Source organism: Triplophysa dalaica, chromosome 4, assembly GCF_015846415.1.
Source record: "Triplophysa dalaica isolate WHDGS20190420 chromosome 4, ASM1584641v1, whole genome shotgun sequence".
Lineage (NCBI taxonomy): Eukaryota > Metazoa > Chordata > Actinopteri > Cypriniformes > Nemacheilidae > Triplophysa > Triplophysa dalaica.
In genome coordinates, this window is record NC_079545.1 from 21,758,329 (window position 1) to 21,830,417 (window position 72,089).

Sequence of the window (72,089 nt, forward strand, 5' to 3'; positions counted from 1 at the left end):
AACATCTAGTTACCTTTGAATAGACAGAAATGCTATATATATATGTCTCTTTTAAAAAGTTTCACAAATGTGTGTCTACATTTGTCAAAATTGTCAGATAAAATGTGGCAAATCAAAGACAGTCTTGATCGAGGTCCTGTTCGATATTTTACCTGATGCAGTGTGCAAGTGACAGGCTGAGGTGAGTTTTGTAGTTTTTTTAATATTATTTAAAAATATATAGACCACTTCAGAAAACGTAAACAACGCTGGTCCAAAATAACTTTAAACGTCGCAAAAAAAATAAGATTTAATTAAATACTGTTTATAAGATTACTAAAATGAAAACTTGAGGTGATTCTTGACTTGTGTTCACATGCTTTGAAGAGGTCTAAATCTATATATCTAGTATATATAGCTACTTTAAATTGACTGTTTCTTTGGATAAAGGAGTTTGCTTATGTTATACTTATTGTGGTAAATACACAGCATGTCTCTCACACAAAAAATGTCCAGAATTTGTTTGGGGTTTACAGATTTCCCTCATTTCTGAGGGTCTTGTTTGCAGTTAGCAGCACCACGAAAAATGGCTCCTGACTGACTGGTGAATTGAGTGGCAAAGAGATGAAGTATTTTTGCAAGCAAACCTCGGAAGTGAGTTAGCATTTTAAGACTTCCGGTTCCAAAGTCTATGGGTTTTTGAATGGGTTTTTGGTATATCGCCCGAAATTAGGTCTGTAGCACACAAAATAATCTAAATATATTAATATTTTCACATTTTAATCTATGACATGAAACACACCAGTTATAACCCGCTTTACATTTTTTAAACCTTTATTGTTTTCTTTGCTAAAAGCCACTACTTCCTTTGGAGGGGACATTAGACGTCATCGCGCATATAAATCTCACAAATAATGCAACAGGGGCACAAATGTTTAAAATCATTGAAGGGGATTCATTCACTGAGTAATTGAGCACATTTTTAATAAAGTTTCAAAGAGTTGTCAGAGGCTTGATGGTGGTGATGTTGATATCGAGCTACCTTCAGTCTGTTTATAGTATTAAGTTACTTCTGCCGATTGTATTTACGGTTAAAAAATAGCAAATACTGTGCTAATCGGTAAGATTATCTTGATAGACAAAACGTGTAAACATCATGAACATTTAATAATCACAGATCTTATTTTTTGTGATCTATGAGAAAAATGCATGGCTTTTGGTCGAGGGAACAGTGCACGCTTACTTCCGGGTTAGCCTACAAAAATATGTCATCTCTGAGCATCTCCATTCAAAAAAAATTTAGAAACCATTCCCCCAATTCTTTCATTTACAAAAATGTCATATTTATTGATGTCTGTAATTATTACATTTTTGTAGCAAAGTTTGTGAAATCTTTGGAGATTAGCTGTAATGTCTGTCAAATTAAAGGCATTTTAGTTAAAGCAGGGTTTAAGATTACGGTTATCGTTTCTGTGCTGTTTTGTATTTTTGTGGTTAATTTAATGTTGATTTATTAAAGCAACAACTTGGGAGAATCCCTTTCCTAAGCTGTCAGAGAAAGACAGTAATTCAGAAACACTTCAAAGTGCCTGTACACACCCTTCAACACTAAAGACTTAAAAGCTTTTATCTGACAGGTAGGCCTAAACGGTCCCATTTCTCTCTCTCTCTCCTGCTCTCTCGCTCTTTTTGACATTCACTGGTATTTTCTTGACTGACATTTCCTCAGAATTAAATAAACACATGGATGCGTTTTAAAGAAAAGTGCATTCAGCTTTGCGTATGTGTCTGCGCATTTGCGGTGACAGGTGAAAAATGGTGGCTTATCTCCGACTGAAAGGTGTGTATACTCGAGGACCGTTTCAGTTTTGACAAATACAGTCCTTTAAACTGATGAATACGTGTCTTGTTGATTCAGGGGCTTTGGTATTCGGAGGATTAACGTAAGTAACACTATTTAAGATACCTACTTCAGCATGCCCTCCGGACAAAGATCGGATTGTGTGCGTACATGTGTTTCGCTGGCCCGTGTTAAAATCCGATCCCTAAACACAGTTTTCCTTTATCGCTGCAAAAGATGCCTCTTGGAAGCTGCGATGACAAAAATCTCACAAGAATGATTATGACTTTAGCAGCAGAATCAATGAGACTTCAAAACATTGCTTGAGCCATCGCCATCAATGGACAAAAGTGACCATCCCTCAGTCAAACCTCAATCCTCCAATCACCTGAGCTCATGAGGTGTAATGCCTGACATATGTGCTCGTGTGTGTGTGCGTATTTGGGAGGTCTTATAGAGGGACAAATTGGGACGTCCACGTCTCAGGTGATGAAAAACAGTTGAGACGCCCTTGAGGAAGGGAGAACTGAGGAATGGGGGGATTAGTAAGAAATGAAAGAGCAAATGAGTGCTAAACACATGATTGCGTGGTTTTGCCGCGAGGCTCTGCCCTCCATCAAAGCTCAGGATTGTGTGCATGTTATTACTGTGTGTTTAGTAAACAGATACGCACCTTTGTAGCTGTAGATAGAGGTGCGTGTGTGTGCATCTGTGTGTGATGAGACACGAATGAATCCGTAGCTTTGATTCATATGCAAGTTGGTGTTAAGGGTTCTTGAAAAAATATGTCAAAAAAATATTGAAACAGATTCTCAAATCCTTTCTTTATAAACCCAACACAAATATTTGGTGAGAAAACCAAATGTATTTTAAAGTATGTACAGTACGGTACAGTATAATGCCCATAAAACTAGTAGTTAGTTGAGTGAATCTTAACTAATTCAAATTTATACCATATTCTAATATTTATTGATTTATTGAAGAACAAATGTTGTCAGAATTTGATCCCTTGAATGCTTAGTCACAACCATACCACTAGAGTAATATCCCACAAGCTTTTAAAGAAATGTTTTTAGAGAAAATGTTGTTTTCTTTGGTAATGAACCAAATCAGAGTTGCAAAAAAGCATCCCACAGTGTTTATGTTGTCCTCTGTCTAATAACATTTCCTTCTGCCTCATATTTAAACCCCAATAAAAGACAGAACTTGGGCCACCTAGCTATTTTTCACATTCATTATGTTTGTCCCTCCTGCAGCACAGAGGAGATGAAGTACCACACCCGTCACACTAATATGTAGAATATGCAGAGGAAAAGAGTTTGTTTCGTAAAAGTGCCATAGGTGGGATGCTGGTTAATGACTGTTATTTATTTGCGGGGGTGACAGGTTTACACTGGAACTCCCTCTAAAGTCATTATTGTGCCACTGGGAGGCGTTTAGCACGGGTGACTACTATCCTCGTCCAGAGACGCATTACTCAGCAGCGGTAAATATCGACTTGTCAGTCCCTAGCTGTGTGCATATAACCTTTAGAAGTCTCGGAATAATGAGAGAGAGAGAGATGCTTCAGAGATTCTGAAAGTGTTTCGCTGCTGTGAAAACTATGTGCTTTAAACTTAATTTTCAACAGTTAAATGTCAATTTACACTGCACATCACAGTTGAAAACTTTACTTTTCAAAAGAAATTCATTTGTCATTTGTGTAACATTTTGTCTTCCAGTATGGGTGTCATTACTTTGAAGAATGTGTTCTGACTTTGACAGACTGTTGTAAGACTCCTGTGGATTATAAAGCTGACAGTTGGTTCTAGAGCTGCTGTTTGGAAATATGATCAGTCCCTTCACCATTATTTATCTTCTCTAAGATAAATACCCATTACTGCTACGAAATATAACACAATTTAAGTTTGTGATATACAGAGGACTTTCTTAACTCTTTATCAGTGGGGTTGCACTCTCAGAATTATTCTCATGAGAATCTTTGTTTGCTATTCCATTTTTCCTGACTCCTTCAATTCTTTAACCCGTTTTCTGGCTGTCATATGCGTCACTCGTCCTTTATATTCCTGCAGTTTTATAAACAATATTACACAAACGCAATACAGTAATGAAGTTTCTCGGCAGAGTAACTAAAACTAGTTATTTAACATATTATTATTTTAAAGGAAAAATCTCCCAATAACCTTTTGCCATTATGTTAAAACGACACATCTGTAAATTCAGCCGTTAACCAACTTTTAATTTTTTCAACCACCTGTCATACACAGACCACGTTTCTAAAGCTTATGTACTGAAAAAAGTACTGCCTTACAGTGCATATTTTTCTTATTGAATATCATTAAACAATACAGAAGTAAAATGGGTTTCAGATATTCTTTAATTTGTCCCAAGCAATTCTCTTTCATCGACAGCAAACTATGTTCTATCATCAGATATCATGGTGCTTATAAAATAAACATTTCACCCTTTATGTTTTTCTCTGGGTTTTGCAAATATCTAACCATTAAAAAGTATTAAAAAGTGCTTGTCAACTTTGACAACATAGTATTTTAATCACGTAAAATCTCCATTTCATGAAGGTTTCTGAAGGACACCGACGATATGAAGAAACAAGAAAAAGCTTTAAATGAACGCAAGAACATATTTACTACATTTAACCTTTGATACAACAGTCAAACTACATACAACAATTATACAAAACATGCTCTATGTACAAAAAACTTGTTCTTTAAAGTATCAGCAATAAATAAAATCTATGCTTTGGAAGAAACAACACAAAATATAGCAAGTTTTCATGCGCAGTGAAAAAGCTGTATATTTTCAGTACAATTATATCATTTAAAAAAACAAAATAGACATATAATTCTTATTCGTTTTATTCAAGTGCATGTTAAACCCCAGTACTTGTCTGTGATAATAGTTTTCTTATGACACTCACGGCTTGAATTAAATAGGGCCTTTGAAGTGCGAGTTAAATTTATGCTTTGCAAGATATATCCATAACCAAAAATAATGACAGTCTTGATCCACATAAAACAATGAAACGGCACCTGTGTGTAACTGACACTTGCAAAATGCAAAAAAGCCTTAAGGCCAATATGGCAATATATTCAGAGATCAGTTTAGATGTGGTTAGAGACGTATTTAGAGAATGCTTCTGTGCTGAGGAGACCTTCCAGAATATGACTGCATATGCAAATATGAATATAGATTACTACTGTATATCTCTGACAAACAGGGAATGAGTTCTACACCTGCATGATAATCACTGAACTTCTATTCTAGAGGAATACGGCAGAACACATATGACATATTCTTCATATAAACGTGTTAGACCAGTTTCCAAATGTGTGTGACATTGAATTGGAAAGAGGTGACAGTGTGATTCCATGTGCTACCATGCATGCATAATAACCTACACTTGAATGCTTTAGGGCAGTTGTTGTTTATCTGCTGAAAGAAAGAGTCAGTCATTTATTGTCCAGTTACTGTTAACAGACAAGGAACAAAAATTACATTGCACAGTTAGCTGGGTGGGATTGTTTTTTTTCAGCACTAAGACTGTGCTGAAAGTGCCTGACCTCATTGTAGCATCCAGGCTATAAAGCAAACTACAGCCACTCAGACCGTGAGTATCCTATGTCTCGACAGTGAGTAACCTATGTCTCACACAGACATAAGTGCTATAAAGTCCAGAGAATGTCACAGAAGTTCTGGTTCAAATCTTAAAATGCAAATTCAAGTCCTTGTTTCGAAACCAACTCAAGCTTGTTCATTTCAGAGATACACAATATTCTCCTCTCCATCAGCATCTTTGTTCTCTGTCTCCAGGGTATCAAAGGGCTGGTTCACGAGGAGATCGTCATCTTGATAAAGCCCTGTCCCTGAGACTCCCGCACACCAAGATTCAATGCCGTGACTGAGCTGACCCAGATCTGTAATGATAATATTGAAGGCAGTTATATATTTATTATATTATACAGCCACAGTTTAAACCTTAGTAAATGTTTTTGCTCAACTCAGATACTGGATGATTAAACTGGAGTTGGGAAAGATTTAACAATTTCTGAATAACCAAGACTGAGTATAAAAATGTAAAATTTACAATTACACAGATGTGTTTTCTTCTACGGTGGTTTTCTATGCTGGTTTCCAACACCTGAATCTAACCTTTGAAATGTAACAGAATTTACGAATGTTGTTTAATTTTAGAATCTGTCTTCCTAAAAAAACTGCAAACTAATTATTGTAATAGCTTTCCGTTAAAAAAACATAAAACCACACAAGCATTCATTCAACAAAAGTAACACCGAAGTTAAAAATAGATCTGCTGTCACACATGTGTGTTGTAGAGGGTGTGAGCTATCACATGTTTTTGTCTTTCATATGATGCTGTGAATTCATTTCATCAATTACCCACACAATGAATGATTATTCTCAATGGAGGCCAACACCATCCCCCAATTTCACAACTTTCATTCATGCTGCAGTATTACTGTATGTTTGAGCTAATGAGCTAACACAGTTAGCCTATATGGCCGGCAGCCATATCACCCTGAAGCCCAAGACTGGTTGCCCACTGGAGCTAGCAGGGTTGAGCCTGGTCAGTACCTGGATGGGAGACCTCCTGGGAAAAACTAGGTTGCTGCTGGAAGAGTTGTTAGTGAGGGCAGAAGGGGGTGCTCATCCTGGGGTTTTTGGGGTTCCTCATGCCCAAAAACCAAAAAATGTAAAGTATGGAAGACCTGGACACTTCACACACTCAACGGTCACAGATTTGCTGTACATATAGCGGAAGAGAGGCACTGTGAGTAAAGTTCACCCGCAGAGGCCATTGCGCTTCAGTCTGATGGTCACTGAAGGTTAAATGTTGGTTAAAATAGGTTCCAATTACATCAAAAGTACAATTTAGTTGAAACTGATTTTATTTATGTAGGTTGCATTTGCCCCGTCTGGGAAGGCGCTTCCAGTTAGTTGTGTTGCATTTGAGACGACACTCCATTTCAAAATTCGTACACTTAATGGTGAATTCCTTAAGCGCATAATATATAGCATGTCCTATAGCTTTCCTGTAGCGTTAACAACGCAAGGTTGTGGGTTCGATCCCAGGGGATTGCAAATACCTATGTAAAATGTATAGGATAAAACAATGTAAGTCGCTTTGGATAAAAGCATCTGCCAAATGCCTAAATAAAATAAATAAAATAAAAAATGTCATTTGGGACACAACGAAAGCCTTTATCATCAGTGGCTATCATCAATTGTTTAGCAAAGAACACATCTGCTAGCAACTTCTTGTTAAACATTCCATTAATAGTTTCAAATGTGCATTGAGGGTATCAGGTTTAATAATTCCCCACCAATGATAAAAGGGAAATGGGGCTATAACCTTAACATAACCAGTCCTGCACAAAGGTCTGTTAGTAACAAGAAAGGATAATAGAGACGATCAACGCGCAGAGCGGATGCAACCTTTACCGCCAAAAGACTTCGCTGCAGTGCAAAACATCTCTCCATTCAATATGTATTCACCATTAAATATTATAGAGATGAAGTATTTGAAAGGGAGCAACAATTCATAATGTTAAACGGACAACTTTATGGCTCATGTGGAAAAATCTGATTAATAAATTTCTGTCTCTCTCTTTTGTTAGATGACAGGTCACTCTGTAATGACTTTGGTAAAGATTTTTGAGATCGATGTTCCAATCAGTCTCCCGCAGCTGCCGGCCCTCGATGCACATGCCACTGTCATCTCGGCAGCAAATAGACAGAGGTGCAATTGATTATGGAGGAAGATCTGCATCTGTGCCCGAGTGTGTCTGCGTCTGCGTTATTAAACACAGATTAACAACACAAAGAGAGAATATCGACCCTCGCTGACGAGATTTTAGTGATGATTTGCTAGAGAAGAGAAGTCGATCCGATGAAATGAAATCATGTTTTTTTGCAATCGGGTACAAGGTGCACTCAATAATTTTTCCCATATTAAAAAGGTTTCACTCTTGAAGCAAACAAATAGCACTTTACATAAATCCAGTCATATCAGTAGCCTAATAAAAAATGGAGATCACGTTTTATCTTGTAAACATCCCCTATAATCAGACTCTCAACCTGATGGGAAACCTCAATCTTGGGTGACCGCTAATAACATTTTTATAATGGCATTAGCAAGTTAAAACTATGGCTTTTGTATGATGCATCATACACAAAATCATTATTAGGTGATCAGCACCATATCAGCAACTTATTAAGGAAGCAAATGTAGGAAAAAAAGAACGGCCATGATGTCAACACAACTCCTCTAAGCACATTGTAACAGGGATAAAATTATTACCATTGCTTGGACTCTCTGTTCCTTGACTTCTGAGCGGGCCAGAGTTCAATATGCCTCCCACCCAGCTCTCTTCTGACACTCCAACAGAGCTGCGTCTGTGATTCGATCGGGCCAGCAGTGAATTGAGACTGTTCTGAGCACTGGGAGAGTCTGATAATCCTAAGGTTCCTGAATGCGGATGGGTCCTATGATCATGATGGTGTGAATGATGAAGGTGGATGTGTCTGTTGTTTAAAGAGGGAGACATAAACGCTGCCTCGTTCACAAAAATGGAACCATGCTCGTCCTCGCCACCCAGGTGCCCAGCGTCCTGTAAGATGGAAAAGAGACCTGTATCACTCACATATCAAACCCTATGATATCTACAGTACACAATGCAACTTATTTAGACCATTTATTGAGCGGATTGAGATTTGAATAACATGTCAGTCGCGCTATTTCATCTCAAGCTTACCATTAGCGACAGTAATATTCTTTTATCACCTCCATATGACATCATCTGGTGCTGTCACTCAATGGCTTTTCTATTCCATGACTTCATTTGTATTTTTTGACTAGAGTTTATAACTACATTAAATGGTTTTGTCATCCAAAATATGAAACAGATTTTTAATAATGTATAACTTTATAGAACAGAATAGAAAAATTTAGTGTGTTTTTTGGCATCAGTCATCAACTCCACACTTCTCTTTTCCTAAGAATCTGCGAGTTCGATCAGTTTGTTTCATATGTACTTTAGTAAAGGCCAGACTGAATCACGGTGACCCCTTTCAAACAAGCTCAAAACTAGTGTTCTGTACTAATCAGCACCCGCACACAATACAGATCATGTCTTTATTGTGTGGTCTTCTTCGGACATACAAGTCCAAGCTTAAAGCTAAGAGGGTGAATACAGACGGCTATTTTAGACATCATTTGTATGTTATATTTCGAGGAATAAGCAAAATAATAATAAGGGAAAGGGCGTTTGAAATAAATGGTTGGAAGAAACGTAACACATGTAACAGCTGGAGTGTTGATATTATAATCTGTACAGCAAGCATATAAGCAGTTTGCTAAGTGAACAGAGAATTTAACCTGATACTTCTGCTGTATCGGCTAAGCAGCTATTACACGATGGCTTGTAATTAACTACAAACAGCGGCTAACAACACCCTGATATTGAATGAGATGTGTTATTAAATATATGACTGTAATAGTATTCAGACAGAGCAGTAAAACTAGAAGTAATGGTAACACTTTACATTAAAGGTGTCATGAACTGGCCTTTTTTATTGTTTTATACTGTTGTATGAGGTGTACTTATGCCGTTCGCATGGTTTTACATTCAAAATCAATAAGTAGTGGGCTCGACAAAGTAGTGGGCTCGGTTTTAATGGGCGTGCCGCGTTGAAGACTTTTTAACGGCATGTTTAATGCATGCTCGCTCTATATGGTTCCGAGCAATTTCTGTCACCAGTGGGCGGGGCTAAAGAAGTAGTCGTTGATTTTCTTCAGTGGAAGCGGTGTTCAACCTAAAGGTGCATTCCAGGACCTGCCGTTTGCTGGGCCTGGTGTCAATAAAAGTTGTAATTTTAGTAACAAGGGCATTTTCAGTTCTGACACTTACATCTTAGCTTGAATAAAATTACGCCTTATATAACAAAAGCTTGGGTAAAAATGTATGTCTTAATTCATGACACCTTTAAGGTTGTATCTGTTAAAACTGAGTTAATGCATTAGCTAACATGAACTATAAATGAACATTAAGTTTCTTTTTATACAAATTTTAGAAATTTTGTGCTAATAAATGGTGCACAACCAATGTTGAACTTTAATGAGAGAGATCAGACATTTGAGTGTTTGATTATTTTTGTTCACTTTGCTGTAAGCTGTGCAAGCGATTCAATATTACTGAAAACATTAATGATAAACAGCCTGTGCGCTGTAATGTGCTCTATAAATCAAACTATAAACGTTTTTTTAACACAATACCCTGCTGCTACTTTTTCCAAGTTTCTATGCTGTTTTAGAAACGTTGAGACACAGTCATACTCAAATGTTAAAGCGGCAATCTGCTACTTTTTTGGTAAAGAATAAACAACAAAAACTCAGGGTTAAAAACTGTCTCCTTACCACAGTACACAAATGTAAGCTTCTTAAAATATTAGATTTGGGTGCACATGTTGGATTTAGCAGGTACGTTTTAAATTCATGTAAAGATAAGAATGTGAAGGAATCAGTGTCAGACGGAGTTAAAGACTTTCAATACTTCAACTGACATTGCATTTCAATGTAGTGAAGAATGGTACAGAGAAAGTACCGACAGAGGGACACCCTCAACCTCCATTTCGCCTTTCTGGCTATTTTCAAACAGTCCTTTTGAAAGCAAATGAAATATCACTACCCTGCCCTGCAGGACGAAGCACACAGAGTTGTGTTAAATTATTTTGCCTTTTCAATTATCATTAATCATTATCTTGTTTATTAGTACGCAGTCAAGTGGCAGAGGCTAAGACCGTGTGACATGGCTCAAGACCGATGAGCCATGCCTTGCTCTCATTATCCCAGGTAATGAATCAGAGACTTGGCTTTGTTTTTGTGTGTGGAAGAAACAGACATTTGACCGCAGCTGAATCCTCTCTGTGTACAAGAAGCCAAAGAAAGAAATGTTTTCTTCCTCAGTGGCTTGCCACACCTGATTTGACTGAGCTTGAAACATTAGCTTCGGACCTGAAAAAACACAAAAACTGTTGTGTTTGGGGTTCTGCCGTATTAGTATTTATTTGTAAGGGCGTGTTGAGAGAACTGGCCATGGGACATAATCCAACTATCCTACAAAAATGTTAACCGAATGACAGTGAAAGAGAGCACATACACAGAAAGAAGAACATGTGGGAAGAGAGAGAACATGGAAAGAAGAAACAAGAATACATCTGAGAAACTTATTGAAGAATATACAACAGCAAGTTCTGGTTCATTGATTTGAATAAACAAGAGGAGTGCTTCTAATATTAAAATGGTTCTTTATTTTGTATCTCTCCAGATTTTTATTTTAGCTAGGTTTCAGATAAGATGTCAATCTGCACACTACTTTGTGAGACTATGTTTCATTGGACGTAAGAGAGTGGCCAGAAGTGAACTTTTGGTCTGTGTTTGGCTATGATATAACAATTAATTTCATTTTTTATAAGAATTAACTTATATGAGTATTTCATTTTATTACATTAAAATGGTTATTGATTCTTTCCACTGAAAGTTTGGGCCACATCATTTTTGTTTGTTGTTGCCGCTGAAACCGTCTATGTTCTGCTTTTTCTTCTTTTAGGCCTATTTTCATTGTTGGACACAAAACTAAAATATATATTACACTCTTTTGCTCATATGTTATTGTTTAAATAAGAAACCAGAAAAAGAAAGAAGGAAAAAATGACAGTAGAAAATAAAAAAATGAGATCAGCGTTTAGAAGAAAGCTGTGTCCCCAGCCACATACTGTGCTTTTATGATCTGCCTGCAGCCAAAGCTTTGAGGAAAATTTTAAACATACACAAACAGATGAGATACACATACAAACATATGCACAAACATCAAAAGCAAGAAAGGCAGCCACAACCCCTCACAGGTAATGCCCAAACTCAGAATACACACACATAGTGTGGATTTAAACGTGGCGGTCTGTTAAAGGTGATATGGGATATATTATTTAATAAAAAATAAAAAAATCCATATTTTTTTAAGATTGCTATAGGACATGTGACCCCAGTTTTAACCGCATCATCCTCGCCAGGAAATAACCTCACAGACCATACTCCCACCCCCACACAATATACAAACCTGTGACTGCTGTCCATCGAGCGGTATGACCAGATTCTGCTGTGATTCGTGCTTTAAACTGTCGAGCAGCCTGCGTTTAGTGTCCAGTTTTTCTTTCTCCTTCTCCACGCTCCTCTGTCCTTCTCTCAGCCTCTCCAGGCTCTGCTGGTACTCCTGCAGCTGCTCCTGGAGTTCCTGTCGCTCGCTCTGTAGCCTCCGCTCCTCTAGGTGGCACAAAAGTTCTCTTCCTTCCAATGCCAACTCCGTCTCTCTCTGTTGAACCTGTCGCACCTGGCACTCCCGCTCCCACTGCTGGCGTTCCCGCACCATGGCGCTCCGGAGACGGACCGCGTCTGCCAGCTCTTCCCGCCGACGCTCTGCCTCCCTCTGCCGCTCCTGCTCCTGCAGGGCCTGGTTGCTGCGAGTGATGGGGAACGGCCGGGAATGGGGGTGAGGGGACGGGCTTGATAACAGAAGGAGGAGGAGCCTTTGGACTTCATAGCTACTGTCTTGGATAGTGACCGCAGCCTGTTAACAGTAAAGGAGATCAAATGTGAATTTTTATTACTATAAACAATGGCTCAGTTAGTACTGTGGAATGTGGTTAACGTTTTGCCTATAATTTAGTAGTGGTGTAACAATTCACACAGGTCGTGATTCAATACACTAGACAAAGCTAACAGATTGATACACTCGACTCACCGTTCGATGCGATTACACTAGGCCCGGATTCGATACACTCGACTGGCAATTAAATACGATACACTCGGCTCATGATTCGATACGATACACTTGAAACTCAATTCGATACACAAGACAAAGCTGACAAATAGATACCATACACTAGACTCATGATTTGATACGCTAGACAAAACTGACAAATTGTAACGATACACTCGACTCACAGTTCGATATGCTACACTTGGCTCGATTCAATACAATATGCTCGCCCTTGTTTCAATACTATACACTTATTTGAAAGTCAATAGCATAGCATAAAATAATTTAAAATAATTAAGAGACCATTTCAGATGTTTTTCTGATTCTAAAATTGAAAATTTATAGGGTTGTGTTTAGCTAAAATTATAATTTTTGTTTAATTCTGTGAACTACTAACAATATTTCTACCAAATTTCGAATACAAATATTTTTTTTGCATTTATTTGCCTAAAATGAACACTGGAGAAACAGGTAAAAAGTTCATATTAACTTTTAAACAATGCAAAAGTTATATTTCTAAAATGTATATGACCTGGTTTCATATCACTGTTTTCTTTCACGTTGTTGGATGACTGTATCATTTCTGAGTTTTGATTTTGTTGAACTTTAATAAACACAGGACTGGAAAGACAACATTACATCTAGAAATGCTGATTGTAAATGAAAATTTGCATTGGCCTCTTAATGTTTTCTGCAGCTGTACAGATCACAACTCAACCAAAAAGATTAAACATATCAACAATATATTGTAAAAAATAAACTTGCCATAGCTCTATGGTAAATATGATACATTTTTTGTTTATTTTTGGCTCTTTACATGTATAAATACCCCAATTTACACTTCTCATTCTGTATTATTAAATCTAAAGTGTCATAATAAATTATGTCTGCCTCTCAAAAAAATAATTAGCACCTAAAAACAACCCCTCTGTCAATACTCTCGGTAATAGCTTGCATTTAAAAAAAAGAGGCAAAGAGCCTTTTGGAGGTGTGACATTGTGTCTACATTCTAACACCGGCATTATAATACCTCCGATCATACAGCAAACCCACAGCGCATTATATAAGACAGAAGACCGCATACTTGATAGACACATTTAGGCAATGTGACACTTAAGGCTTGGACAGAGCTATTAGGAGTGAGTCATGTTGCGTGCCTGCACTGTGTGTGCGTGTCTGGCGTAAGCAGACAGAGGTCTGTCCACTGTAATTATTCTTTCAGATAGTGTTCGAGTGTGTGACAGGAGTGAGCTCACCTGTAGACTGTACAGCAGCTGAGTCAAACTCTGGACACTCTGACTCACCTGTATTGAGCAGACGAACACATCATAAACAACACAATGACAAAACAACTCTGAGCAAAACGAAAGCATCAAAATTCGATAGGATGTTGACTCTAACACAGTATGTTCTCCATTATCAAACTGTTCAATATATTTAATATACATTCTTGGCTGGCATCTGCTTCCTCTTGCACTTTATAAGTGCATACGTGGTGTTAACAGCACATTAAGGCATGCTTATTGATTATCTCACAACATATGATGCAACCACCATAAAAACTCCTATACGCTAGTTATAATGATATGCTATATCCCTGCGTTCTCTGTATTATATATGTTGGTCAGTTTCCTGGGTCCGTCAAACATTGGCCTGAACTGAAAAGAGATAGAATACAGAATCGATATACTTGGTGCAGTTTGGGATGTTAGTGGTCTTTAAGAATTGTTGAAGCGTCAATGGGAAGAGACAATCTTTTGTTTCAAAATCCGCACAAACAAGTCTGCCCTCTAAAGATAAGATTTATATTAAGTCTATGTTATTACAGCGCCATCTGGTGGACACATGAATGCCTTATGTACCTTATGAATAACTTTTTAGTTCTGAGTAATCGGCTATGAGCAACAGGTTACATTTGCCAAAATTAGCATGTTGAGGCAAAATTAAACACAAATACTATAATAACTATAAATGTACATATTATAAAGCTAAATCCGAAATGTTTGAAATTCAGCAGGAAGGTAGTTTTAAATAAAATAAGAAAACAAAAACAAGAGATCGTTACTGTTAAATATTGATCATCTCTTTTCATGAGCTTGTGCCCATGTCAGTAGCACACAAACCCTTTATTAGCAAGACGTACTGTACAGCACGCCACGAGACGCCAGCGACAGCAGAAAAGACATTCAAGAAAATGAAGGCCTAATACTTTGCTTTTATTTTTAATGAAACGGGACCCCCGAGATGGTGAAATGGACTCCTCATATTTCAAGCTCATTAATACTTACTAACATAAAGGATGAGATGTGATAGTGGAAAAAGACTGTGAATTATTCATGTGGTGATAGGAGACTGTATTACTCACGCTGAACGTGGGCCTTTGGTACTAAGGCTGCAATTTAAAACACTGATACCAAAAACATTCAATGTTTCTTACCCATACAACTATATGTTTATTCATAATCTTGCTTTTAAATTACCGCAATGATTGTCATGTTAAAGCGCAAGTAGTGCTTAAATAATTGATGTTTCAGTGATTTTCAGCTTGTAAAAACCAGGATTCAGTACTCAATTACCTGTAATTGAGCGGCTGTACTGAGATTAAGCGCTTGCGCTTCCACACCTTCCTCTCCTCTGAACTCCTCCTCCTCCTCACACTGTGAGGTGTCAGTCAGAGGGCTCTGCACCTCAAGAGATGAGGAGGAGGTGCAGGGTTCATGTTGGATCTGCTCCTCTGTATCAGACAGACTAGGAAGAGAAGCGCAGTGGAAGGAGAGAGCTGCTTTCAAGTTCTCGGCTAATATATATAGAGAGAGAGAGAAATAGCAAAGATGATGGCAAAGATTACTATACATGCCGCTGTGTGCAACATAATTTAAAAACCATGATACAACATCAATTATTCAAATACTATTCTTGATTCATCTAAATTTTTATGCAGAAATGCAAGCACATGTAATGTATTTTTAGCTGTCTGTCAAAGCCTGCACAGCTGATTCTCACCCTCTTTAAGAGCAGCGTTGAGCAGCACTGCAGCCTGAGGAATATCTTCAGTACTGGGTCGTACCAGCAGCCTGGGGTCTGGTCCTGCTTCACGTTGGCCAACCATGACCGACAGCTTGGCGTAGATGTGCAGTTTCTCCTCCAGATTGGCGCAGATCAACTGATCGTGGCCACACAGAGACTCTGAAAAATGAAGGTTACGTTTAAAGAGAAGAGTCTTCTTAGCTCTCGTAAATTGAAATCCTTGTTGAAGGACACATTGGAAAAATACAGTAGAAGAGGTTCTGACTTTAATGTCAGCAGCAACATCTGCTGGTCTTCACATTGAATGTGCATGTTTTTAACAGATTTAAAACATGTGATGTATATGTTTAAAAAATTAAATAAAAAATACAATTAGACTACTCCTTGCTGTTTCACCTTGCAGCCTGTGGATTTTTTGGACTTTTGCTTCAGCAACTCTTCTTTCCTCTTCGGACTCGCTTGTGGTTTCATCCTCCTCTTCAGGGCAGCTTAGAAAGACAAACACAAGGCAAATTAATACAATCACACACTAAAAGTGAAATCAATTAAGAATATTCAAAATGGCTATAGTATATGCATCACAGCATGTGGTTTAAACAGGCATTTCATTTAGAAACCAGCAAGGCCCTACAGTACTTTTATAAATACATGCATAAATACATGTACACTCAGTACATACTTCTCCACAGCTTCTCTGATGTGTCTCATCCAGGTGTTGCGCTCATCTTTAGAGGCAGCGTGCACCTCATACATCTCAGGCCCAGCCGAAGAGGCGCTGATCAGAAACATGCCTCTCTCTTCATTGGCCACCTCTCGCACGATCAGCTTCTGCAGGGAGATCACTGGAGGCTTCTGGTCCTGAGAAGCAATCGTAGGAAGATCAGTTTCAGGATTATAACACTTAAACACACTTACATAAAATTTGTAAAGTTGAAATAGTGTGGTAATTATTATAGTGTAGTAATTATTGAAACCAACCACTGCAGCAAAGATGTACTTCTGATCTTTTTCTTGAAGGAACACCAATGAATCGGACAGCAAAAGTGCCAGCACATCTGTGGACAAGTGGAAGCAATGAATTAAGGAATTAAATCCATAAATTAAATATCTCAATGAGAGCCTATAGTCCCACTATGTCTTAAGATCTTCTCTGCTTGGCCATTTTAAAGTGATATACAGTATTGTGCGGTACACCAAAAAAAGGGAAAAATGTTTATTTAACATGGATTTTTCTGAAACTGGGATCTTCAGTCATCAAACTCCAAATGCCACTTTTGCTTGATAAGTTTTCTGTAATTCTGTCATTTTTGTGTTATAAAAATTACTCGCCTTTCATGTGATAACATATATAGATGTTATAATATAACATTTAAAGACCCATTGACATATTTGCAGTGTCTGTAATCAACTATATTGCAGTTTTAAATAAAAACTATAAAAACTATGATTAACTGAATTAATCAGTGTAAATGTACAGTATTGTTTATTCAAAGGGATAGTTCAGTTCTGTCATCATTTACTCACCCTCGGGTTGTTCCAAACTTATATAAATTACTTAAAAAAAAAAAACTTCGTATCAGCACCTTTTGTATTATTGCTCCTGTATGACATAACGCTTATTGCTCCCTGAACTCTCTGTAAGTCACTTTAGATAAAAGCATCTGAAAAATGTATAAATAAATGACTTTGTTCTTGTGAAAACAAAGGAAGATATTTGGAAGAATGTTAGCAATTTTCACTTCTGGGACATCATTGACAACCATAGTGGGAAAAATTACAATGGTAGTCAAAGGTGACCCAGAACTGTTTGCTTTCCTAAATTCTTGTAAATTCTTATTTCCTAAATATCTTTTTTTGTGTTCATAAGGAACATCACAAAGAAAAAATTCTACCATGATAAAAATGATGTCCTAGAACTGAAAAATGCTAACATTCTTCTAAATATCTTTCTTTGAGTTCAATAGAACAAATACATATAACAACTTGTAGGTAAGTAAATGGTGACAGAAATTTCATTTTTGGGTGAACTATCCCTTTAACCCGTTCATGCAAGTCACTACAGTGGAGAGCTATTCAAAAAGCAATTTCTTATTCTTATTTATGGCATAGCTGCACATCAACCACTGAACTGTCCCTCAAGAAGAAATAAAAAAATCTTGTTTTCTAACAAAAAAGGAAAACATTATGGCTGACGTATTTACATACATAAAAAGGTTTAATTTATTTCAAATGAATTATGTATTTCCAGTAGACAACCTATGGTTGATTTGAACAGTTTTTAAGTAGAGCAAAAACTGTCATGCTGTGTGAGAGTGTTCACACTGTGTTATACTGAATCCTTCAGCGTGCTGACCTTTTAACCTTCCTGTGGCCGTCTTCCAGAGCAGAGGGCCCTGTTGCAGCAGAGCCCTACCGCTGGTGATGTCCTGCTTGCGGAAGGTGTTGCCGCTCTTCAGCTTGGCCGAGCATTTATTCTCCATACGACCTAACACTTCGCTCAGTCTCTGGTTTTGCTCAAAATGACTCACACTCTGATCCACAGCTGATATCAGCTCTCGGATCAGGACTAGTGCACGAGACAGGTCAGCATGTTCTTCTTCCTCTGACCGAGAGAAAGAGAGAGAGATTCATGTGTACTGTATTTATGCAACATGATATATGTTTGTGTATTTGGGTTAGTGTGGGTAGTGAAAGGAAAATACCCTCTGTGTACTGCAGTATTCTCTCCAGGAGGACAGGGTACTTTGTGATTCGCTGCGTCACTAGCAAAATGCATCCGGGGATCTCTCGTCTCCTTACTAAGGAGTTGCTACTCTGTTGCTAAAGAAAGCAAAAAGATCACATTGATTAACCTCTGAAATCCAGTGCCGAGGATTCATTGTTTGATCAGACTCTTACTTTGATGAACAGCTGGAATCTCTTGTTCTGTTGCTGAAGCTCTTTAAAGAAACTGACCGCTTCTGTGTGGTGACTGCAAAACTCGCCATACACCCGTTTCATCTTTTCTGCATTCTCCTGGGAGAACTGTGATGGTCACAAAATACAAAGCACATTATTCAGTTTGGATATAATTTGATGCCAATATAGTTGATTGTTTTTATTTTGGGCTTTGATCACAAATACTTCAGACTGCAATATGTCATATACAATACCTGTTGCAGAAAAATGTCCCCCACACGGTGAATGAGGTAGTTCTTGTTGCAGTTGGGCTGGACACAGCCCTGCCGCCGTTCCCTCATCGCCGACAGGAAGTCACGGTGCAGCAGGAGTAACTCATCCAAACACGGAAAAATCCGATTAATAGTGTCCGCATCCAGTCCGACTTCTTCCCGCATTCCCTGCCTGAAGACCTCCGCCATTATCATTAGGGTCTGAACGTGATGGAGTTCAGTCTGCATGAACTCTGAAAAACAATAAGAATACTTTAAAATACTGAAGGATGAACTGGCAGCTTGCAGAAACGTTTTCGTGCAACATTTTTATTCATAGTAAAACCGTTTTAATCTGACCGTAAATGACATCCTGTCTCTTGATGATGCGTTTTTCTTGCATCCTACAGAACTGAGGCTCCACCGAAAGGCTCCATGACTCCGCCTCCAAATCCACAGCGTTCATCATTAGCTCTGTCTGCAGCGGAGAGTCAACAGAGTCTGTATGGAGAGGAAGGACACACATCAGGGTTACTTCAGAGTTCCTTGTTATATAAAGTACTGTAGGGTAGGACTATCACATGTTTAGGACAGAGCAGATTATACCTTCAATGAGAGATGAATCTGTAGATGTTGAAGACTCCAACGTTTGAAGGAGATCCTCCGTTTGGATGTGGTTTCGCCAGGGAGAGGAGTCACTATCCGCATCTGGGCTCTCACTAAGCCTGGTGATAAAATATCGGAAAATGTTTGTTAAAAAACCAAGATCTAACGTATTTTAAGAAAAACTATGGAAGCTCTTTCGGTCTATTTGTTTACTTAGCCTTCTTAATACTTGTTAAGTCTACATCCAATTCTATATTTTTACTATCAAACTTTATAGGAAAACTATAGTATGTTTAAAGTATATTGAGATCATTTTGAGTAAATGCCATTTACAATGACAGCATATTGTTATGTATAATGTTTATAGCAAGTTGTTGGCATAAATACTCAAAAAGAGTGTTGCACCTTTCGATGACTGCAGGCACGCTTCTGGACAGAGGACAGGGAAGAGGGGTGGAGTCTCGGGATGTCATCACAGGAAGAGAGGCAGATGAGGACACCTGAGAGGTTGAGGAGGAATTTTCACGCACTGTGAAATCTACATGTGACAGAGAGGGAATATAAAGATGAGATCAAATATAAAGTGCAGAGCAATCTACATAGGAGGCAACATTATTGACACTGTACTGTATGATTCAAGATTCCTATAGCTTTAGTCTTGGGCTAAAAATAATCTTTAAATTGCAAAAGCATTGGAACACTAAATATATACATTTACACACAACAGATTATTTTTTAATACTAATTGTGGATTGTTTTGTATTTACTACTTTAATCATTTGAGTCTCTTATCACTTGTGACATCATTACCGTTGGCAGTAACGATGTAATAAAATGACACCACAACGATTGACAATCATGTCACAATAAGCAATAATGTTAGAATATGTGATGACATAATGCTTCCCAATGATTATGTCATAATGGGATGTGTGTATGTTATAATGAGTAATGATGTCATAATGTGAATCCAGCATAACAGGATGATTTTGTAATAACCGCCAGTGACATCATAATGTGATGATGTCATAATGATTGGTAGAAATGTCATAATGAGTGGTAACCTTGGGCTCACAGCCAGGTTTAGCTTATTGAGGTTCCTTCTAGTATTTATGTACTAACGTTTAATAAATCAGGTACAACTCACTTTGAGGAAGAGAGGCTGTCCTACTCTTCACTGCCATCACTGAATATTTGTCATGTGGTTTCTGTAAAAGGAATTCTTATTATTGATAAACAGTGATGAACACTTTTGTTGGTAGTTCACCCAAAATTACAAACTCTGTCATAATTTACTCACCTTTGAGTTGTTCCAGATCTTTATACATTTCTTTGTTCTAATGAACACAGTAAAAGATTTGGACAAACGCTTGTAACCAAATAGTTATTGGACTGCATTGACTACCATAGTAGGAAAAATTACTTTATAATGTTTTCGTTCTGTTGAACCCAAAAGAAGATATTTTGAAGAATGTAGGACAGCAAACAGTTCTGGGGCACTTTGACTACGGTTGTATTTTTCCTACTATGGTAGTCCAAGAACTTTCTCCGTGTTCAACCAAACAAATAAATGTATACAGGTTTGGAACAACTAGAGAGTGAGTAAATGATGACAGAATTTTCATTTTTGAGTGAACTATCCATTAAATAATGACTATGACTGACTAAACAGGAATACGTGTCTATGAGTTTAATTATTAAAGTTAGGTGATATGTAAGTGTTGTGCAAACACAAGCACAGTCCACCTTCTGGCATGGGGTAGTCGAGTCTTTACAGCCCTTATGGACACTCACTGCACAGTCTAGAGGAAAGAGAAAAAGTAATCAAAACAAATTCAACAAAACAATACGGGTCCAAATAAACAGACAAAATGACTCACCACAAACACTACAATAAAATAATTAAGTTGAACTTAAATGATGCAAACATTCTTAACTCAAACTGACTCACATGTGCAGTGGAGGAAGTCTTTCCCAGAAGCTGGCTTTCCGCATATCTCACAAAGCATCGACCCCAGGACAGATCCTGCTGAGAACTGGTGTCCATTTACCAACTTGTCTTTGGTTTCTCTCTCCTTACCTTTCCCCTTAAAAAACCAAGGGAAAGCCACGAGATCACTGACAGTCCACGTCACAAGGGTTTCAATTACCATGACTTCTCAAGAAACTCAATATTATTAGTTTTATGCTTATTTAGTTATTCTAATTCTGACACACGTAACAAAAGCCACTGTAGAATTTGCTGCTGGTAAAACATTTACAGCCAAAAGCAGGTTTAATGATTAAAAGGGGAGTCCCCTGGTTGTTTTTGGGACGAAGGTAAGGATTTCAACCCTCACTTTATTCTTGCTGTTATTTATTAAGAGAGATGTGTGTGAGCGATAGACAGGTTAAAACTTTAAAAACTTGATTTCTATAACACCAGTATAACACTACCTTTCTAAAGTAAAGAGTCACTTTCTAATTCATTTATAATGTTTATGTTAATGTTTTTCCACATGTTTGAATAATAGTAAACTAATCAAAACTTTAGGATAAAACATGTACCTTAATAAAAATAATTACATTTTTAGTTTTCTAATTAGATAAATTAGTATGTTGGCGTAAATATATATTTTGCATTCAGTATAAAAATCATTTCATTTCATAAACTCAATATGTGTTTACCTTGTTCTTGTTTCGAGTGCTGTACATCCGGCTCTTGATGAAGCTGAACGTGCGGCTGACTTTGTATTTTTCCGATTCTGTTTTGGAAGGGATGATATATTTGTCCCATTCCTCTTCCTCGATCCTGTAACACACAAGCCCACTCCGTTGGTCACATGATACAGGTTATAATCACAAACACATGCCAGTACAGTTAGTGCTTTGTGAGATGTTTAAGGTTCCATTAAGGTAATTTGTTACAGGGTAAGTCTTGGGTTCTTTTCCTGACTGGAGGAAAATTAATCATTAGTCTGCACCCAGTTTCCTAACTAGGGCACATCAGCTGAACAGTGGGAACATTCTTTGCATTTTAAACATACCTGATTACAAACATTTGCACGGTGGGGGGTAAGTTGTAAGACGAGCACAGTTAGGTCAAATACACAGAAACTCTAGGTGGGTTATGACATATTATAGTGTTGACACAGTGAAGCGACAGCAAGATTTGGAGACATTTTATCACAAAAGTTAAAAAGCAGATTTCATGCCAGCGTGTGCATTCTGGCAGTCAGATGCCATCAGATGGAATACATTTAGGTTAGGTTATTAAAAGGGTCATGCCAAGTGTGCGGTTGATGTTTTATGGTAAGGGACGCTGTATTGACATACTCTTTGAGGAATTCGGAGAGCGTGAGGTGTTGTAGGGAGTCAGCCAGCTCTGTGCTGGTCTCATCATCAGCCGACTGAGCACGTCTACGAAACCTTAACTCCCTATAGAAGTACAATACAACACTCTGAGTGTTCCTAGAGTCCTCACACACACATTTATTACATTCACATTTATGCTTTTATCCAGTGTGACTGCATTCAGGGTAAACATTTAATCAGTTTTATCGGAAGTTGAACCCCTGTTCTTTGCACTGATAATGCAATGATTCACCAGGTAAATACTAGTCATTCTGTACTTTCATTTGAATGTCTCCTAACAAAAACTGTCCCTTGATGGCGCTATTGTGCTTTGCTATAAAAAATGTTCATCATTTGTTCATCATGACATCATTTACAGATGGAGCAAACATGATGATAAAAAGTGCTTTCCTCACAGATTGCGTATCTGTTTTACAAGCAACATTAATGCACATATCTGTTGTGTCCATTTACAGTTATGATCGTTTTTCAATCTAAATTCTCCCATTAAAGCCATTTTCCTAAAAAAACTTTACATTTTGACCTTCGGACTCAACAGGAAGCGACCTGTTGCCTGGCAACCCTGCTATCACAGATAGCAGAGAATTCTGCTCAACATTTGTTTTATTCTCTGGTTCATGCCTGATGGAGGAATCATTACAGGTTTTTTGGGGGGTCTGCATTACCTTTTCTCTTGAGCTTGCCCTGATGTGCTGCTGGCGCGATGTTCTGTGGACAAGAGAAAAATGATGTTGATAGAAAGAATATACACTAAAATGTCTTTGCGCTATTATCATTTACATTCCTTAACGTGGAGTCCATTTATCGGTGGCTTTTTCAACAAACATGTCTGACCTCTGGGATTTAAGAACATGTACAGTTGCCTCATTGAATCTATAAATGAGTCATCTACATACTGATCACATCACCTTTACTTTCCAACAACATCTTATGAAGTAACGTTGAAAAACTTTAGGCTTCCACAACCAGCGAGCAAAGCAAAGCCATGGAGATGAGGAACCATAGCACACACATATGGTATATACATTCACACACATCAACATGATGTTACACAAAAAACACACTTGTCATTTTGTCAACTGTACACATACTCTCACATATACACACAGAGGCAGCGATGCCATGTTAATAGCGCGCAGTGGAATGGAGGGCGAGCGGCAGAGCAGGTGGGCGAGCAAGAGCAGCAGGCGTGCTGTAGTGGCTATACTTACTAACAGGGTTGAGCAGAGAGAGTGATTTAGACAGAGACAGTGCCTGTAGGAGAGACCTGCTGCCACTGCTGGAGAGGGCGCCATCTACAGGACACAGCGGACATGACACTCACTACAGCCCAGCGCTACTCTACAGTACATACTCACAAGCAGAAAAGGGGAGTGTGTGCTGCATTTGAAAATGCAGTTGAACGGAATAACAATCAGTAATACTGTAAGAAGCAATAATACCCAATAAGTCTATTGATCTTTTATTAATAAACTTTCAATATAGAAACACCAGCACACTTTGACTGTGTCTCATAACCAAACATGCCCATTACATCTACAAATTTGTTTCAGAAAGAGAATGTAAAAAGGTTTTGAGTCACAGCCGTCCACTCTTCATATATCTGTTAGGAGCTATTGTTTGTCTTTTGACTACAGTTTTGTTCGTGACTACCAAACATGCTTCTTATGACGACCAAAGACAACTATTTCACTGCCTTGAGGAACAAAGAGAAAAAAATCTATAATTCCTGTAACTGCCACAGAAACGCGTTCTTACGAGAACACTACATGTTAATCATCTGACGGTCAAAAAACGTGCCATGTAGATAGAATTAATAACTATGGTGACACAACAGATCCGAAGAGAACGCAAGCTAAAGGAACACTTTGGCAGAAATTATATAATATGTTCAATGACAAAGTAGTATATTGGTTTGCAAATCAATTTATTATATCATCCCTTAAAAGACTTAAAAGGTAAATGCAAAACTGTAATGACCTCTCTGCTTAGTCATCTACAGCAGTGAATCCCAAACTTGGGGGCCTCAAGATGGATCCAGTGGGGGGCAGTTTTGTGGCATTTTATTAAATATAGAAACGTATAATACATTTTGAGCAATCAAACGTCAGCAAAATAAGACCAGCAACCAAAATAATTGATGTTCCAGCATTGTATAATTAAATATGTTTTTAAATAAAGTTCTAGATTATGTTCAAGTTCTTTCTTTGGGGGACCACAAAACGATACACCCTACAAAAAGGGGGCCTTACAACGAAAAAGTTTAAGAATCATTGATCTGCACAGAAGTGAGAAGACAAAGAAGATACCTCCAGAAAAATCATGTGACACTTTCTTTAGGGTATTCGACTACCAGGTAAAATACTTTTATTGATGTAAAAAGTTTTAGGATCTGACCCTGGTTGAGGTCGGTGGGTGGAGGCTGGGCATCCCTACTGAATCGTGGAGGCAGGAGGCTGATTTTGGGAGAGGTGTAGGAATATGAACGAAGACGGATACCTTGCGCAACGTCCTAAGGAGAGAAAAAATGAACAGTTTTACGTCTAGATGCTAAGAAACGAATTATGGTTGTTATGATATCAATAAAAACTTTCTTCAGGTACAGTCATCTGTATTTGTGTATACCATGTTTTACTGTAGTACAGTTTATAAAGTAAGGTTGCAAACTCTGTGTACAACTGCAGGTTCCATTTTATTTCAATGTGGGTGTGGTACCTTTCCAGGGACGAGGTTAGATGCAGAGGAGGCGGAGTGAGATCGAGTGCAGGTAAGATCAGGGTTGGGGTTGCATTTAATAGGTTCGTCTCCGTTGTTTTTGAGCTCGAGGGCTGGCTGGGGAAGTGGCTTCTTCATTAAAATGTCGTCATCATCATCCTCTTCACTGTCCATTTCCAGGGCCACCAAACTCGGGCTTAGAAAGAGGATTGGACTTCTAAAAATTCTCAACAACCACTGCTAGTAAGACGACCATCACTTAAGCATTGGAAATAATCAATTATTTTTGGTGGAAACAGCCTACTCCACATACCCCATATATCTCACAGCAAAACTTTGGAGGCATTTTAAACTAACCCAAAATTCCTTTTGGTTTATGCATTACAACCGGGAAGAAGAGAACAGTAAAGTGTCTCGCTTTATGGGGCATCTGCTTGGAGCAAATAGGTCCCAGGTAACTCGTCATTTTACCCATTGTTTATCGTTTGCGTGTCCGGTTTTACAAGCAGAATGTTTACAGAATGTTCTGTTTTTCACATCTCCAACAAAATGGTAGAACATCCAAACATCAAGATCTCATTTTATCTTCACAGAAATAATAACAGCCTATGGATCATAAGGGTGAGTACATAAAGATAAACTGTGAGGGTTAAACTATTTGCATCAAAATCATGCATATAAAAAACAAAAGTAACTTAAGAGCATTACATGCACGTCAACATTGGCAGGCTTACCTCAGGTCACATGACTCTGTAGGTGAGTTTGAGCTACAGGACAGTTCAGCAGGTCTGGTGGTCCGCATGAGTCTATCAAGCATCAATCCTGCTGGAGAGGTTGGGGAGAAGGAACGAGTGGCAGGAGACCTTCCCTTTCGCCATTCTTCATCTTTAATAAGTGGAGGCATATCTGTTGCCCCTAGTGGCAGGACCCCTGACATTTGCCACACCCCACTATCTGTCCCGGAGCTGTCCTCTGTGACACCTGGAACACTGTACTTCAGATTGAAGTCATCATCCTAAGTTAAAACATAACCAAACATGCGTTGTCCGGTTATACATTGATGACACAAATCGTTTTTAGGTTGCTATGTCAAAATTTTAAGAAATTCTGTTGGCAGAATCATAGTAGCACATTTTCAATAATGTCAAACTTAAGAGCTTTGTTTTGACGTTCAGCAAGAGTTGTGGCTTGAGCTTTAGGATATAATGTGCAAGAGCCCAGAACAAACAGACGTTCCCTGAGAAAATCAATCACACAATAAATACACTAAACGAAAAGAGGTGAAAGGGAGGAGTAGGGATCTTGATGAAAAAGGGTGACTGTAGATCTGAAATACAGAGATGATCTGCATGAGCAACGTTCACTAAGGCTGTCTGACCTTAGTGGAGCTTCGAAGCATGGCTGAGAGTCTGACGGAGGCAGCATCTGAGGAATGAAGTTTAAACGGAGTGCAGGAGCCAGGAGAGGAACACATCTCTGTAAAAAAAAAAAAACACACTATCAAGTCATTGTGTGTGTGTGTGTGTGTGTGTGTCAATAAGCACTCAACTACTGAAATGAAGATTTTTTTACAAAGTTTTGTTTGAATCAAAGCGTGTCATTAATGAACAACTAAAATAAAAATAGAACCTCTGAACTTGAGTATGATATAAAGAACAGCTGTCACCCTATATGTGGTTGCCTGCTTTGTTTTTCTGTTCTCTGGAATGAATGATCGCCAGCATGCGTGTGTTTGGGCCATCTTTGAATGCCAAGAAGGCAGAGGAAAGCAGTTAAAAAGAAAACACCACTACAGCATGGTCTCTTTACGGCCATTAACTTTTGTTTTTAAATGCCTTCCTTTTCGCAAAGTTACTAGAATGCTTAACCCAGAAATGCACATTCTGTCATAATTGACTCATCCTGAAGTTGTTTGAAAACTGCATGCTATATGCTAGGGTTTTTTTTAGATACACAAACTAGTAACTGAGGAATTATTAGTACTGTATGTACATTGTAAAAAACAACTAGAAGGAAGTACTTAAAGGGATGGTTACCCAAAAATGAACATTCTTTCATCATTTACTTACCATCAGGTTGTTACAAACCTGTATGATTTTTTTGGACAAACACAAAGTCAGTTTGCAAACCCATTGACTACAATGAAAAATATGATTATGTTCCTGTTTTTAACAAAAAAAATGCAGTAAAAATATGTTGTGAATAAAATATACTAATGTTGGATTATTATCAATTATTTTGTTAGAGTAATTTTATATGAACAAATTATGAAGTAAATCCAACAAAATTTTATACGTTAAACCCATTTAAATTGGTCAAATTAAATACACTTATTTATTTTGTGTAGAGACTACATTGTTGATAACTACCTCGGAGGTTGATCTTTAGTTCCCAGTATACTTTGTAGGAGATTATCGAGACTAACTTTTATTATTAGATTATATTTCGAGATTATCTCTCATTTTAAGTGTTTTTCGTGTTTTGTTTCGATTTCTCGTTGAGATTTAGCAGAGTATGTAATTAAGTTTGGGTTTTTTAAGTTGTTACCGTTGTTCAGAAGAGCGGTGCTTGTGGCTAGGCTGATGGAGGCACGATATTAGTCATGAAGTGTGTTATTGAGCTGTTATTGAGCTAATGCCGGTACAGAGACAACCAGTCTCTTCTTACTCGACAATCTATGTTGTACAAAATAGTATATTTCAATATGAAAGTAAATTATTATGTTTGAGTCAGGCACGTTTTTTTTTTTACTTTAAGTAAACATTTACTTGATATTTTAACAAAAACGAAATGTACTTTAGAATGTAGAATTTAATTTATACTGGTTAGTAAGATGTATTTGAATTATAGCAGCAAATTTTACTTAAAAACTGTTCATGCAAATTGTTACGAGGATAAATTATGTAAGTATGTTACGAAGTAACATATTCTCAGTAAATGGGGGCTGTGATCGGTTACTGACATTCTTCCAAATATCTTCCCTAGTGTCCAGCAAAACAAAGAAATTTATACATGTTTGGAACAACCTATGGGTGAGTAAATGATGACAGAATTTAAGTATTTATTTGCAAAAGTTTTGAATAGTTTTTTAAAGTAAACTTTACTTATTTTTGTGTCATTTGTAGTAAATTTAACTTTAAAAAACTGTGCAAAGAAAAATATAAAAAAATCCTACTAGTTGTTTTTACAGTGTAGCTCTTGATGTATCCCGACAACTTGTTTTGACCAAATGTTGTCAGGTTGCAGAACGGATGTATGATACTGTAAACGCTGCACATGATACATTTTCAGCAAAACACTTTTGAAAGATGCATAATACAGTACATAAAGCTGTAATGACAAATTCTCATTTTAAAAACACAGTATGGAGGCAAACATCGACTAAGCATGACCTGGGGAAATTTGTACAACGAACGTACGGGATTCTAAAGATGTAGACTATAGCACACAACCCCATTGACTTTTATGATACTTTAATGTGTTTTTTTTGTTGACAGCTTGAAAATCCATTGCCACTATGAACCGTCATTTGTGTCATAATAAAAACACCACAATAGAGGTCTGTAAACAATGGCAGAATTTTAATGCTATACTTCCCTGTGTATTTCTGACATTACCAACATTTTAAACATAAAGTTGAATAAATCAATACAGTAAGGTTTTATTTATCAACAGTATTTTGCTCTTTGTTAGCGAATGCATCAACTTAAGTGGAACCTTATTGTAATGTTACCAGAACATTTTGCTGCATTGACCGGCCTTAGTTAAATTATGACAATTTAGCAGCTTTATATACAGTTGAAAGAAAAAGTATGTGTATCCACCCTGCACTATGAATGTTTATATGTTGTGTTCAATAAAAACATGAAAACATATAATGTTTGTGTGGTATTAGTTTAAGCAGACTGTGTTTCTCTATTGTTGTGACTTAGATGAAGATCAGAACACATTTTATGACCAATTTATGAAGAAATCCAAGTAAGCCCAAAGGGTTCACATACTTTTTCTTTCAACTGTACATACTTAAGAACAAAACAATGTTTATTTAAAGACTGAAAAAGAAACTGGGCCATTGTGAAATATGTAATTGATGTGATATTGTTAACTGAACCCATGTAAATAAGTGTGATTAATGTGTTCGGTTAATGTACTGGATATAGTTAGAAGGGATGACATCAGTATCAGTGATACATTGTGGATGTAAGAACTGTGTTACATTTAATCTACATTAAACATGCACAAAATATATACTGCATACTGTATGTGGCCATATGAGACCAGTTTTCTTTTATTGCCATTATGCTTTGTGTTTTCCTTATGTTGTTCCAATTGCTTCTTTTGTTTCCCTCATCTGTAAGTCGCTTTGGATAAAAGCGTCTGCTAAATGTAAATGTAAACAGTATCTCTGATTCTAAAATACACAAAGAGACTCAGTCCATCTATCTGAAGACTGAGATGTTCTCTGGCTCAATATTGTCAAGGAAATCCTGTCTGTTAAATGGGAAGTTCCTACATATACATGCAAAGTGTTGCAGGGCCAAACACATTCAATATAGGCCTACATTCAATATGCATTCCTAGACAGCAATGAAAATTAAATTGAGAGCAAAATGGAGACTTGAAGTTGTAGATAGTAATGTCACACAGTGTGCTTTGTCTATCAAGATACCAAACCCTGTAAACTTTCATAATTGAAATATAAACATTTTTAACAATAGTAATATTATTTAGCGATTTACTTTTATTGTCAATAATTGCCTCATTTATACATTTTTATTTGTTTCAAGACATTTTAAGAGAAACCACTGTCACAAGCTGTCACTTCAATCAGGGAAATCTATTAAGTCTCCTATACAGCAGTAAAATGTTGGGACACAAACACACTTAAAAGTTTTGCCAATGCTGCCAACGTGGTGCATTGGAAATACAACTTTTGTCTTATTCCTACTAACTTTTATATGCAAGAAGAAAACACCACTCCATTTATACAACAAGATCTTTCTTATATTTCAGCCTACGTCAAAATAAACACAAACACTGCAAGATTCAATTTCAAGGGAAAAGTGTGTATACGTTGGCACATAATGAGTTGCATGTGTCTAGGCAAAGGATGAGCGTGTACATTTAAATGAAGCCGAGATTCCGATAACTCGGAGGGGCACCCCATACGCTGTCATAAAGGATGCGTGTGAAAGCCTTCCAACAACAACGGAAAAATCAAAACCTGACATCAACTCACTCATTCCTCTCCACACACACACAGGCTTAACTCCCTCAGATCACTTTGGAAATCCCATCTGCATTAAACACAAACACAGCTCAGGTACTGAAATCCCCTCACCACAAAAGCAGATTTACTACTTCATTTTTAATGCCAGTACCACAAATAAAGACTGGATGATGCAGTTCTGCTTGAAACTGACATAAGATTATGAGCCATTTGAAGCGTTCACCAGGTTTCTATGAGAAGAGACCTGTTGTCATGGTAGCATGGTATCACATAACGTTTACAATAAATGTATTCATTCATGAAGTGATTTACAAATGAATAAACATTACAAACATCTAATCGTGGTTATAAATCAATGCACATTATTGATATGAAAAATGTTTAGAACAGCATTATTGAAATGATCGTTGTAATTCTCTATCACCATATAAAAACAACTGTGGAACAAACTGCTGGAAACTCAGATTTTTTATTATTTTCAGCTTTCAATGCTGTAACTCATTGCTAAATGAAGTTTCTAATGATCTACAGGCCAACACAACAAACTCAGCTTTAATTCTACAACACTGTTTAATACTGTACAAGCCAGCATCTGAACCAAAACCATTACAGTCAATGAGACGAAAACATTCGACGTGAAACATTTAATTTGCTTTACTTTTTGCATTTAATCGGCTATTTCAATCTGCTCAATGTTAAAAGTTGGTTTTCTCTCCCATATTTTCTCATTACCTGCTTTTGGTGTCCGTCTTCTGATTCTCATCTTTGGAAAGGATGGCCACGAGTAGTTAAACGGAGAGTCTGAGTCAGAATCCATGTTTTTATTTCCCTCAACAGTTCCGTTCTGAGAAACGCATAATATTATTGTAACCGTGGAGTTAGAGAACGCAGGAGTTGGAGGACACCTTTCCAAAAACCCAGATTCCACAGATAAGCCTTCAGGAGATAGCACCGATGTGTCTGAGTGTGTTTGTGTGTGCGAGTGTGTGAGAAGGTGGGTTCGGTCTCTACGCTCTACGCTCTATGCTCGCTACTCCCACTTTTTTCGTTGCAGGCAGAGTCAGGACTGACTTCAGACACGGGAGACCACGACAGAGTTTTTTTTTAAACTAAGATGTCTATAAGAATCTGAAGGTCAGCCAAGGTTTAGTAATCATTAACCATACATGCTAATAAAACCCTGTGAGGTCCTGGGATGCCGAAAGACACACCTCCTCTCAGCTCCTCAGAAACAAAAATAAAGACAACTGTGAAAAATTTGAACATATCTTTACTATGTAAACAATTCTTTATAAAAACACATCTCATTTCAAAATGAGACATGTAATGTTTCACTCAATAAACTAAACAACAATAGTAAAACCATTGCCTAAAGAGAAGACATGCAATATGCATTTACTTAGATTTTAAAAATAATTCTGAATGAATAGCAAACAACTGGCCACAACATACAGTAACAAAGAGCATGCACCAGAATGTATGAAGACTAATTCAATTGGCCAAGAGTTTCCCATTTAACATGTTGACTGAAAAGAGATATATTTATATTGGAAAAGCCCCAAACATCTACATTGCTTAAAAGTCCTGTGTTCGTCTACAGTAACAGACGTTACACCTACTACCAAGCTAATGCAGATAACATCCTACAAAACTGAACAAACCCTATACAAACTCAACCACATACAGACAACACCCCCATAAACCCAACCTCACATGGACTCAATGCAACACGGACCCAGCCTCACACAGGCTCAACGCAGCAGGGGCTTAACCCAACATGAGCTCAACGCAACACGGGCTCAATGCAGCACCCTAATTTATGCAACACAACTTCAATGCAACAAGACTCAACATCAATCTCGCTAAAAACACTCTCAAGCCCCGTAATAACTCCATCGTATTCCTCAGAAACACAATGTCATTACCAGCCAGAGTGGAACTTAGGATCACATCCAGGTGTGTGTGTGTGTGCTTGAGTCGAGATGGATTAGACTCTTCATGTGGTGGACTTCCAGTCTCCGCTGGAGAACCACATAGTGTGCATCTGTGTGGATCCTTCAGCAGTAACATGGGCTCCAAAAATCCAAACAGCAGACTTGCTTAGTCAACCAAATGTCCCAAAAGGCAACAAGGAATTTCCTTTTTAAAAAAAACGCAGGACAGCATTTCTGTAAATGATAGAAGTAACTAAATGCATATGTTGCAGTGAAATTAATCTTTATAATTATGAATCTAGCTATCTTAAGAATACTCAATGACAGAGAAGAACCTTCTTAAATGCATCTAACAAAACGGTCCATTTAGAGCTTTAGATTTTATTATTTTCTTTTCATCCTCCTGTCCATGTTTTTATTCCTTTACTTCCAAGATTTTAGACTCCTTTACAGCATGACTGTCAAGACAAAGAGTTCTGAGGGGTTCGTGTACAGACGTCCCTCTTGGTGAGACTCTTTTAGATTTTTTACAGATTCTGGGCTCCATCCCCAATTTTCCCTCCCTCTTCTGTCTCCGGAGTTTTTAGTGGCTAACCGTCTGTGCATGCGAGTGTGTGTTTAGGCTTAAATGAGAAATGAGGTACAGAACAGCGATAAAATAGACTGCATGAGCACAGCATGAATGAATGGGTGTATAAATTAGCTGCATTAAGGTAGTCATATTCTTAAACGTACTTAAATGAACAAGGTGACCTAGCCATCCTCACTATACAAAGTGACTTATAGTACACTCATTATAATTTTTCCATGTGAACATTGGGAACATGCAGAAAGTTTGTGAAAGCTTTCCTTTGAAAGTCCACAGTGAGCCTCATTCACAAGGTAAGCCACATGTCCATGTAGGGAGAACTCTGCTAAAATACTGTATGAACCAAGTAGAAGGGAGAAATCAGTAATGGCATTTCAATTTGAATGTGGAACACGTTCTGTGGGATGAGCTAACTGTTAAAGCGTCATGTTAAATGTCAGCCTTTGTGCAAGTTAAAAAATCTACGCTTGTTAACATTCCTGCCACTTTACAGTTAAAACAGTGAATGAGTGAGTGTAGGACAGGGAATGGATGGAAGTGCCAATTTCATTTAAAAGAGAAAAACCCCCATTGTCTGTTCCCTTTGCTAAACTATAAATCTTTCTAACTTCACTTTTTGAACTGCATTAATAAAAGGACAGCATATTGCTGGTGTCCTCCTGAAACCTTGTATCTGCATATTTTGTGATATAAATAATTATAGGTCACTATTTATGTTCGTCACTTGGTTTTGCAAATATCTAACCTATAACAAGCACAACAAAGTATTTAAACGTTAAAAAAGTACAGTGTTTTTGTTTCATTTTCATTAAAACAGTGACCTTGGACATCTGAGGTGTCAGAAGTACCGCAACAATATTTAAAACAGCAATAACAGTGTCCAAAAATGTGAAGGCATCACATGACTTAGTTCATTGATTAAGCACCACAGACAAGAAGCTAAACAAAACATGTCTGAACAAAATTTATGCACAATTTAATTTAAATAGAAAATGAGTCAGTTCAGTTGCCAGTCCATGCTGCTATTGGGGTTGTACAAGTAATACAATGTAGTGGTTGGAAGAGGGAGAGTATTTATATAAACTAAAAGTAGATGCTGTAAAAAATCAGATCTCAACTCAATTTCCGAGTGACTTGTTGCATCTAAATTTTCAATTGGCAAAACTGTTCCCTAAATTTACAGGATTTTAATCGAGCCAACGGAATTTCTTGAATTCAGAAGTGAAGCACTTACAAATTTTGTGACATTTTCTTATTTTGAAATAATCTTATATAAAGGTCTAATAAGCAACCAGAATAAAATCTATATCAAGGTCTAGTAAGCAAAATGTACACTGCTCAAAAAAATTAAGGGAACACCTAAATCACACTGTATCAGATCTCAATTAACGAAATATCCAGGTTAAAACTCTTCACTTCTATACTTCGCATAATGTAGTGAGAACAAAATAATGTGAAAATGGTCAATGAAGCCAAAAACAAACTCTTTCAGGGAAGGAATCACAGTAAAAAATGGAAATACTGGCTGACTATACTTTTGAACGTTTTCAATGTGTGAATTTCATTCAATTCAATTCAAGTTTATTTATATAGCGCTTTTCACAATGTGCAGTGTTCCAAAGCAGCTTTACAGGGGCAAACAGGAAAAACAGAAAAGTTAAAACACAGCACAGTACATGGTGTTTATAGAACGAGCAAGATCATTCTAATAAATAATATCTAATTAATAAATAAATGCAGTCTCCCGGTGAGCAAGCCAAGATTGCCCAGCTGTGGCGAGGAACCCAAACTCCAATGATTGATTAATGGAGAAAAAAAAACCTTGGGAGAAACCAGGCTCAGCCGGGAGGGCCAGATCCTCTCTGACGTGTCATGGCTGCACTCATTGACCCCGACCAAAAGCCACCGAATTTCATCATAGTAACTCATAATGGCCCCACATGCCTAAATGAACTCCCAACAATGTCTGGGCATACTCCTGATGAGATGGCAGATGGTGTCATGAGGGACTTCCTTTCTAGACTTGGATCAGATTAAAAGTGAGCTCCTGGACAGTCTATGGTGTTACTTGATGGCTTTGGATACATGAGATCCTAAAGGTTCTAAATTGAATTAACGCCTTGGAAACGCGACGACCAGTCAATGTCATCTAAGCCTTCATCATCCAGAAACTGCCAACAGACTCTGGCCACATGAGGTTGGGCATTATCATACACCAGGAGGGCCGACAATAGGTCTGACAGGATAAGATTTGACAAGATAAGATCTGACAATAGATTTGATAATTTCATACTTCAAAGCACACGGAGGTCTGTAAGACCCTCTGAGAATGGTCCTCCCCAGACCACTCTTGCTGTTGCCACTCCAAAGTACCTGTTGTCACTTTTATTTGCACCAAAACAAGTGAAAATAGTTCACAGTCACTTATGCTTCCTTACCGGGTTGATTGATATTCCTGAAGGTTAACTGACTTGGTGTTATTCTGTGATGATAAAGTGTATTTTGAACAGTGTATTATAAAATAAATTATAGCTATACAATAAAACAAATGACTAGAAATAAAAAGGCATCCACATGCAAGAAAATAAAAAACATAACACGTTAACTTGATAATAATTTATATTAATGCAATATCGTTCGAGTAGGAGCAGGCTCGGATTAAGAATTCAGGGGCCCCTGGGCACAAGTGTCTTGTAGACCCCCCCAACGAACGATACATTTTTAGCCTATAGGGTTCTACCGGTAGGAAAGACCTATTTTATACAGGATTACATGGCCAAATTACAAACAATCACAACCTGAAGGACAATATCAACACCTGTACACATCCTACTGGATTTACACCACATGATTGCAACAATGCTTTTCTGGACCAGCAACAACAATATCAAGAAATTCCCTGCATACTGTAACTCACTGGCATATTCATGCACACACTATCACCACACCTCTATCAATTAATTTAATTCTATCAGATTCTTCCATAATTCACACATATACACAAACACGGCAGATTCACAAAACTGTTTTTAAGAGAAAATATAAGAACTTTCTCAAGAATATTCTTAAAAGTCATTCTCAAATATTTTCTTATAAACATGTTCATTTTTCTAAGAATTATAGGGCAGACTTTGTCAATGATTATACTATAAGAGTATTTGTCCATTTGTTAACTTTGTGTAAGTAAACATTTTGCAATGTATGTAAAAACACTCATTTTTATAACGAAGGCAAAAAATCAGTTAAGTAAGGCAATTACACCTAATCAACATTATATTAATATAAAATTCATTTTTGCCAAAGAAACACCACCAAATACATGTAAAAAAAACTCTTACATTTTGAGATTTTAAAGACAACCGTGGGTATATTCTAATTTAGCTTTAAGATTATATTTACAACAATAAGCCTGTTCTCATTTCCGTATTTTTAGTTTCTATTGTGTTCTGACTAACGCGACATCTAACAAATGGTCGGTTTTGGCTATTCTATCACACAGCCTCTATCTAGGTTACCATATACATATTTACAGACAAAATGTGTTCATGCTTTTACATTCAAACAGTCAATAACAGTGACAGTTTGTTGGAAACGCTGTTTTGTTCTTATCTCATTCAGTAGTCACCTTACGAATGTGTTGCCCTTCCTGCCGTTCACTGAGACGATCCCTGCGTGGGGAAAGAGAGACCTTGCCCTCGCGGGGACGCACTGGCAACTTTTTCCCACTGAATGAAAGCTAAGGTTTATATGAAAGTCGCTAGATTCGTCGCTTTGTACTTCTCCTGAACAAAAGCTGCTAAAGGGCTTGTAAAAGTTACGGAATCAAGAGACAGACTTGCGTACATAGGTATGTCCAATCCCCTGGGATCGAAACCACAACCGTGCGTTGTTAACGCAATGCTCTAACCACTGAGCTACAAAGTGCCCATAATGCCCATTGGATAATCCGGCCCTGAGTAGGAGTGTATATAGTGCTCTTATACTAGGATGGCTGTGATTAGGCCAGAGGCACGAGGTGACAGGGCAGGTAGTCGGCACACGTGGGTATATAAATCAAAAAATGCCTTGGAGAAAGATATGCCTGTAATTTTATTCACTATCTAAAAGCATTCATATTATGTGTAAACATAATATTGATTCTTGGAAATTAAAGTGTGATTGATACGATATGATATGTATGAATATAAGAAAGTCCTATCGCATATCTACAGCCATTTGCGGATGGCAGTGCACGCGTTTATATGTAACGTTATTATTGAGCAGTTTGTAATTTCATATCTTGTTTATTGTATGTCAGTTTTACAAAAAAATTAGAAAGCATCACAGAAGTAAACATTCTGGAAAGGATAAACTGCTTCGTGTGTGTTTGTTTGTTTGCTTGTTAGCTAGCTGTCTAACTTCTTCAGACTGAGTGATGCAGCAGTTGCAAGGACAGCATAGTCTGAGCAAGTTTAGTGGCGGAGTGAATCGGTTCAACTGTCAGTTCCCGTGGTGATCCATATCGCATGGCTCTCAGCCAATCAGTTTCGTGAACCAGAAAGAACTGTTGTTAAATTTGAAGCTTCATGGTTCATTAACGTGTTCAAATTACATACTTTTGAAATATAACAGGCCAAGTATATTGTATTCACATACTGTAAAAGTTAAGCGCTGAAACCATTGTGTCCTGTCAAAAAAATTAATGCTAACTAAAACTTAGCTGCAAAAACAACTTCCTGACATCAAATCTTTGGATCAGACATCAGACCGTTGCACATGACCAGTATTCAGTGTATACTTGGTCAGTACAGTAATAGTGAGCTTGTAAGAGGATGTGGGATAAAAACCATAATGTGAGAAAGATATTAATAAACTCCTGTCATAAAAAACGACAATTTTCCTAAACCCAGACACAAAAAAGTAGTGACAGACAAACACAGCAGCAAAATGAACATGCGATTAAATGGATGGATGTATCTTTACCTGTGTAAAACGTGTTTAGATCGTCTTCCTCTTCATCAAGACAAAGAACAAGCTGTTCTTCGAAGACCTGAAAAACAAGACGTCAAAAACAAGCTTTGCACACTGTTTTCAAGAAGAAAATAAGAACAAAGGTATTAAAATCTGTCTTTTAGAGAGCTGAAGAACCCACAAGCACAGGAGAGCACGTGCGGCAGGTCTGAAACAGACCAAGTGATTACTGAGGTACTGATTCCAAGAATCAATTTAGACACACACGCAAAAGAAAGATTCAACTCACACTATCCACCAGGGTACGGTCTTCAGGTTCCAGCGGGCTGTTCTGATCTGAGAAGCAGAAATGATTCAATATGTAAAGTCACATCCATTTGGACACAAGCTTGGATAAATCACGTTTTTTAAACTTGAGATGAAAAAAAGAGAGAAACCAGCAAGCACAAACACGCCTATCGGTTTGAAAAACCACAATCACCATGGTGAACACTGACAGGAAGTGTCTACACATTAAGGTCGAGAGGTCACAGGGGCTAAACCTGCAGGGGTTCTGGCTGTCAACACATGAAGCTGGCAATTTCTCTCTCTTTTAATAGAACTGACATCATTCAATTTTCCTTATCAGTCCAGCTGTGGGCTGGTTATTTCTTAGTTCTCTCTTAACCCTTCTGAATATACAGTGTCTCACTCTCTCTGAGCCCACCCAAGAGGAATGTGTCTCCTCATACTGGACATGTTTGGGAAACCAGCCGGAGGTCCCTCACAAAGACCGCTCTGTGTATGTGTGTGTGTGTGTATTCCACATCCCACATTCTACCACAATGTCCTCCTGAGTGAGCCAAATTCACCCAATGTACTCTAACAACCCTGCCAGAACTAACTCACAGCAATAGACAGAGAAAAAGTGGATGGTGTTAGGAGATTCGGGGTCAAGAAGAGGCAGGGTTCCCACTCTAAGCCAAATGTCAAATTCCCTCACTCTCCCCTGACTTTCATTGTCTAAAAAGTTGAATTTCCATGACTTATAACTAATGAAACCCAGTCTCTGAAGTGGTCGTATTTAGCCAAAGCTCTTGAAATGTATTTTTTTTTGGTATTTTAACTTAGTTAAGAGCTACATATGACTCCTTTTGACTTAAGTGATCGGCAGGGTACACACGGGGAAGGGAATAAAATAGCGCTAAAGATTACCATAACATTCTGCAAAAATGTGTAGCAAAAACAAACACGAAAAAAAAACAGTATAGAATAAGTACACGGCCCAAAATGTGGACAGACAAACACAATCGTGATTTAAATGTAAAATACAAAGACCTCAGGGATGGAGAAAAGCAGAGTCGACTCACCTCTGTCAAATAGATCAGATATGCTTGTGCTCCCTTCAGATGACTCCCTCAGACGCCTTACCTGTAACACACCAGACAGAATGCGGATAGAGATACAGATTTGTGTTTTGACAATAATGGGATAAATCATAAAGAAATGCATTATAAAGAAAATGCATCATTCCTGGTGTGCTATTATCCAGCTTGGCTTTTTAAAAAAAGTTTTAAAGGGGTGATTTGCCCAAAAATCAGTTTTTGTCTTTGGTGTGTTATTAATTGCCCAAGCATGTATTAGACACGTAAAATTGCAAATGTTTAAGTGTCGGAACAAAATATGTATTTTATCTAGAAGCGAATGCTCACCCAGACCTGCCTGAAACGTCTCGTGTAACCACACCCCCGCGAATCTACGTCTGTTCATAACACAACTTGATTTTTAAATCTCATTTTACCGTCACCGGGGCAGCCTGCTGTTCCGAATATGGTAAGAGGCATTACATTTCCATGCAGTATTCGACCAATCGCTACGCACTAGTGAACTGGCCAATCATAACACACCTCACTTTTCAGAGCGCTGAGCTTTGTAAAATATCAGCGTGTTCCAGAGAGGCGGAGCAAAGATTAGATACAAACATGCACGGTACGTGGAAAATACAGCGTTTTTTAACCTTAAATCGTGTATTCACATTGTATTACATCTAAAACAAACAATAATATACGTTTTAGCCGCGTCAAATGTTTTAAAAAGGTTTTTATTATATTGACTGCACAGATGTCGACCTTTGGTGGTTGAAATGCCCATGTGAAAATTTTAGTGGCCCATTTTTCATAGTAAGGTAATTACCATTTTTTGGATCGTCTCATCCATAACGGAATATATTTCTCATATATGGACACATGAAAAATTAAACAAAGAAACTGTTTTATGTTCTAAAAAGAGGCATCCCTTCTCCACCTGTTAGGTTTTATTACTTTTGGTTTGTTTATTTTTTACAATATATGTAGTCTCTTAAAAAAAAAGTGTCGTTTTTGTCACATCCATAACACAGAACACACGGCTAAAAGCATCTCCCGAATGCACAAATGTAAACTTCTACATGCATAACATTTAAAGAAGTATGATTTGTTACATAATGAGTTCAAGATCACATGTACATGATTTATGGCAAAGATAACCTGCAGGGCGTTCTTGTTTTGTCTGTCAACAGTTGTTATACATGAAATACCAGTCTGCTTCTCAAAGCAATAAAAGACACTGTAATAATGGTTTCTAAAGTTATGACTTTCATTTTATGAGCCACACTTAAAGACTCATAAAACCACTTTCTCACATCACTTAACATGGTCTGAAACATGTATGTTTATCTAGAGGTAACTTTATGTAAAATCATTATGGAATTTTCTTTCCCCGACTTAATGTGCACAGACAACTATGGTGGGAGTTTGGGGAGGGATTATTTGTTTGATCAAACCGATAAGCAGCTCTGTTTAATGACACTACTGTAGCTAAATAACTAAGCTAAATATATCAATTTATGACTTTCATATAGACATTTATATCACATGTACAATGCTTTAAAGAGAACCACTATCGGTGGATAAGGTGTAGCATCCACGTGAATACGCTGACAGTGCAGTGCACACTACACAACAGCTATTAGTTGACATTGCACAACTGTGTCTACAAAGAGGATTACCAAAATTGTCATAACTGAGGCTAGATGGATGCTAGGAATATGCAGCGGTTTATCAAAATAAAAGCGCTGGAATTTTTAATTACTAGTTTTGACTCAGTATCTTGAGTCAGTACCAGTGCCTTTTTACTGGATATACCGTAGCATTTTAATACAGACAGAACATGGGGTGGGCACCCCCTACTGGCCTCAATTACACTTCATTCAACAAAAACCTTGAGGTCCTATATCATTAAACAGACCAGGCTCAACCCTGTTTAGTGAAAGAGATAAACCAGGCAAAAACTGCAGACAGAAGCTATAAACATCAATTATTTACCTTTGAATTTATGGTAAAACCTTTTTCTTACCTTAGAGATAAAAAAAGTCTAAAGTTTACAATTTAAAGCACAATTAATAGCATATGCAAACGTAAACTCACCAGTGTGAGCGTCTCTGTATCTCTGCACTGGTCTCTGTACAGCTGGATGCTGCTTTGTGCATCTATTTTTGTGTTGTGTTTGACAGACAGGCAAACCCAGTCCATGACAGGACAGAAACGGAGCTGGTGCGAACCGTCGGTCCAGACCTGACACATCCACACGGGCTTGGAGATACTGATCATAACATGACTTAGTCAGAATAAGTTGTTACTGTAAACTTTAACAATAACATCACTAAGGTGACACATCCATGATTAATGAATCTTTTCTAAATCTGGCTTTAATTATAGTGTATTGTGTAATACTGGATTGAATGACTCACTTTGTTAAAGCGCTGCTGACCGTCGGGTCTCTGTGCTTTTCAGCCAGCCTAAGGAAACTTGGTTCTTCCACGCTGACTGTGGGAACCATCCCCTGACCTTCAGACACCTGGAGGAGGAAGTGGCAGAGGTGGGAAAATCCTAAACATCCGACGGTGTGAAGAAGAGTCTGAAGATCTGACATTATGAGAGAAAATGAAAATGAATAAACAACACAAATTGATAAAATGTATTCTGGGATAAAACAAACAATGAGAATGAAACATAGCCCTGTGAAAATTACGGTTTCCATAATTCCCTCATACACTTTCACATCAATGAGTTAAAAATGCAAACACTGAGTTAATCTCTATACTGTGTATATAAACATTTCACACCTGGTGTTTTCTGCACTATGGAATAATATGTTATTCTGAAAGATCATGTGTGGGTTTTGTGTGTGTAGAAAATCATTAAGCTATTTGTAAAACAAATACAAATAGCTTAATGTGAACACAACGTGAACACAACGACTCAACGCGTGGCCTGACAACCAAATGGCTCATCCAATAACGTGAGTTTAGGGCAGGACTTCCTGTCGTTCTACAGATGAGGGGAGATTCCTGGTAACCTGTGTTAAAATTTAATTTATCTTTTCGAATTCTCTTTGAGACCCTGGACGTCTTATTTCAAAATTAAGATTTTTACATCAACTGAAAGCTAAATAAACAAGATTTCTACTGATGTATATGACAATGTCTGGTGGAGATACAGCAGTTTAAAACTCTGGAATCTGAGGGTGAAAAAAATCTTAATATTGAGAAAATTCCCTTTGAAGTTTGTTAATCACAGGCACTGTAGCAGACCATCAACACACAAAAATAAAGTTTTTATATATTTAGTGTAGGAAATTTACAAAGGAACATGATCTTTACTTACTTACCAAATTATTTTGGGCATAAAAGAAAAAAATATAATTTTGTATATATATGTATATATAAAATATTTTTGGCTTTTACTAAAAATGTTCCTGTGCTACTAAAGACTTAAGGTTTTGTGATCCAGGGTCACATTTGGTGATGCAGGTCTCTCAGCCATTTCACACAGCTTTAATTGTTTATCAATGTTTCTGTTTGTCACATGTTTGTCTAGTAAGAGAAACCAGAGAGAAATTAGGTCACAACCTGCCCATCAGGTCATTACAATACCCCAACTCACAAACAATGGCACACACATAATGAATTCCAAACTCTCTCAGAATAAACAACCATGTTCATGAATGTACTTCAGGATGTACAGGATAAAAAGAGTCGAGCAGATAAAGCCTTTTACAGGTGTGAGATTAGTCAAACTAAGGACAGGGTGTTGACAGAAGCACGGAACTGGGGACATGAGGAAACCAGACTGGTGTGTTCGTAAAACACGACACGCACATGCACACACGCGAACACACAATTGATTGAACAGATGTCTGCGATTCTTGAGTGGGGTAGTTGATCGTGCACACAGCTGTTTTGATTTAAGAGAGAAGTGAGGTGAGACATTTCCAACTGCTTCTTGTTCACCGCAAGCACTTCCCTTCTACAATTTGGATAAACTTGCCGAAACTTGAACAGTTTCCTTGCTAGATTTGCTATGTTTGTGAAATTTAACGATTGTTCATCTCACAAGAACTAGTTACGAGAGTAATTTGATTTTTTAAATAATGAGACAACAGACATCTGTGTTTCTGTAGCTCAATTGCTATATATACAGCCACTGAAAAAATAAAGAGACCATTTCAGAGACCGTTTCTCTGATTTTAAAATTGACTATTTATAGGTATGGGTTTAGGTAAAATGTTCATTTTTGTTTCATTCTGTGAACCATTAACAATATTTCTCCCAAATATCAAATAAAAATAAAACAAATATATATATATATTCATATATGCGATGACATTGCTTTTTATCAGTTTTCATGCTTCTTGTCATGCTGTCAGTCTTTCACATTACTGTTGGATGAGTTTATGTCACTCCAGAGCTTAGATTTTGTTGAATCCAAAAGATACTGGACTGGAATGGACAAAATACTTCTAGAAATGCTGATTTGAAATAAAAATTTAGAGCGGTCACTTTTTTTCTGCGGCTGATTAAAGCGTCTGCCAAATGCATCAAAATGTAAATATACACACATATCTGACATTTGAATGTCCAGCGAAGTGATAACACTTTGCATCACATTATTTTGGTGAAAAATGTGAGTTTCTTTCCCAGATCGTACCAAGAATGTTGCTAAAAAGCGGGTCATAAATTGAAACCGACACGTCGTTCCACAGACAAAGCAATGAAATGAATGCTAATTTAGATGTGCAATTTACCGCGAACAACAGCTAGTGTTATGTAAGGGGCCCCTCTGTGCGCTAAAGACAATTTTTTTTAATCTTTCCCTCTTCTCACTGTTTAAGAAATTAGTTAATGTTCCATGATGGAATGAGCACAGTATCCGTTCCAATTCACATACTGCGCCCTACCACAGTGACAGTTTAATAAAGAAAAAAATGTAAAGATAAAAATAGTTGTATATGTAAATAACAACCTACATGTTGAATAAATTTATTTCCTGGGGCAGTACCTTTACAAAATGTTCTGGAGTGAAACTGTGGAAGAGGTTTTTTTTTAATTATACATGTAAGGATCAATCGAAATGATGTTACTCTGTGTTTGTTTTCCTAATTCAGATGAATGCTTCTACTTTAATTAAATATGGATGAATGAAAGTAAAACAAATTGTGCTTCTGAAAACAAACAAAGATGATCTAATTTGCCTACTAAAACACAAGTAATCACAAAATTCAAAAGTAATTTACACCTTGACACTAAGGACATCAAAGACGATGAAAAGCAATCTAAAAAAAATGGACAACATAAGTCATATTATTGTTTACTATTTCAGAGTATATGCCTGACATTGACTTTTAGTCACATGAGAAGCATGCTGTTCCACCCAACACTCATCTTCACTGACTGCTCTGATGCAACATCAGTGTTTACATAAATTGGAAATCCCCAAAAAAGCTTGCACATCATTTTAAATTGAAATAGCAATGTGGAGGAAATCCTAAATCATTACTTTTATTTAACGCACATGTCAAACATTCTTTCTCCAGTTCTAACTGTACGAGTAATATAAGCACACCAGCCTTCTTAAAAGATAATTCAACGTGACTTTTTATATATAATGATTAGTGCTGGATCTTATTCTGAAACATGTGGTACTACACATCTGTCCAGGAATTCAGAGCCACTCGTTTTGATGAGTGCAATGAATACAAAACACTATTACTTAGAGTTATTCAGTTGTAACTAAAGGGTTGTAGAATTTAGTCCTGTGATCAACTAACAAGCCATAACACAGTCTACAGAGCTCTATACGTTTAAATAGTTCTGTGATTGTCCAATTGGATGTAATTTCTTTAACACAGACGCATCTTACGTGAAAAAAATTTAAATAGCGACTGTGTAAAGTGTCATGAAAAGATCACAAGATGTGATTAAAACAGTGATCCGTGTTTCCAAAATATGAATCACATGACTACAGTCATGTATATGGTGCATTGAAGGATTCCTTGTTTTTCTAAGAATTCATTTGTTTGACAAGTTGCCAAATGTACTTGTACATAACAGTAAGAATCCAGTGTAAACAGGGACAAAAGAAGGATTAGCAGTACTGGAAGGAAAGGGAACAAAAGAAAGTGTAATCGACTGACCTTGATTCACCCGTCTAGTTTGGCCGTCCCATTCCAGAAAGTGCAAGTTAGCCAGGGCCTGTGTGATTTTTTTATCAAAAGCATTGTGTTGTCCTGCTGTGCATTTGTGCTCTGCAACCTCAGAAGTTCTTGTTCCTTCTCTCAGGCTGTAATTTCCCTGATCACAAACACATAGCCCCCGTTTTGTCTCATCTGGTATTTTAGATTGAAATAATTCCTTCGGATCAGAAATCTCATCTGTCTCATGCTGTCCCGTCTTATGTAAATGATTCTGTTGAGATGAGATTTCATTCTCTGGGCAGTATTTCCTTAGGATTTCTTCATGGTTACTGGAGGTCAAGGGATCAGAGGTCATCAGTTGCTCTGCCACCTCTTGAGCCTCATCTTGTATGTACTCCAGAAACAGCTCTTGTGAATGGGAGAGGGGGCTGATGGGAAAAATACTGCTGGACCTCCCACAGCTGTAGAACTTCAAAGACACTTTCTCTGGAACATCATGACCTTGGAGGAAAAAGAGTTTGGCCGAAGTTTAAATACAAAGATTTAATAATACATCAAATTAGGCGAGTATATATATGTAAATACATGTGCAAACATGCATCAAGATCAAGAATACTCTTTGCAAACAATATTGAAGGAGTTGCCATTCCTTATAGGTTCTTACTGCTTTTTCTTAAAATCATTGGTCCAAGCAATCCATATCAAAAACATTTTTATTTCTTTTTGTTTCGTTATGAAAGAAATTTCTGAGCGCAACTCATTTTAAAAAGTAGACATATGATTTCAGATTAAAAAGTTTTTAAGAGAAGTTTAAGAAAACATTTCAGTCAAGTGGCCCTAAACTATCAAATGGTAGTGTATTTATACATCACAATATTGTCTTGTGTATTTCTGTCTTGCTTGTTGTCACATGTCAAGTCAAAATACAAAAACAGGATGTAATCCAGCCCAAGTGATATAAAAAAATCCATTTCCCAAACCAACACTTAAAGTCATCAAGTGATCGCCTTTGATTTGTTTCTAAACAAAAACATCCCCTACCACTTTACCATACGCAAGTGATATCATGTTTTCAGTAAGGAATTTCCTTTCTTGTAATACAAATGTATGTCAGTCTAACGGTCAAAGAAAGATGCTTATGAACAAACTGAACCCTGTAAGTTATTCAGTGTCTCACCCGGAACAGTGAATTTAAGTGAGCCGTGGTCCTCAGTTCTGTGGGCTGGGGTCACATGGTGAAGGGACGAGCCCACGAGGACCACAAAGTAGTCAGTTTCCTTCTGAACACACTGAGACTCCTGCAGCTTACCGCAGACTTCCACTTGACCCTGAAAGAGAAAGAGTGAGAGAGAGTTCATAATATCAGAATATATAATATCATTTGTGGAGGATAGTGGATGTGATTATGAAATTTCGAGAGGGGGAGAGAGAGAGAGAGATTGATATACATGTAATAGTGGAGTGTTATGGGACATTATGTGAATTGGACAAAACAGTTAATGTAAAGACTTTAAATACACAGAATATAAAAATGTGGATATTAAATCGATTCCATACTCATCATTCACCTTTGTACATTTACAAATTATTCCCTGAAAAAAGAAATTCTGCTTAGAGTTGCATTTGCATAGTAATTTGGATACCACAGGAGCCAGAGCTAAACCACTATTTAAATTGCTGACAACATAATGGAGGTATACACCTTTGAACCAACCTAGTCTTGTACTTGCTGAAAATGTCTGTCAAACATGACTGAAACAGACAGAAAACAGCACTTCTTTTTGCACACTGTAAAGAACTAAGATTTGGCTTTCCATTCCAAGTCCTAAAACTTTTTAGATAGTGAACTCTGACTGCCAAAAAATGGTATTGGACATGATTTCATTTTCCATTTTAGAAACACTGTCTGAGAAAGCTAGGCTTATGCGTTTATCAAATTTTTCTTGAAGAGTTGGTTCAACACACTCACATTAAGCCACAACATAATTACATTTAAATTACTATGTGGATAATGATTCTTTATTTCAAGTGTCATTGAAATCTAGGTCAAGATTGAATGTTTGTATAAATAAGGTCAGCTCAACTCAAGTGTCACATTTTGGTGCAATATAGACATAATACACGCTCAGAATTAATACAGAACAGCGCAAGCCGGAAGCAGCACGCCTCACTTTAAATGGGTGGTTTTACACAAGTGTAATATAAATCATTGGGGTCCACATAATGTATGTGTGAAGTTTCAGCTCAAAAAACACCACAGATCTTTTAATATACCATGCGCTACATGCCCAGCTTTTCATATGAGGAGAAACACTTTTGGTTTGTGTCTCTAAGTGCAAGTGAGCTGCTAGTCTCCGCCCCCTTTTCAGCAGAAAACTGAGCCAGCGCTGTGAGCCTGTGCTTCCAGCGACAAAACAATAACGTAGTGTCACATAAAGCGAACGAGAAACAAGGTCTCGTCTTTGAACACCAAACACGTTGTTTTCGATAAGCACACCGGTTTCCCCCGGGGGCATTCGCAAAGCCCCTCCGGTCCCTGTTGGTCCGGTCACGACCACATTCGGGAGAGAGAACCGCGTCACATGTTTACAAAACATACACGCAGTTTTCTGAAGTGAAGATACTCAAGACAAACGCATCGCTATCAAAAATACCGGTACTAACAATGTCTAATATTTGCAGCTTTGCCTCGTTCAGTGTGGATGATTTCCATTGAAAACTAAATAAATCCATTGCTCTCTTGTCTTCCATGAGGCTGAAAACATTGTTCTGTGTCGGTCTGTGCAGCCAACAACAGAACAGTTCGTAAGCTTTGCTACTTTCTGCATGGTTTTGGAACTTCACACATGCGAAAAACAAAAATGGCAGACACGTTCAGAACAAGGGGCGGAAATATTATAATAAGACCGGCTGCCTATGTCAGTAAGAGAGCAATTTCTGAAGCACTCGCTTTCTCACAGGCTTGCAGAGGTAGGCTCACATAAAAAAAGTTAATGATTTGTCATTTTCCACGTTTTCTGAGTTAGCAGATTCTCAAGAGACCTGATTTTAGCATTTAAACACGGAAAAAGTCTGTTTCTCATGAAATCACCCCTTTTAAAATGTTCCATTTTGTTTTGAATGGCAAATTATTTTTAGTTTAGTTTCTGTATCAAGTTAATTTAGAAAAATGTTTGGAGTATTTTTTGTTTGTGGTTCAGGTGCTACCATAGTTTCATTGCCAACTGCGCTGCAGTGTGGATTTAAATGCATAACATGAAGGAGACTGTTTAAACTGTTGCAGCAATTAAAATAGTTTAGTTTTGTTTGCAATGGTAAATTATGTATATATAGTTTCTGTGTATATACTGTATAGCTGTGTGTTGTTTCACTTCCCTATTACGTTAGTTTAAAAAAATATTTTGAGTTTTTCTTGTTTGTTGATCAGGCACAGAACGCAGTTTGATTGCCAATCGCGCCAGAGACGCAAATTTATACGTACGAATCATAAGGCTGACACGTACGACATAGTGACATGCAACCTGTGTTCTTGTCAGGTCCCAAAATGCTCCAAATTTTAGTTTTGTCGGACATCATGCAGCGCTGCGCAGACCAAACAGCACATGAATTGCTCTTGTGTTGTTTTGATAACATAGACATACATTTTAACACATCATATATCCCAAACTAGCATTTTTATACGCGCACTACTTACAGAACTGTGATTTTTCAATCTTGATGTGCTGTTGTGAATAGCCCTTAGTTGCAATACGCAACCTTACTGGTAGATGCCACTAAAATTCATACACTGGACCTTTAGCACAACCAGAATTGGAGGAAACATGAGAAGTTTCTCTGTACCCCAAAGCAAAAACAGAGACGCCGTGTATATCAACAAATCTATGCACACGCATACATTTTCAAAAAATAACAAGTCCAATAGCACAGCCATTCATCATCACTGCAGCCATTCAAAGTTACACACACAGGCCATAGAGATCAACCCATAATTCCAAACCCTGATTTTATTAAACAGACCCTGGATCAAAGCAGCACCCCATAAAGGAGGCACGTGAACAGTAAATTCAGTCTGACCAGGGGCATGCATGTGACAGGGCACTTTTCACTTTCTACCTCCATTCAACATAAAGGCCCCTTTTGATTGTTTGCCTTCCTTCACCAGACGTCTCCCTCACTTCCTGTCATTTACGGGGCACTGCAGAAATAGTGATGGAGGGAGGAGAAAAAGCTACTATGGTGTGGGAATGAGGGAAAGGTAAGAACTCTCCTCTTTCCTGAGGCTTTGCGCTTCATGTGGGGATGAATGATGGGTTTGGAGATTCCCTCTCTGCATCTCTTACCACACTTCTACCAGTCGTACCAGAGGTCCACAGCATTCGTCTCCCACAATCTAGCTCTCATTTCTTAGTATTAAACTGACAGTACAACCATTGACATGACATGAAAATCCTGCCATCAATTACTCACCCTCTTGTCATTTCAAACCTTAAATACTTTCTTTCCTCAGTAGAACACAAAAGAAGAAATTTTAAAGGAAGTTGGTATCCGAGCAGCACTGGCCCCCATTAACTTCTATTTTATGGACAGAAAACCAATGCAAGTGAATGGGGGCCAGTTTACAACATTCTTCAAAATATCTTGTTTTGTGTTCTGCGGAAGATAGTCATACAGGTTTGATATGACAAAAGAGTGAGTAAAGGTTTTTAGGTGAACTATCCCTTTAAAGCTCACGTACGATGTACAAAATCTATGTACAATTTACATTTATGCATTTGAACAACTGTAGCTGTCACCGTGTGGCTTATTTCAACCTTGTTGACACAAACATTCTAAGGCAGCAATATATACTGAACCCCATGACGAGATTTCAAATAATCAATAAATGAGGAACACAGCAGACAGCCAGTTCACATTTCGGCCTCTGCTTTACCTCATCTCATGCTGTTTCTACTTGAATAGATGAAGAGAAAAGCAGAATGATCACAGTTACATCTCTGATCAATGAGGAGCTGTTATTGTCCCCAGCACCTGTTTACAGACTAGATCCAGAAAAACATCTCACTAATAACCTCACCGCCGGTCCCCATGGACTGCATGCATAGTCGTGTGTTCCTTTACCAATGACATAATGACTGCCACCTGAGAAGGGTGTGTACCGGTTTCTCATGTTCTAACAGGATTTGTTTCTAAATCCATGATGAGGTGAGCATTATTGTTGTTCAACGTAGCAAACACGTCTTTCTGCGATCTCTCGAGGCTTCTTACGCACACAGGCCTTTTATAGTAAATTTAACAAAATGGAGCACATTTTCTATATAAGGATGCAGCTTTAAGTATAACACCACTGAATAATCGAGGCAATTTTGTTTTCTAGCCAGCAGAGCAAGTTTTAGAACAATGCACAAATGTGAACATGACAACGGTCGTTTATTTCTGGAGGTTTGGGGAATTACATCAGAGTTTTGCTGTATTTGATATTTAATACAGGCTCTGGAGCTACATTATTTTGCTTTTACGTGTAAAAAAAACACATCTAACTTATTACAAATATCATTGATACATTCTTCTGACTTTCAAAAGACAGGCCATCTGACAACAGCACAAGCTGGATTGACTATAGACCGCACAGTTCAAGTGAGCCAAATAAAGTCTGTGAACATCATAATCTTCTTAGGTAACCGAAATAGCATTGCTACAAAATTCTCCTTTATTAGAGATAATCACTTGTTGGATTGTCTTTGATCACAATGTTCTTGTCTGAACAAACCAGCTCAAGGAATTTTAAAGACGTGTGATATGCTAGAATTTCTTTGTGGTAGTGAATAGGAGCTTTCTGACCTAACTAAATAGCTAAAAAGTATTCTACTACTGGTCTAAAATTACATAATCTGAAAAGGTAAACCCACGCTTGGCTGGTACAATTACATTTGAAACATCTTTAAAAGAGAAACAAAATCCTATCTGGATAAATAATATGAAGAGTATAAAGTTTATTTGAACTTTAAAGAATCAATTCAAGTCTGGAATCCCAGCTGGACAGTCTCTAGTTTGTTGGTGGTGTGTTTTTCAATACATTTTCCTGGAGACATAAAGTCCAACAAATTTGTCTGGAGTGTTTTCTCCTCTCCAGACAGATATTCCTTGAGAAATAACACTCCCGAGTCAGAATACAACATTGATTTTATTTTGATGCATCATCCCAGCCACCAGGGTCCTTATTATCCAACACACAAACCCGAATGAAGGTGACATTCAACAAATTACCACAACAGTTAAACAACAGCAAAGCAGTAGACTAGTTGCCATACATTGGGCTCTGCAAATAGGCAAAATATTGCTTCACATATGTTGATAAAATGGTATAGGGTATGAGAGTAGGCATACCCTATTTCACCTACAGATTCCTGGCCTCACCACATGGTCAGCAAGAAACTTCTGAGTACTATACAGTCGAATTCATGTCTTCCAGTCCAGGTTAGCAACTTATAATATTAAACATTGTTTATTTAAAATAGAGTTGATTTATTTAAGTCAGATTTGTAACAACTCGAAGGTGAGTAAATGATAACAGAATTTAAATTTTTGGGTAAACTATCTCTTTAACTCTGAATTTTACAGCCAAGGTGTGAAGGTAAGTGTTTAAGCAGGAAGATGTATTATGTGTTTATTGAGGAAATGCCTCACGTCTGATGTCTAAAACAGCACACAGGAATCTTCACGTGTTTACCGAGCCGATTGAGAGGGCTCTCCAAGACGTCAGATTTCCAAAGAAAACTTTTCCACACATTGAATGATATAATTCTTGAGGGAGCTGCGTGTCCACCAGACATTGATCCACAACACACCTGATGTACAGTTTGAATACCTAGACAACCAGTTGCTTGCCCATTAAAAAAGAACATTTACAGATTATTTACACAAAAAGTAGGTCTGAATAAATGCAACAGCTTGTGGATCATTCATTTTGACATGCAAGCTTTTGATAACCAGACCAGTTTTTGACCAATAGACTATACCACCCCAACAAGTGACTTTGCTGAAATACCCAAGACCTCCATTTAAACCATGAGTCTTATCAGCTGACGCTTCCTCTGTATTATTATATTCTCAGCACTCTGAAGTTTACTCTGTGTTATCATGCAACAGACAAACAAACGCACAGTGAATACTGTTTGTTCCAGTCAAACAGGGGCATGCTTTTCCTCACTCACTCCACAAATGAAACCGGACACAGAGCCAGACTTTCCTATCTCCCTAATAAAGTTTGGGAAACAAAACATGTCAAACATGTCCCCCATATCTCTACTGTGTCAAACATGAGTACTTATAAGCATTAACTACAGGCCAAGATAACTGACGTGTTTGCTACCTCTGCATTCTAATAACTCATATACGAGTCTCAAACAATGACTTGTAAGTCTTGTTGTGGTGAGCTGTTATGGTACAGTTTAGACAATTAAGACAAAACCAGAATATTGTAAAACTTTATCATTTATCCATAGCATTTTACACATCTTAATAATACATTTGAGACAATATCAAATAAAAGTACAAAACAAAACAAACCACCAGTGCAGGTGACTTTAAACCTGCTCACCTTGACTGCGATTCATTAAACATTCTTTTGATTTTGGCAGACATCAGGCATCTGGCCGAGAATATATACAGACACACCCAGGCATACAAGGCCATACAAATCCAAACTCAGATCTGCTGAAGGAGCACAAAATAGCACACCACACCCACTAGTCTCATGTCAAACATCATGGCAACAGTGGAATAGAAGAGCCACGATTTATATCAATTCTAAATTGTTGCCAATAAATATTTGACATTATAAAATACTACAAAATACTGTACACTTCTACCATTGTTATCCATTCAGTTTCAAGAAAAAACATCCACAAAGAAAGCAACGGGTAAACTGAAAAATTTAGCGACACTAATCTTCACATCTGATGCAGTTGTTCAACAACACACATAAACCCCTTTGGCCTACAGAACATCTCTGAAAGTAAAAAATCAAAAACTCTCTTAATAACACTAGGTAGCACTTATCTACCGGGAGTCCAGGAACACCTGAAAGCATTTAGAACACACACACAAAAACACACACATATGCATGAACAATAATTGCTTTCAGTTCTGAGTGAATGAAATGTTTGTCTACAGTTCCGTGCTGGGAGTTGAGAGTTGACACTATGCAAGCCTGCCATAAACTCTCAACATATCCCCTTGTAATAACACATTATCCCCATCACAGTCACATACACCTTAAAAAGCCTCAAGCACCTAACACATAGCCCCACTCTTTCATAATGAGGTCACAGAGAAGGATTGTGCGTCTCTTTCTTTCACCCCACACTGTGATAACACAGCTGAGCTTGCTAAATGAAGTAAGGTCCCGAAAAATATATACTATTGTAGGGGTGGTGTAGCGCAGTGGTTCTCAAACTGGGGACCCCAAGATGATACAGGGGGGCCACAGATTTTATGTCATTTCATGAAATATAGTAATTTATCATACATTTTATGCAACCCAACTTCCGAAAAAAAAGACCACCAACCAAGAGAATTGGTGCTCCAGCATTGTATAACTGAATATTTTTTGGTTTGATTTAAATTCTAAGTTTAAGCTTTAAGTTTTTATCTATGTCCTTGAGGATTTCTATCATAATACGAAAGTCAAATTTGACAATTGTCTCTGCTAAATTGAAAAAGACAAGAATGTGTTAAGGGATACTTCAGCAAGAAACAAAATTGAGTCAAAGATCTGCTTGATTTTCCGGAAAAACAAGCCTCAGATTTCTAATGGAAATGGATATTTGTCCTAAACAAGCACATTGATTCGCTTCAGAAGACCTTTGTTAAAACCACAGTCAAGCAGTTCTTCGATCGATGCATGCACTTTTTGGAGCTTCAAAAAATTGCCCCTTATTCAGTCCCATTCTACCACTTCGAAGACAAACGATAAATTGTATTATAACTCCGAGTTTATAATTCTTCAAGAAAAAGTCATATTCAGTTTTTTGTTTTCAAATTAAGTTTTTTGACTGAAGTATCCCTTTACTGTGCTCCTGTGACTCAGTTGTGTCAGTGGAGTTAAGGCTGGGTAAAAATATCTAGAATGTATATGGCCCATTTTTTTTACCTTTTCAGTGGCTAGCAATAATAAAAAGGAACAAACAAGCATAAAGCGTTGCTTTGGGCACCACAGGAGCATACTAATTGTAGGCGAGTCAGACTTTGTTGAACTTTCCTTTCCAATATTTTAAACAGTATGCAAAAACTCAAACAAATGCGGTTTGAGAGACCAGGGAGGGGATATCAGGAAGCCGAGAGCGGTTTCCAAAAGGTTTTCTGTCATGAAAGCCATACACACATGCACAGGTGAAGTCGCTTAAAATTAGTTTTGTCATCTGGCAAACAGACAGAATGAAAAGACAAATCCCAAAGGAGAAGGAAACAAAGGAATGAAAGAGTAGAATTTCATGAGAGAGAGAGAGAGAGAGACAAAGAGAGAGAGAAAGAGCAAAATGAAAATCCGTGACACTCACATAAAGTGGCACCTCTCCCCTGCTGAGCTCCATTCTAGCAGCTGCACCTAACAAATGAGAAAGAAAAAATTTTAATATCGGCTGAAGAGACACACCCACAAATAAACCAAACACATGTGTGGAGAAAAGCGCATGTGAGCAGAACAGGTTCTCACATATGAGAGCTATGTTGTACTGCACAATATGGTGAGCGGTTGTAAAAACCCTTTCACAAGAAGCAAGGTTACACAAAAGGCAACAAAAAACAAGTATGCGATTTTCCTTATTTTTTGGTTAATCGCCATTCCTAACAGCATCATTTCACACTTTAACATCACTGTCTGTTTGTCCAACCTTTCATTTTTGCTCATGGAGTCACCTGACTTTTCATTTAATTGGACCAAATCCTCAGAGAAGGAGGGGAACAAAAACTTTGCCTTTTAATTGGAACATGTTCACATAGCTGTGTGGACAACAGAGAGCTTAATCTTTTGATCCTCCAAATGTCAGAACACAGCGTCCATCAAAACGCAACCCTCTGACTGTCTCACACAGGGCCTGAGCACCCCGGCAATGTTCTTTTTTCCAGGTGAGAGAACTAGGCATTATAACTGATGACTTAGTTTAATGTGTACAATATGAAATTGAGTTTTATTTCATTTCTTGAAAAGATATGAAATACTTTTAAAACACTTGAGCTGGCTTTATGGTTGTATATAACCAAGTTCTTCAAAAAAAATGGTCCCAGGCCACTAATAGAAAAGCAGTGTTCCAGGAGTGCTAAACAGCACTGGAATGTTTCATGCTGCCCTGTCTGTGTTCATTACATTATTTCCATTTTTCCATGCTGTACCAAAGATAAATTCATATATCTGAAATATCCGTATTGTATATAACACTCGCAGATGTAATAGTACGAACCATCAACAATATGTGAAAGCATAGACATAATCTTAAAATATTCTACCAATATTATTCTGCCCATATGCTGAAATTTTCATTAAGATTCAAAATGTATGTTAAGGTTTGGTCAAGGTGCTGTGAGTTTAACATGCGTGGTTTTTGTTCATTCGCCATTATGTGTGGATATGTAATGTATGACTCATTTACAAAAAATAAATAGAAAGCTTACAAGTGAACAATAGAAGTAAAACGCAAACAGCTGTGTTTTCAAGACTAGGTGTCCTGTTTGTTGTTTTCACACAAATGCTAGTGTAATGGGTGACTTTTAAAGGGACGATGACGTCACCTGTAACTCAATACAGACTACAGATCCAATAACACATACAAGTACACCAATACAAACACACCACACGTATCTTAGAGAGAAACAACCATGAATACAGCATAGTTATACGACCTATATCACATATCCTTAAAGGACGTGTTATATATTTATGCACGTTTAAGCAAGAACGAATGAGTAAATGAAGGTCATGTGAGGTCAAGGCAGAAACAGAGAGAGAACCATTGTTCAAGATTTAGCATGAAGCTCACAGACATATCGGTTCTGATCAACCTTTAGATAGAGACCGAAGCCCCTTTTACACAATCCCAAGCAGTCAGACCTAAAACTGGGAATGAATATCTAGACGATGTGTTATCTCGGCATATGCTCTGGTGCTCTGAAATTCAGTATATAAAATGATACTTGTCCACCTGTGTGTTCACTAAATTATTTCTGGTTTGATTCTTTTGGAAGTATTTTCACACAGTATGTTACAAACATGCCTGTTTTATTAAATTGGGATGAGCAATGATACTGGATTATCACTGGAGCGTTCTCCCACATAAATACATTACATACACTCACACCTGTATATTCGGTTTCACCTGGAGTGCAATAAAAGGTTTTGGAGTGTTATCAGGGCTTTTATGGTGTAATTGCCGCACCCTGCTGTTTCAAAAACAAATACATATGGCTTAAAGTTGGACTACGGTCCCAGTCCAGCAGACTATGCAAAGTTCTCGAACAGACTTCATGAAACTATTCATAAAAAAGAATGAGACAGACTGAGACAAAACATACAGCAAAACTAAAGAGCAAAACACGTGGGGGGAGGCACTCTGACCTCTGTCTGCTTCAGTTTCTCTTGGTGAAATCAACCTGACTTTGACCGGCCACGGTCAAATTCCACCTGCAGTCTACAGACACATGCCATATGTCCTCACAAAAGGTGACACCTATCATAATTAGAAAACATGCTGCATGTCTATAAGTCTTTTATCGAATCAGAACAGCCACATTTAAGAAATAATGGATGTAATTGTGGTGATGGAGTGAAACATGCACAAACGTTTATTTTTTTTGCACATATTTTTTGCACGTATGACATCAAAAACAAGACAATCAAATTCAAGGCAACATTATCTGTGATTAGACTGACGGCGTCTAATTCACCAGCAACCCCGTAGGCCTGTAAGCATTCTTTTGTCGCCCCTGTTTGCTCAGTATTCAACAGAGCAAAGAAGAGAGACAAAGACTGATGAGTAGAGTACTTCAAAGTGCCTTTCATGCCAGACCTTCCTATTTCTCTTTCTCTGGCCCGAGAGTGAGGGCCGAGACGCTCTCTGGCCCTGCTGTTTATTCAAGATACAAGCAGAGATTTAGGGAAAGAGGAAGTCCAAATTTCTCCTGATTAACAGGACACAATGCCATCCGATTCCCCCTCCATGTCCAAGACATACACTGTTTAAGCTGATTCAGTTTGCATCTGTTCTTCTGCAAACATAGTCGCAGCCACCCAAGACAGTGTACAATCGGTCACACCGTATATGTCGAAATTACAGGAAGTGCAGTTTTGATAACAGCTATGTTAAACACATAAAGGATTCCATTAAACGTAACAAATGACTTGTATTAGAGTCATTTTGCTGTCACCACCGTTAAACTGACTTCAATTGCTCTGTCATTCATCCTGGACTTTGTCAATGCAACACTACAACGAGTCTGCTTTTACGTCTTGTATTTTACTGTACTCTAAAGTACTGTAAAAGTTGCAAACAGATTAAAACTCTTCTCACAGAGCAAAAAAGCTCTTGTTTGAATGTGAATAGTTGTACAGTAGTAGGCACTGTGTGAGGGAGACAAACAGCGCGCGCCCGCTCCAGTTCCCATAGCTGCGACTGTCACCCACTGCCAAACAATAACAGCTTTCACTGGCGCTTGTGTAGGTGCACTTCACTTTTTGGACATTTTTACCGCAATTCCACAAATACAAAACATTTATGACATTATTCATGTCGAACATATGTTAAAAACAAGTGATTTTAAAAAGCAAGGCATAAGTAGTCTTCTTCAAGTGCAAGCGCGTTCTCACCTGTAAGAGACATACGAAAACACCTACCTCACTCCATACGAGTGTATTCGATTCAACCGGACAATTTTAAGTTTTTTAACTGCTTGCACAAAGTATCCCGTCTTTTTAAACACCTCCCGCCCGGTACATCCGTGTTAACACAGATGTGAATGTTTTGAATGGACGCAGATTTGTTGATGTGGATGCGACACCGGCAAACACTTCAACTGGTTGCGCTCGTCAGAACAGTGTGTGTGTAATTATGACCCCGCCCTCATACGACGCCATTAACCAATGCTAGTACGGTAAAGGCTTTACGTATGACTATTTAGTAGGCTACTTGATTAGACGCTGTAGGTTGGTAACCAGACGACGTCACGTCACCTCATTAATATTCATGAGGTACTTCGGACATATCAAATTCAATATAAGGACGTACAAGAGAAACAATTACAGCAGGAGTCGTGTGGCCCATATGCTGAGAAGTTTACCTGTGTTTCGTAAGCTTTACTGCACCTCCAGTCATGTTGTCTCTTTACTTTTAACTGCCATTGTATCACTATAATTCTGTCTATTGGTGTTTCACGTTGGCATAATTTTAACACAGATTACCATTAAAAGAACACATTAAAATACACTGTATTAATTACCACTAAACAGATAGTTCACCCCAAAATTCTGTCATCATTTGTTCACTCTCATGTTATTTCATACCGGTGTTAATATCTTTGTTCCAATGAACACAGAGAAAGATATTTAAAGAAATATCAATTTTGTAAGAATGCTAGCAATTCACTTCTGGGACATCACTGATTACCATAGCAGGAAAAATGTAAATGTCAAAGTTGACCCAGAAGCGAATATTGCTAGCATTCTTCAAAATTTGCTTTTTTTCCCTAAACTCTTCAAAATATCTAATTTTGTGTTCGACAGAAATGTAAACAGATTTTAAAAAAACCTGAGGGTGAGTAAATGATGACAGCATTTTTATTTTTTGGGTGAACTTTCCATTAAACACAATTTAAGTTAACATTCAATCAGGGATCAAATGTTAAAAATTCATGTCAATCAAATTTTTACAATGTGTTTTTACAGGTTGCATGCTAGTACGAAGCAGGATTTTAAGGTAGTCAAGTATGTCAACGATAAAATTAAGATGCTATAGCCTACATATATTTTTGTAGGCCTAGATGCGTAAAACTATTAACGTAAAGAACAGGTAATCATTTCTATGCTTCTATGTATTCTATCTAAAGCTCCAAACTCTTAGTCTGCTTTGTCATACAGATTAAAAATCAAGAAGTGTCACATCCAACCAGGACTAGTTTACCCTAAGTGCCCTTGGCAATTGAACGGGAAATGGAGAGGAAGTCAATCAGGGTGCCCACCCTTCCTGTCTGTTCTCCAGCAGGCTGGACTGAATCCAAGAATTACAGACAGAATGTTATTGGAAAACACACCAGAGGTTATGAGTCTGTGGCTAAACCACTGTCACAGTGAAACAGGGGAGTGCCATCTAGCGGTAGATCAGTTCTATTCTATTCTATTCTACTCTATAGCATAACATTAAAACGTGCAATCATACGTTTACCTCGCTGTATGAATATAGGCTACGCAAAATAGAAAGCAAGCCAAAGGGAAACACTTTTTCTCTAGTGTGTATACAGCAATTGTTCATATAGAAATTTTGTAAAAATCTATAAATGCTTAAATGTTGTGTGTGTTCAGTTCTCAACAATAATCCTTGTTGATGTTTTTCTTTCTTTCTCAAGCATCTATTTATTTTTCAGCTTAAGGGATCTGTTTTATGGGTTTACTTCAGTGAAGCTAAGTTGTTTTCTAAACCTGATATAAACTAAAATGAATAAACAACACATACTGTAACTATAATATAATAGGCTATAATCTCACTTCACTTTGAAGAAGAATTAAAAGAAAATGAGAATGAATGGGCTGTCATTCAAAACGCTTGTTTGTTTAGAGAATTGTATAATGTTTTTATTTTATTTTAACACTGCTACTTTCACCAGGTTGAACAACCGCCTGCCTTGGACCCAAGAAATATGAATTTATACTGCCGTCTTCTGGACACAATTGCATAGTGCATCCATGGCAAAAAGTGCAATACTTTCTCCCAGATGCAAAGTGAATGAAAAACAATTCATTGCAACATAGCTAAATACCTTTTGTCAGTGTACATAAAACCTTGTACGTTTGCAAAGCATAAAAACATTTATTAGAAACAGTGCTATGATGCTGTTTGTTACAATATGTACTTTGTGGGAAAATAAAACCCAAAAAGGTTGTTTAGATCGGGGGGGACATTTAACTATGTTGTATGTTTGTCACCATCTGAGCAAAACTATATTTAACTGTAGTCAGTCAGTTAGAATGTATTGCTGGAATCGCTTCTGACACATGATGCAATCTCAAAAAGATAGGAGAGGTTCAGTTTTATGGGCAGAATGATAGATGTAATGGTGTAAAATAATAGCAATTGAAATTAAAAAGTCGAAATCTGCTTAGAGATAAGATTGTTTGCTCACGTGAACATTAACAGTCAACATTAATGAAACCAGACAGTCACTGCATGAGGCAGAAAAGAGGAAGCCTCCTATTGAGTTAACCAGCATCCTGCCTATGGACTGGAGCTGGGCTATGACCCAAAAAGAGTCTTTTACCCTATGTGGCTCTCGTTAATAAATGCACAAACAACATCAACAAACAAACAAAAACAATGGTAGGCCCCCCCTCCATCACAACATCTTTCTGTTCGAAAGGTAAGATCACGTCATGGTTCACATCCATGCTGAGTAGAACAGCGGGGTGCCCCAAAAAACTGGCCACAAAAGTCCCAGCACAAATCATGCATTTCCAGCAGCCCTGTTAAAATCATATTGACTGGAAGAACAGGCAAGGGTGGCCATTGAGGTCTAGCATTAACAGCCTATGACCCCTTTGGATCATGATTTATTCCATCAACTATTCTTCATCAACCCTGAACAACATATTCCCAATTTCCTATCAGCCTCCAGCCTGTTGACATCCCACCAAGCTGAAAAAAGAAAGGATTTTCCCCCAAAAAGAGGTAAATGCCCATTTTCACATACGCAGTCGTTACTGTTGTATCATACATCTATGATCCGATTTCTCATCTGTGTTTTCACCCATTATTGGCTTGCATTCCTTGGGACTTGTGTATGTCTATATAAATCCATGTTCACGTTCAATTAAACCAGGTTTGACCCCGGTGTCCATCACATCAAAACCATAGGGGCCCTCTTGTTCCATGTAACTACAATTGCACTCTGCAGTCAGGCAACAATCTCTTGCTCTGGCTGTGCAGAGCCCTCCACTGCCACAGCAGTAAGGTTAGATAATACATGACTTAACTTTACAAAACCACTTAACTCCATCAGAAACCACAGAACAGAAGAGTTGTGAGTAGGACATTTATTTCATTTTTGGATTGGAAAAGTTTTAAGATATTTGAAAACTATATTTGAGGAAACCTATTTTTCATTTCTCAGTTAACATCATTATGTAGCACATTTACATTATACTTACATGCTTCAAAGAAAGTGTTACCAGAACTTGTAATATCATGTTTCTTCTAAAGTAATGATTTTTTCACAATTGTTTTATGGAAATTAAAATTTGTATATTTGTGTATTGATAGATCTTGAGATATGTTATTTATATTGTATTTTTGATACTGAATGATTCATTTTGTTATTCCTGACTGATCATGAGATCTCTGCATTTTAGTTTAAACGTTCAATCTGCTTTAATGCTTAGGAAAGATTTCCAACAAATGCTGCATTATGTTATATGTGTTTGAAAAGATTATACAATTCTGTTTACTTGGATAAATCCACTTCTTTAAATCAGCTCCAATCCTACCTGGCACACAAACAGTGCTTCATTGTTTCGAACTTGCAAGTACAAAATAAACACGAAAAGCAGCTAAATCTACAGCTGAAATGGAATGCATTAGGATTTTTTAAAGGTAGTACAAAAAATAAAAACAGAAAGTGTGATATATTAATTGAATATAAGAGGTGTTGTTGCACAGCCTTTTAGAGCCAGAGGAAAAGATTAGTGCAATATTAACTGGCTAAATCCAAAACACTGGATTAAAATTCTGTCTCGTCCAGGTAAATTACTAATCACAGAGTTATGAGATCTCCACTTTGCAGTTTTGAAAGCATGTGGGTGAATTAACCTCACGCAGTCAATTCTAAACAAACAAAGAGTTAAAGCCATGAAACAAACACAAAAATCATCTGAAATAGATCTGATGAGATCATGCCTAACTGAAAACCCTCTCTGCCTATAGTTCAAGCTCTTCTGTTACTATGATATGGGCTTTTATAACACCATGAGATGAAGTGGTCAAGTGTGAGGCCTTACTTTCAAGATGAAACCTTACATTCAGGATGAAATGAGACCAGATTTAACCACTGCCACAAATTCCTTCATTTAGATAGGGATCTGTACAAACAGTGCACAAGACAGCCACTGAAAGCAGAATGAGAATTATAACCTGATATGTACAGTACTAAAAATATGTGTTATATCCCATGTATCCCAAATCTGATTAGCATGCTGCAGTTTTGACTGGCGGAGGAGAAAACCACGGGCCTGATAAATGATTACAAAGCCAGTAGGGTGTAATAAAAAGTCCCAAAGAGATATTGTTGTATTAGAGGTGTCAGATACAGCAAGAGCAGGAGACATTACAGAAGACATGACTTTCAGATTTTCAGGTTTAAAAAAATTGTTCGAAAAAGTTCTGTAGATTCTGCATAATTATTCTAAAAAGAACCACAAAGAATCACTAGGCAGTGGAATGGCTTACATGCTACAGTAAAAAATGTTTCTGTCAATGAAAATTATACTGAACATTTCATCTTTACCCGAGAAGGTAATGGAAATGTTATTATCTAAAGGATTTTGCACTGGTGATGTGGTTGGAATTTAGGTCCAGATTCCTGTCTTTTTTGTTTCCTTTTCACTCAGCTGCTTGGAACAGATTTAACATAAATATTTATCCATTGCTCCACTCAATTCGAAGAATGACTTTGCTAGAGGATTACATATCCACTGACCACTAATTCCAAAATTACTCAAATAGCTTTAATAAACAAATGTCAAGAGCTCATGAGCACCCATACTGAGGAGGGCGATGGGCATATTTGATCATTATTACAGCAGAACACCTACAGCAGAAAATAAGCTTTAGGCTCATTGAAGCAAAAACATAATTTAGAAACTTGAACTTTACTTTGAACAAAAATAATAAGAGAATACACAACCATTTGAACAATTTACCAAATGTAACATTTTTTAACGACTTTCAAGAGAAAGTGTTTCTCTCATTGTGTTGAATAACTTGATAAAAATGACCCATGATCTAAATAAGTAATATACATACCAGGGTAAAGCGTGAGCTCAAAAATAAAAATTCTGTCATCATTTAGCCTACTCACCCTCTTGTCATTTCAAACCTGTATGACTTTCTTTCTTACACAGAACGCAAAAGAACATGTTTTGATGAATGTTGTTTACTGGCCCCTATTCACTTGCAATGGTTTTGTGTCCATACAAGTGAATGGGGGCCAGTGAAGTTCATCAACTTCAAAATACTCTCTTTTGTGTTCTGTGGAAGGAAGGAAGTTTGAAATGGCAAGAGGAGGATGACATAATTTTCACATTAACACTTTAACCACCATAAAATGATTGTATGACTTTATTAGTCAACACAAAACAACACAGTTTAGCTAAGGTATTTTGATGAAAATGTTTTTAAGAAACTTCTGTGCTTAATACTAGTTATAGCCAAAGCCAAGGTACATAAATTAAATGCAACATCAACACATTTAATATTTTATAATATCAGTCGGTTGTCATTTGTAAGGGTTGATTAATAACGCCTCTCTTACGACGTAACAACGTAACCAGTTTCTCCACAGTGATGAACACTCTTAGCCCCACCCTCTCGAGAACGTGATCGTTTGAAAAAACTTTATTCACATTCTTCTCGTGAACAACATGTTATTTCAAAACAGAGGCTCATCTTAAACCGGTATGTATTTCTTATTTTTTGTTAAATATAAACAACGATCCACAGTTTTGAAAAGGTTATAATTGATGCACATACATTAAATAAAATCCAGAATGATAAACAAGACGCATCAGCCCGTCAATCACGCTAACGCTACTCCATACGCTGCTTCATGTTGCCAAAAAGAAAATCCGAGATGTACGAGATGATTATATAGTGAAGGGTTCAGATTTTCTTTTATTGATGAACAGAGAGTAAATCGATGTAGTTCGCTAGCAGGTTGACTAGCATTTTTTCAACACAAAGCTTCGATTGCTTAGCTCGATGGTACCAAAGAGAACAGGGTATGAGGGGGTAGTTATTTTTCACGAAGATTATCGGGCTTTTCCTTACATGTACATGTTGGTGTTCTGAAAGTGTGCTGTTTTTGTGAAGGTGTAAAAAAAGTTCAGAAAACATATCTGAATGCTGTGATCTACTCTTAATGTGTAGCAAGTGAGTACTGTATGTGAGTACTGTATGTGTGTATAACATCTCTGTTATCTGGAGAATTTCTGTGCCTAGATAGTATTGCACTGATGGTTTTCCACTAAGCTACAGTTGCTAACATCAGAAACAGTACATTACATCTGATGACATAGATGGTTTACACACTAATATATAATAATATTTCAATCTTAGGTACAAACATATACTGCGTGGGACCTACACCTCCATCCATGCTTATTATAAGCTGCTGAATCAATTTGAAGAACAAGCACAACAGTCACTGATTCTGAGCGAACAATGTCATCGGAGGAGATGGAGGGCCTGTGCCCTTTGCCAGAGGTGACAGGCATCAAGGTAGAGCCACCAGTCAACATTGGCTCCACGGAGGATGCCAACTCGCAGAACACAATGGGCATAAAGTTTATTTTGCCTAATCGCTTTGACATGAACGTGTGCTCGCGCTTTGTGAAGTCTTTAAACGAAGAAGACAGTAAAAATATCCAGGACCAGGTCAATTCTGATTTGGAGGTAGCCTCTGTGTTATTTAAAGGTAAAGCAATGTTTGTTGTGATTTAGTGGTGAAAACAAAGTTTATGTAATAAACAAAAATATTTTCTCGGTCAACAGCGGAATGTAACATCCAGACTTCTCCCTCACCTGGGATTCAGGTCAGGCATGTGTACACGCCATCCACCACAAAACATTTCTCGCCAATAAAACAGTCCACCACGCTCACCAATAAACACCGTGGCAATGAGGTCTCATCCACACCATTACTTGTTCACTGTAAGTCCTGTTGTTTATTGTGTGTTTTTGTTTGTTTTATTAATGACCATATTTCTTAAGAAATGCCCACTGTTTAAAAGTATAACCATTGGTCATACAAGGATATTTTATTGTTTTTTTTCTCTTTAGCACTATCTACACACCAGTTGGCAGCACAAGGAGAGATGGTGTTTTTAGCAAGTCGAATAGAACAAGGTTAGTTTCTGTGAAACACAGGAGAACTGCTAATTGGTTTTGAGTTGCATTGAACTCCAAGGGGTCTCATTCCTAAAATTGTGATAAACGAGTAAAAGACTGACAACTTTTCGGTTTTATTTTCAAACAGAGTCTGTGATAAACCTGCAGGATGAAGAAGGATTCACTCCGTTGATGTGGGCAGCAGCTCATGGCCAGATCGCTGTTGTGGAGTTCCTGTTACAGAGTGTGCGTGCAACATGTTAATTTTTTTGTATTTTTTGTGCTACCAGTTATCTTGCAGTTCTATATTATGCTATAAATCCTGTTAATAATACTCTGTTCCTGGAGCAGAAAATTGATATTACGAAACATTACAAAAGTAATATTTTACGGATAAATCTCAAGATACTCACACTGTCTTTTCTTTCAGGGTGCAGATCCTCATCTGTTGGCCAAGGGCAGAGAGAGTGCATTGTCGTTGGCCTGTAGTAAAGGATACACAGATATTGTGAGAATGCTTATCGACTGCGGAGTTGACGTGAATGAGTATGACTGGGTGAGTAGTTCACGTTTCGGGTTTCTGAAGATCTCCTCAACTCATGAAATTTGAGATGTGAGAATGGTAATCATGTGTCTGACTTTACAATTATCACAAGAACATCTGCTTGTCGTTTAAAAGAAATGTTTGAGAAAATGTTGTTGATGTGCCTGGGAAGTCATACAAAACTATCAATGCTATAATAAAATCCATATTGTATAAGAGTTATCTCCAGTCTGCTCGTTTCATTGGTCAAGCCGTGTAATAAGTGTGATAATGTTTTAAATAATGGGTAATTTTGTGTGCAGAATGGTGGAGCTCCATTACTTTACGCAGTCCACGGAAATCATCTTCGCTGCGTGGAAATCCTCTTAGGTAAACGCTTATTTAGAAAATGTATTCAGTTTAATTGAATTCATTACAGTGTTTACGTTTTCTTTACAGTTCCCCAAGTTTGGTCAGTGTAGTGGTATATATATATTAACTTTTTCTTCCAATCACTGAACAGAGAGTGGATCTGATCCCACCATGGAATCCGATTCTGGTTTCAATGCAATGGACATGGCTGTTGCGATGGGTCATAGAAATGGTAACTAAACATTAAATACCACAAACATAATATGGTTAACATCATTAAATTGATAGATAACAAAAAATGAAAAGGTAACACTTTATTTTACGGTGCCCTTATTACACATGTTACATGTATTTACTATAGTATTTACTATAAATTATGCATAATTACATGTTACTAACTATGATCCAAACCCTTACCCTATAGTAAGTACATGTAGTTAATTTTTATTAATGTATTATTACACTGTAACAGGGGCACTGTGAAATAAAGTGTAACCAATGAAAATTCTGTAATCATTTATTCACCCTCTTATCATTTCAAGAATAAAAGTCATAAAGGTTTAAAATGACAAGAGGGTGAATAAATGATGACAGAATTTTCATTTTTGGGTGACCTAACACTTAAAGTCTTGCTTTTTTTAAGTACTTGACAAATTAGTAATTTACGCTACTGTTGTTCAAAGGCAAAGTTTTGTTACAGGTTTGTGTTGCCTTTTCTCAAACTTCAAAAGGTCACAAAAGTGTTATAGCACAAGAAATGTAATCCAAGTTTTATGAAGGCATACAAACCTTTAAGTGAAAAATAAAAGAACAAGGAAAGCCACAGTGAGTGTAAATGACAAGGGTGACTAAACTTGCATTCTTGGGAAAACAAACCCTATAAGATGTGCCACATATAGACTTGTGAAAATAGAATCCATTGTTTTGTTGGTATCCAATTTTTAAAGGAATAATTCATTCCATAATTCAAGTTGTTATGAATCTGTATACTGTACATTTCTTTGTTATGATGATCACAGAGAAATATATTTGGAATGATGCTTGTAACCAAACAATTATTGGCCACCATTTACTACCACATTAACTGTAGTTCTTCTGTTCCCCAGTTCAACAGGTTTTGGAGGCTCATCTTCTAAAGCTTCTGCAAGGTATCAAAGAATGACCATGGCAATAAAGCGACAATGAGAAAGAAAAACGCGAGAAGGACGTGAAGAGAATTTTCATGGTTTAGTAATAGCAAGTGAACTGATGAAGTAGACAATATCTTTTTGCATGTGCGGAACCAACTATACATGTACCGTAATTGTTTTTGTCTGTCATTAATTTATTTTAAGGATTTTTATGCACAGGTCAAGAAACAGAAGAAAAGTGCTGGCAAATTTAAGTGTGTTTATCTGTTAATATGTATGTGTGAGTTTTGTTTTGTAGTGACTTTGGTCAATGTAGTTATTTAGGTTTTGGAGTTGAAGATTAACTTGTCACAATTAAGCTGTTTCATAAGGACAATATCTATTGAAATTTGGGAGAAATGTAATTAATTTGAGAATTAATCTGTTAAAAGACTGGCAAGAACAAAATTGAACTAGTTTGCCATCAGAATTTACAGCAGGCCTTTACTAATTCTACAAGTACAAAGATAATTTGCGTGTAAATGCTGTTTGCACGTTGATTTGTAAACCTTGGATTGTACTGTTTAATAGAAGCTTGGTGCTACACTGTAAATAAATCTATTTAAACGGAAGGATCTGTTTATATCTGACTGTTCTTAGTAGTTTGACATCTTCAGCACATTTTAATAGGACAGAAGCATTTTAAAACCACAAATGATACTACTTTCACAGAAGACTTAACAGTCAGAAAAGAATTACAAAATACTGTAGATCTTTATAAGAGTTTCTCCAGTCTGTAGAATGGTCTTAACAGTAGTCGTTTACTTTAGCTCAAAACAAATAAATTGGTATAACCTTACCCCCAATAAAGACAAAACAATGGTGTATTTAATAAGCTTTTTGTCAATAGCAAATGTTTATTTCCAGATGTTGATTCAGATAGGCTGCAAACAACCAAGCCTCAGTAACAGGGAAGGTGGAGGCAACGATGCCTCTTGGACCGCACAAGCAAACACACACACTCATTACACTGTGCATGAACTTGTATGGTACAAACAATCTCACACTCTCAGCCTCGACACGAGGGGGTCACAGCAGTGCACAAAAAAAAAGATTCAGGGATGCAATATATTTATAAAAGAAATGGAAAAAGTCCCGCATGTCTCTGCTGAGACCGGAGATTTCAAACGCCTTTCCTTCCCATGAAGTTAATTAGCCTCATTCTTTGAAGCCTCATCGAAGTTCTCCACAAGATCTGTAAGAGAAAACAGACATTCAATGATCAAGAGGTCAACTACATATAGAGGACAGTTCCAAGTGCTGGGAAGGCTGAATAGCAGGCTTTGGGAAGAACCACGCAACAAAATATCAAGAACCAAACATCACCTTTATGAAACAACGTGCAAGTGTTTATAGAAACATGATACGAAAACGGTAATATCGGCACGTCTGTCCCTCAGCTTGTCTGCAGGGTCACAGCATAATAAACGTCCGCTGAGGGATTGAGAAGCCCACAGCTGTAAAAATGGAACCACAATGGATCAAAAGCCGGTTTCCTTTTATGAGATGAGATCTGATAAATGGGACATCAACGATTCTGCTCCGGGGTGTCAGGAGTGGAAATCACTAACAGAAGGCTGGAGTCTGATTGTTTTCAGAGAACAAAAAAAAATCCAAATCTCAGTAACAGGCACAAAGGCACTAGCTGTTAACCCTTTGTCACAGCAGGGCAAGTTATTCTAGTTTTGATTTTAGCTTTATTTAGATTAATTTATATTTTAAATTAGCTTTTATTTTTATGTTGCTCGCTATATAAGAGTACTTAATTTTTATTTTAGGTTATTATAATAAACATAGTTCTTTAAACTTACATCATCTTATTTTCAGGCAACATTGAAATTTTTCATTTAGTTTTAGTTTTTGCAATAATTTGTAGGTCATGATTTTATTTGATTTCAATGAACAGAAACGTTTGCTAAATTTTAATTTTATCAAACTAACATAACATTGTTGCGCGGCAAGCTAATTATGAAGTGTCTAGGATGTACTCATTCTCTACATGTGTAAGACATAGTTTACTAACTGAAGGAGGTCTGTATAGGGAGGAGATGTGGGCAACTGTAATGGCAACCTTACGTGTTGCCTCCCCCCATTTGAAAAGCAAACCAAGCTATCAGTGCTCATAAACAATAAGAGTATTTAAACACTCATCTGTGGTGGCACTGGAAGAGCCAAAAACCAACTGCCTAAATACGTTTTCTAGATATTACCATTCTACAAAATAAGCAGTTCAACTAAAATAAGCATGTGTACTAGCTTGCATTATATCACAAAGAAGAATAACCATACAGTAATTTGCGTTGAGGACAATGATCGAGGTGTTAAGGTTCACAGTGACATACTGACCTGGAACTTCATCATCATCTTCCTCTCCACCAGCTACGGGTGCCTTTCCATCACCAACTGAAAAAAGAAAGTTCAGCAGTTATCGTTTGAAACTGTATTCACAACTTATTCCAACCAAAACATTAGTTGGTGAACTAGAGCATTACTGTCATTAATTTCTACTCCTGCAAACTGGGATGGCAAGATGTCTAGCCATGGTGACATGACTAAACATTAAGGATTATTAAATTTATCGCCTGACAGAGCAAGAAACATATACCTTAAAGATTAAAGGATTCATAAATGCATCAGGCCAAACAAGAAACACACGAGCAAGAAAAGTCAGACCTCATGAATGCAGATGTTTGGAAAATAAGATCTGTTCCAAACAAATTACCTAGCAACATGTCTTTATTTAAGCATTAGTTTACAGCACATAAAGACAACAAAATAATCTGCCTAGCTTCTGAAGATATATTGTATTCAGCGCTTCGTGCAAGAAATTAAACATTATTCACAACATAATCATCATCAGATAATCAGTCTGCGAATGCAAACAAGAGTTTTTGCACCCTTGAAAGGCATTGTGGGGGCACCCAGAGGGTCATTTTAGATATATTATTCTAACTTAGATAGATTTTCTTTATTTCTCAGTTTGTAAGGCGTGATTCCAAGAGACAATTATGAAATAAAATTGCACATTTCCCTCTTTAGATCCCATATCAACAGCTCTTGCCTTCTATGGGAGCAGGGCACGTGAAAGCGATTACAAACTTTGCAAAGTTTTACGTGCAAATAGGACGTTTCGCAGATGCAGTTTACCGGTTACAATACTGTATATATTTACTTTCCTGCCATGTATCTGCTACTTTTAAAGAGATGGCACCCAATGATGGCCATAATTTCAGCTAAAAACCTTTCCTGTCGACTGAAGATGGCTTGATGGCGAGTAAATTAAATGCATATTTTCAATTTTAAGCAGACTGTAACCCTTGAAGGCTCCAAGTATATTCTGAAGTGTAGAAACAGATAGACCAGAAGCAGTGACGCAACCCTCCCCCATAAATGTGCTTACACCTGTTATTAGCACAACTGACACTAGCCCTTCTACTGACAATTCTGCGAACAGAGAGAAACAGTTCACAAACAGCAGAAAGTGCATCCTTTTGGGTTTATTTATTTCACAAAAGCACAATGTTTTGTGGTTAAAGTCAACCTAAGCAAATAACTGCAAACCCTTTACGGCTTCGAATGAGCTGCTTCACTACACAGAGGGAGATGACAGGAAAATTGAAGATTACCAACTCACACCTACACCGTGAATTTATGTTTGTCCAAATGCACGAGTTTTATCACCAAGGAGCCATTCAGATTTATTTTTAAAGATGTCCTTAAAACAATGACCATGCGAATAGTGCTTTTTCTGTATTATTTGTCTACACTACTGGTTGTGAAATGCAACCGAATGACAAAAACTAGACTTAAAAGCTTGATTACCCATTTTTTTATATTGATAAAAAACATGTTATATTTTTCTCAAAGGTTTTCACGTTGAATAAGCAATTGTGAAGGATAATAATAAAGCAAGAATAAATGCATAGTTCTCGAATTTCGTAAGAAGATATACAAAAA

General features: G+C 37.4%; 3 protein-coding genes across 10 annotated transcripts in view; 1 reads left to right on the forward strand and 2 right to left on the reverse strand.

Moving 5' to 3' along the window:
- Positions 1-4,446: 4,446 nt before the first annotated feature.
- arhgef28a (Rho guanine nucleotide exchange factor (GEF) 28a) lies at positions 4,447-58,891 on the reverse strand. 6 transcript variants are annotated; one of them, XM_056747246.1, is made up of 36 exons: positions 58,598-58,891; positions 55,272-55,318; positions 46,892-47,042; positions 45,715-46,215; positions 41,990-42,164; positions 41,667-41,841; positions 39,573-39,633; positions 38,513-38,559; positions 38,236-38,302; positions 26,899-26,996; positions 26,255-26,535; positions 25,521-25,716; positions 25,203-25,317; positions 24,017-24,100; positions 23,471-23,513; positions 22,767-22,868; positions 22,119-22,242; positions 21,403-21,538; positions 21,198-21,253; positions 20,599-20,659; positions 19,857-19,989; positions 19,452-19,570; positions 19,206-19,346; positions 18,849-19,099; positions 18,595-18,720; positions 18,399-18,516; positions 18,050-18,298; positions 16,675-16,751; positions 16,376-16,554; positions 16,093-16,184; positions 15,673-15,855; positions 15,246-15,466; positions 13,926-13,973; positions 11,971-12,477; positions 8,157-8,466; positions 4,447-5,754 (listed from the first exon to the last, which is right to left on the reverse strand). In XM_056747246.1, the coding sequence occupies exons 2-36, from the start codon at positions 55,302-55,304 to the stop codon at positions 5,597-5,599; spliced, it is 5,418 nt and encodes a 1,805-aa protein (XP_056603224.1). In that variant the 5' UTR covers positions 55,305-55,318; positions 58,598-58,891; the 3' UTR covers positions 4,447-5,596. The 6 variants fall into 6 exon arrangements, with proteins under 6 accessions (XP_056603224.1, XP_056603223.1, XP_056603225.1 ...); XM_056747245.1 differs by having other exon boundaries at positions 25,521-25,737; XM_056747247.1 differs by lacking the exon at positions 24,017-24,100 and having other exon boundaries at positions 25,521-25,737.
- Positions 58,892-64,529: 5,638 nt separating this feature from the next.
- Positions 64,530-68,713, forward strand: ankra2 (ankyrin repeat, family A (RFXANK-like), 2). Of its 2 annotated transcripts, none has more exons than XM_056747253.1 (9): positions 64,530-64,637; positions 65,298-65,655; positions 65,733-65,891; positions 66,021-66,086; positions 66,217-66,314; positions 66,499-66,624; positions 66,915-66,981; positions 67,115-67,195; positions 68,070-68,713. In XM_056747253.1, exons 2-9 carry the CDS (start codon positions 65,403-65,405, stop codon positions 68,123-68,125), a joined length of 906 nt encoding a protein of 301 aa, XP_056603231.1. In that variant the 5' UTR covers positions 64,530-64,637; positions 65,298-65,402; the 3' UTR covers positions 68,126-68,713. The 2 variants fall into 2 exon arrangements, with proteins under 2 accessions (XP_056603231.1, XP_056603230.1); XM_056747252.1 differs by lacking the exon at positions 64,530-64,637 and adding an exon at positions 64,752-65,111.
- A 244-nt stretch (positions 68,714-68,957) lies between these two features.
- Positions 68,958-72,089, reverse strand: part of btf3 (basic transcription factor 3) — a 4,893-nt gene continuing 1,761 nt past the window's right edge. For both annotated transcript variants that reach the window (XM_056747254.1, XM_056747255.1), the window contains exons 5-6: positions 70,479-70,535; positions 68,958-69,327 (exon numbers count right to left, since the gene is read on the reverse strand). In XM_056747254.1, coding sequence (XP_056603232.1) covers positions 69,281-69,327; positions 70,479-70,535 — 104 coding nt within the window. In that variant the 3' untranslated portion in view covers positions 68,958-69,280. The remainder of the gene's footprint in view (positions 69,328-70,478; positions 70,536-72,089) is intronic.

Excerpts from the sequence above, each read along its gene's own strand:
- arhgef28a (XM_056747245.1), bottom strand. The coding sequence starts at position 55,304 with ATGGAGCTCAGCAGGGGAGAGGTGCCACTTTAT. Across the intron at positions 19,347-19,451 it reads AGATTCATCTCTCATTGAAG|ACTCTGTTGACTCTCCGCTG; the intron begins GTATAATCTGCT and ends CTCTCCATACAG. Across the intron at positions 8,467-11,970 it reads TCGATGGACAGCAGTCACAG|GACGCTGGGCACCTGGGTGG; the intron begins GTTTGTATATTG and ends TCCATCTTACAG.
- ankra2 (XM_056747253.1), top strand. The coding sequence starts at position 65,403 with ATGTCATCGGAGGAGATGGAGGGCCTGTGCCCTTTGCCAGAGGTGACA. Across the intron at positions 66,087-66,216 it reads AGCAAGTCGAATAGAACAAG|AGTCTGTGATAAACCTGCAG; the intron begins GTTAGTTTCTGT and ends ATTTTCAAACAG. Across the intron at positions 66,625-66,914 it reads ACGTGAATGAGTATGACTGG|AATGGTGGAGCTCCATTACT; the intron begins GTGAGTAGTTCA and ends TTTTGTGTGCAG.